At 43.6% G+C, this 72,089-nt stretch overlaps 3 protein-coding genes across 3 annotated transcripts in view; 1 reads left to right on the top strand and 2 right to left on the bottom strand.

Annotated features, from left to right (window-relative positions):
* The window catches only part of LOC147437941 (uncharacterized), a 1,723-nt gene extending 1,661 nt beyond the window's left edge, over positions 1-62 (bottom strand). The window contains exon 1 of the mRNA XM_086486033.1: positions 1-62. This exon is cut by the window's left edge and continues 253 nt beyond it. The gene's annotated coding sequence lies outside the window, so the exon portion shown is untranslated.
* Positions 63-25,901: 25,839 nt separating this feature from the next.
* Positions 25,902-66,020, top strand: LOC147437939 (protein disulfide isomerase-like 1-5). Its single transcript, XM_086487334.1, has 12 exons — positions 25,902-26,437; positions 34,566-34,695; positions 34,793-34,958; positions 35,238-35,356; positions 57,870-57,950; positions 58,042-58,128; positions 58,213-58,284; positions 58,361-58,429; positions 58,509-58,589; positions 65,147-65,281; positions 65,553-65,606; positions 65,705-66,020. The coding sequence occupies exons 1-12, from the start codon at positions 25,956-25,958 to the stop codon at positions 65,810-65,812; spliced, it is 1,584 nt and encodes a 527-aa protein (XP_086343460.1). The 5' UTR covers positions 25,902-25,955; the 3' UTR covers positions 65,813-66,020.
* Positions 32,439-34,558, bottom strand: LOC147437940 (uncharacterized). Its single transcript, XM_086487335.1, has one exon. The coding sequence runs from the start codon at positions 33,649-33,651 to the stop codon at positions 32,911-32,913; it is 741 nt and encodes a 246-aa protein (XP_086343461.1). The 5' UTR covers positions 33,652-34,558; the 3' UTR covers positions 32,439-32,910.
* Positions 66,021-72,089: the final 6,069 nt, after the last annotated feature.

Genomic DNA, 72,089 nt, shown 5'->3' with positions numbered 1-72,089 from the left:
AACCCCTGTAACCCTGTTTTCAAATTTGAAATGCGAATCTTGTAATGCGGGTTAGGGCAACCATCAGGCTCTGAGTTTAAAGGCGCCCACAAATTCATGTCAGTTTAGTGCAAGGAATCAGACAGCCCCATAATAAAATATTTGGAGTGCTATTATTTTGAAAATTCAAATATACAACCCAAAAATACAAGAGCAGTGTTCGCCAAAGATTGAGGTTTAATGTACTCTTAATCGGATAAAATCGCAAAATCTCGGCAAAATTTCACAAGTTTCATTGTAAATGTTGGCAAAATTTTTGGCAAGCACTCTAGTTCATGCCTTGAACCAAAGTGCTTTGTTCGCCGCATTTGAAATGAGATAATGTGTAGGAGAGGAGGCAGAGCGAGAGGATGAAAGTGAGGAGAAGTAAGAGCACTCAAAGGTACAAACCACGAGAGAGGAAGGAACATAAAATAGTATCCACACAAAGTGAGGAGAAGTAAGAGCACTCAAAGGTACAAACCACTAGAGAGGAAGGAACATAACACACAAATGTTTTGTTAGTTGCATTGGAATTGAGTTAGCATAGAAGAATAGGTGTAAGGTCTTGACTATCCATACCTTGCTTCAAATTGTCGGTGTATGTTTTTGCATTTGGAAACAATCCTCTCTAAATTCGCTCAAGACAACTCAAATCTTCTTGATCATGCTCTTTCTTGTCAAGAGTGAATCCCTAAAGCAATGCTATCACATCATGGAAAATCTCAAGTCATATGTTGCACTCATTGAATTGCAAGAGATTGTATCCTGAGCCAAAAATCACAAAGAGTTTGCTTTCATAAAATCACCACAATCTACATACAAGTTGACCAAAACATTACCCAACATGGCGACTTTCCTTTAACAATCTTCATCATGGATTTGTTTGCCCCATGATGCATAGTATGAGATACCTTCAAAATACAAGCATAACTGACCAAATCATTGCCAAGTACATCGTTTTTCTTTTAACTCCTTCTCTAGAGTCTTCATTAGATGTACTTGTGTTGAATTGAAGTTAAACCAAGTGAATGAGTAAAGAGTAGGTTATACTTTTTTCTTTTGAAAATCCTTCACTAGAGTCTTCATTGGATCTACTTGTGTCGAATTGAAGTTAAACCAAGTGAATTAGTAAAGAGTGCGTTTAGATTCGCTTCGAGATAGTATTATTTCTTTGGATTTTCACTCTACAGCGTATATTCTTGTCATTCGTATAAGAATGTGCTTAAACCTTGTGGTTGTGGCATTTCTCAACGGAACTATAGATTATTAAATAAGAAGCCTGTAGAGAAAAGTTGAGAAAGAGAGAGAGAGAGAGAGAGAGAGAGAGACAGTGCTTTGTTTCCATCAAATCAAATTACCTTGTTTTAACTTAGTACGATGTTTATTACATTGTGATCACAATGTCCCAATTTTATTATGTGTACCTCAAAAAGAACCATAAGAAGAGGTTAAAGCGCATTTAAATTGATGATCTTCATTATTTGTGATCTGATTTTCAATTAAATATTGTTGCCTTTTATTGCTTGGAAAAAAAAAACGTGCAAGTTTCCATACATGGAGGAGTTTGCACAATCCTCCCCAATTTTTATAATACTTGAAAATGTGTCATTTCTATAGCAGCATGAAATTTCAAGTGCATTCATCTCATTACGTTGTCAGTACTAAGTAAATAAAGTAGAAGCTTGTTGGAAATAGGGTTGCAGGGAAACACACACAGCTTAGAGAAGATGAAGAAGCTCAAGGCACACAACAGAGAGTAGTATTACTTAGTGTGCAATGGAAAGATAAGATAGCCCTAGAGTGATGGGCATATATACAATGCACGAGGGAAAAAAACCTCCTAGTGAGGGAAAAAATGCCCTGATAGTCCTTAGTGTATTCACACACATCACTACCACATGTATATGGTAACAAATCCCCCATGGGAGTGATGCGATGAACGAGAGCTGGCACATAGAGTATAGGGAAGTGCCATGTCCTGAGGACATGATCAGTCCACAAAGGGGAGTAAGCCCGAAGCTTTGCAAAAAGCTTCGAGCTTCTCATGAGACAATGCCTTTGTGAAAATATTTGTGAGGTTGTCCTATATTGGCACATAAGAGAAGCTGATCTCTCCAGCTTAGAGTCTCTCCTTGGCATAGTGATGATGCACCTCAATGTGCTTTGTGCGAGCATGAAAAACTGGGTTCCTTGCAACTGCAAAGCGCTGTGATTGTCATGTAGATGATGTTGGCAGTGTCCTATCCAACACCCAAATCAGCCATAAGGTATATGAGCCATACACACTCAATTGTAGCTGTGAAGACTGCCATATACTCAACCTCACACCTAGAAGTGGCCATAGTAGGTTGCTTCTTGCTCAACCATGATATGCATGAATTGTTGAGTATCAAACAAAAACCACTCGTGGACACTCGCATGTCATAACAACCAGCCCAATTTGAGTTTAAAAAAGCATGTAGATCTCGCAGTAATGATCCCCCCTACGGATAAAACAAGCCAAGATGTAGAGTGCCACTCAAGTAGCAAAAAATCCTCTTGACAACCTACCAATGCTTAGACCCTGGGCTATGCATAAATCTGCTGACATGTGAGACTGCAAACTAAATATTTGGCCTCGTATTGCATACATAAATAAGGCATCCATGGTAAATAGTGTCATCGACAGGATCACCAGCATCATGAAGACTCAATTTTAAACCTATTTCCACGTGAGTGGCAATAGGTTTGCAATCCTCGAGTCCAAACTTACATAAGAATGTCTCTATGTAACTTGTCTGACACAAGGCAATACCATCATCACACTGCTTAAACTATATGCCCAAGTAATGATGCAACAGCCCCAATATTTCATCTTGAAAGTAGCATTCAAATCAGTCTTAAATTCAACAATATGTGCCAGCCTTATCATCCATTTTTTTGCGTTGTGTTTGTGGCACTAAAGCATAAGCCAAACAACCAAAAACGCGCATGTGATCAATAGAAGGCTTTCTATCATGCCATGATTCATATGGAGTCATCGACTGCAAAGCTTTCGTAGAACACTTATTAAGTACATAAGTGGCACACATGATAGCCTCAAGCCAAAACGAATGTGGCAAAGCTTGAATTTTGACCATACATCATGCCATTTTTGTAAGCACTTGTTTTTTCTTTCAGCAATACCATTTTGCTAAGGTGTATACGGCACTGTACATTGGTGTTTTATCCCACAAATATCCAAAAATGCATTAAATTGATGAGACATATACTCCCCCCTCGATCGGAACGGAGGGTGCCCATAGAGACATTTCAGCCATAGCGAGAAATTGCTTGAAGCACATAAACACTTCGGACTTAGCTTTAAGCGGATACACCCATACATGCCTGCATCCGTTTAGCCCAAATTCAATTATCTCTCTCTGAGCGCGTCTCTCGCACGTGTCAATGTAAGGAACTTGACGATACATTGTGTGCGAGCCACAAATGGCTCCAAGCACGCAACTAGCCTAGACTAGTAAGCTCAAAGATGGCGATGGTGTGTCACTCTCCGCTCTACGCTTGCAGTCGTGGAGGATTCCTTGCCGGGAAGAAGAAGGAGCCGCCACTGCGCCGCGCTCAACCACTTCACTGCCGCCGTGCCGTCATCGCAATGCTCGATCATGCACTCTCTCTCTCTCTCTCTCTCTCACGCATACACACACACACAAGGAGATGAAGAAGAAGAAGATGGAGATGGAGCAAGAGCACTCTTCAATTGCACAAATGAGAGAATGAGTGAATTTTAGGTTTAGTTGACTTTTATATGAGCTCTCCCATTCACACTTGGGCGCACATGCTTAGCCAACTAATCCCTTGAATGTTCTAGTTAGAGTGCGCTCTCATCGGCGATCACTCTTACCCTTTTCCTATTGGACCGACAAGCCCGGTACCTGACTCTACCAAATAAATAATACGGCGTCCGTCTTAGGTGATAGGAATGTGCGTGAGGGTTAACATGCCCCCCTTCCTTATGTAGATTCCGTCCTCAAAAGCTATTGAGTTGAAGCTCGTTCGTTGAGGTGGAAGAGCATTTGAGATGAATGTCCTTAGCCTTCTTCAGTCCACTGCAAAATCAAACAACATTGGCACAGTAATTGCATTCTCATATACAATTAAAAAGCATATGCAATTTTAGGCAGACAAATTGATTGGTAGCATAATTCTAAACCATTTGTCAACTATAAACATTAAATTGCAATATAATCAAATGCATAAACAATTGTAAAGGTAAAAAATTGAACAAGTCTGGGGTTGCTAATTTAATGGTCGACAGGCACTAAAGATCGACTATTAATACCATAGGTAAGCTTCTTAATTTTCTCTGGTCAATTAAGTTGTTTAATTGCGAGAGCCAAGTATTTCATGTTCGAGGGCTGACTAGAGGCTATACCTAGAAGACCTTGTAGTTAAGCTACGATAAAGGAAATTTCTCATGAAATCATCGCCCGACTGATTACCTTTTCTTTGACCCCCCAAAGTCTTTTCGCAGTGATTCAATTTTGATGTGTGTGCTTATTTTGTATGCCTTGGGTTTTTTGCTTTTCAAGGAAAAGTGCCCACACTGGGAACCTCTAGGGCTTTAGTACCATAGGCGATACATGTGAGTGGAGTACCAAATCAAGCTGAGGTTTCTCTTCCAGCTTAAGATTTTACATTGTGGCACTTTGATTTTTTGTTTGTTCGTTTTCAGCATTTTAATTTTGTAACTTTGGGGGGTCATATAACACTGTTACATCTCCCCAGGCTCATCACTTGTAAACTCCCTTTATAATACTTAAGCTAAAGGTTAATAGGGACTAAGCCCACTAGAAAGCCCTAGTACATTTCACACAATGCTGCCTAAATCGGATTAAGAACCTAAGTAACCATTGATTATTAAGAAGGCATTCCCCATGGTATTAAGAGAAGATCTCTAACACCTAGCTGATTGGTCAAACTAGCTTAGTCGGACTGCTTGATTTTTAAACCTAGACAAGTGATTATGAAAAAAATTTATATTGAATTTAATGTTTGATACTAAGCAAATGTGTTGAATATTATGCTACCAATCACAATTAAAGCAGACAAACATGGATGCAAAAAGATAAGGGGCAATGCTAATGGACAAAAAACACCTGTTTATGTTGATGGTCGCGCTTGATTTGAAGTGTGAATGAGAGAAAGATCCCATGAAGGTACAAATCCTAACAACAGCAACACGTTCCTGTACACACTAAGAAACACAAAGAATACCACATCGAACACAATTAAAAAACATAAGGAACCCTAACCTAATTATTTGCACTCCCCCTAGAGAGTCAAGGAAATAGAATATTGTAGAGATTGGGGGGAAACCCTAAGGCTAAACCCCTATCCTCGTCATCGAGAAAAACAAAGTCATCATCTGTGAGACCATATGTGCCATCCGTATAATCATATAAATCTTCTTCATCATCAGAGGCACCAATGTTTACTAAGAAGGTCACTATACGCCTATAGTCATCTTGGTCAAAAGGATAGGCTTGTGCAATGGGAGATACACTCTCTACTAAGTATGGATCAGTCGTAGTCAAGAGACGTATCAGCCATTCTAACTCCTCGAAATTCCTCTCACATGCTAGCGTACCTACCAAATCCCATTCACAGGCAAGCATCGGAAAGACTATGTGAAACATTTGTGAAAAGTAACGAGGGTACCTCTCACCAAAGGCAGGAGTGGATGACTCTAACGTACTAGCCATGTATGTACACTCAAATAGATGATGGTTAGAGTGCAAATATTACAAGGGTCATGTTCTTGTGCATAATGTGTTTTTATGATTTTGTATTATGGCTCTTGCTCTTTTACTTTTTTATCTTGTTTTTGTGAGTATAAGGCTTTATATATAAATTCCCTAAGATTGGAGATTAAGAGGTTGGGGAGGAAGGTTGAGAGGGAAGCAAGTGAATGATGGATGTCAGCAAACACTCCCCCCTTCCTTGGGTAGATCATACCTTTTGGAATGATGTCGTCACCCTTTGAAACTAGTTGTTCCAAGTTGTTATAGGTGAAGGCTTTAACCAAGAGTTTTCGACCGCCCTATGCGTTTCATCTAGTTGCAAGGGTGGTAAGGTACTCTCCCATGATTGTATTTGCAACATTGTTGTAGGTGGTGAACTTACAACAGGAGGTGCAAACTTTTTCTTGCTTGTATGGATATGTACAATGGTAGGTGGAGGTTGTGTCGAAGCTTCTATTTCCGTATAGGAACTACACGAAGAGCAAGAAGCTTTATTTGATTTCCCTGTTCTTGAGCTACGTGGAACAAATCGTTCTTTCTTTGGTACCCAAACTCACTCTGGAGCAGGTGTGTAGCATTCCGTGATTTTTCCTTTCCGCGATCTTCAATTTGTTTTGGAGCTACAGGATTGGGCTCACATGGGTCAGGTGACAAGTAAGAACACAATCTACATTTTGGCACCCAGATTTGATCCTTTCCTTGATAGTAGCCTTGGGCCTCCAAAAGTTTTTTAGGAATCCAACGCCACATTTCCTTACATTTCTTGGAGAGAGTGGGACGTTTCTTACAAGGCTTTGGTTTTTTAGCACTAGCTATGGTTGCTAAAGAAGCTTTAGGGACCCACTTGTATGTTTTCTTTGTTATATTAGTCAGAAGCTATATGCATTGCTTGTAGCATATTTAAGGGTACAAGCATTTCATCCCCCTTAGGTGTTACCCAGGTCATCCCCCTGTTTCCTCAAATGTCTATGGTTGCTGCTAGGTGGATCCAATCCACATTGTCCGACTCAGTCATCCGAGGTAGTACATCCATATAAGGAGAATCTTCCCCAACATCAGTGTCCGCTTTACACGTGTAACAATACTGCAATGGGGCCGAGTGAACTGTGGTGTCAGATCTATGATCAATTATGAACCTATTTCCTAGAGGATGTGCTCGACCAGTTACAAGATCTACTCAAATAACAGAATCTTGGAACTGCAAGTAGACATGGTTTTTAGACCAGTCATGCACCATTTTTGCTTCCCTCATGAAAGGATGTCCTAAGATCATCTTCGATGCCATAGTGTGTTTGGAGAAATCCATAACAATGAAGGTAATCCTTATTTTATGTCCAAAGACCTTGATCTTGAGATCTTCTAGCATCCCAATAGGTTTAACGATAGACCCATTGGCCATCTTCACTACAATGGTTGTGGTCGCAAGGTGAGGTCTTCCCATAGTTTCCCAGTAATTTTTGGTCATAATGCTAACCCCAACACCACCATCAAGGATTCCCTTCACAGTTAATCCCTTTAGCAGTGATTGGTATGGTCGCATTGGATTCATCACCCTCAAAGTATTATCCCAATTTGTTAACAAGTATTTCTATAACAAGGTTCTTATCTAGGTTGGGTTGTGGATCTAAGTGTTCCTCCTCTATTGGCATCTCCCCAGCTCCATCCACCTGTGCAAATTGTGGTAGCCCAAACTTTAGTTCTCCATTGAGGAAGGCTTGAAGAGTCGAGACTAGCTCAGGGTCTTTATATAGTTTGGACATGATGGTGGTTCTAACTTTTGAAGACATGAAATCCATCAATTTGGCAATGTTTAACGGCACCTTTTGGACTTCAGTCCCTTGACATGGGGAAGATGGGATCTCCATTTCTTTGATAGGATCAAGTAGTCCCTCTGTAAACATTCTTTCCATCAAGAAGTGAGTACGCCCACTTTCCCATGACTTTAAGTCAGTTTCTTCTTGGATGACACTAGGTATGGCTAAGGGTCTATGGACTTGGTGAGGTTGTTGTTGCATAGGGAACATGGTGTCTGTAATCTGGATCTGCTTAGGTGCTAGTTTTAGATCCCTTTGGGTATCTTCTACCAAACTCCTTAATTGCTTGACTCGCTCAATCTCCTCTATAGGGTTTGGATAAGTTCTTATCTTCTTCTTGGATCATGGCCATTGTGGCTCATGAAGATCTTCCTTGTTGGTTTCTATCTTAGTGGTCATTTTGGTCTCCATGGTTTCTGAAGGAGTACGAGCGGAAGTGCGACGCGAGAGAGAGTGCGAGAAGAAGAGCACGACGATATGGTGAACTCGCTCTACTGTAATGTGTAGAGCATAGTGAGTTCTTATTAGGTTTTAACAAAAGAATATGTGTACATACCTGGCGGCCCGCCCACTTACCTGGGCGACCACATTGGGCTTTATACCCCAACAACCTCCCACTTAAAGTCCAATGTGGTACTTTAAGTGTGAGAGAAGCTACTATACAAGCTAATATACAAGAGATGTAGAGAAGTGATGTACTACCCTACACCTAACTGCTTGCGAAAATGCGCAAAGCTCTCTGAGGGAAGTCCTTTTGTAAGTAGATCAACAGGATTTTCTGTGGTGTGAACTTTGACAAGCTGAAGCTGCTTATCCTCGAGCATTTCCCTGATGAAATGATACTTCACATCCACATGCTTTGTCTTTGAGTGATAAACTGGATTGCGAGCCAATTGTATAGCACTTTGACTATCACAATATAACACAGGCATCTCTTCTTTGATTCCCAAATCTGTTACTAGTCGATTAAGCCAAATTGATTCTTTGCATGCCTCTAATGCTGCAACATATTCAGCCTCTGTAGTAGACTAAGTAACACAATCTTGTAATCTAGAACGCCATGATACTGCTCCACCAGCCAATGTAAAGACATACCCTGACGTAGACCTTCGGTTGTCTAAGTCACCTGCATAATCTAAGTCTGTAAAACCCTTTACACTTAGCTCCTGACTCCCATAGCATATACGCATACTCTTTGTAGCTTTCAGGTATATCAATATTCCTTTCACTGCCTCCCAATGTTTCTTGCCTGGGTTTGACATGTATCGACTTACTACTCCCACTGCAACTGCAATGTCTGGGCGAGTAGCAATCATTGCATACATCAAACTACCCACTGCAAACGCATATGGAATCTTATCCATTTCAGCCTGTTCTTCCTCAGACACAGGACAATCTTGTTTTGCTAAGTTTCACATATGGTGGCAATGGAACACTCAATGCCTTTCCCTTCTCCATATTGAAACATTGCAAAACCTTGTCAATATACTCTGTTTGAGATAACCAAATCAACTTCTTTGATCTGTCTCTCTCAATGCGCATACCAAGTATTTGACTTGCCTCACCCATGTCTTTCATGTCAAACAATTTTGCCATCTTTGACTTCAAAGCTGAAATTTCTTCCAAGTGCTTGCCAACAATTAACATGTCATCCACATAAAAAATAAGGATCAACCAACTGCCATCTTTAGCCTTCTTTGTATATAGATAGTGATCGAACTCACTACGTTTGTAGCTTTGAGAAAGCATAAACTTGTGGAACTTATGGTACCATGCCCTCGGTGATTGTTTTAAGCCATAAAGACTCTTTAACAACTGGCATACCAAATCTTCCTTGCCTTTCTCAACAAACCCTTCTGGCTGCTGCATGTAAATTTCCACATCTAAATCACCATGCAAGAACGTTGTCTTGACATCCATTTGGTGCAACACCAAATCTAATATGGCAACCAATGCAAGAAAGCATCTCAATGTAGTCATCTTGGCCACCGGAGAGAAGACTTCATCAAAGTCAATGCCTTGTTCTTGCTTAAAGCCCTTGGCAACAAGCCTTGCTTTGTACTTTGGCTGACTATCATGAGCGGTGATCTTATACCTGTAAACCCATTTACAAGGTAGAGCCTTTTTGCCCTGTGGTAATTTAACTAGCTTCCATGCCTGGTTTTTATGCAGAGCTGTCATCTCTGCCTGCATGGCCAATTGCCAATTCCCGGAGTCCTTCATTTGCACTGCTTCCTTGTAACATGAAGGCTCATTGCAATCAGTCAACATGACATAGTTCATAGATGGAACAAACCTATCAGGAGGTTGCGTGATACGTCCAAATCTACGCAAAATAGGTGGCCCAGGCTCAGCCACAACCTATGGTTCCACTCTATCCTGTCCTTGCTCCTCTTGAGCCCTGACATTTTGTCTTGCACGTGCATGTCCATCTTCTTGGAAGACAACTCTTCTAATCTCCTCAACCCTCTCTGGTTTAGAATGATATTTGGCTTCATTAAAGTGAACATCATTGCTGCAGATAACCTTTCTGGATTCGGGATCCCAAAGTCTGTACCCCATCTCACTAGAATTACCATAGCCTAGAAAGATGCACTTTCTACTCTTTGGCTCAAGTTTGTTCCTAAATTCCTTTGGAACATGAGTATATGCCTCCCAGCCAAAGACTCTAAGATGCTTGTATGAGGGCATTTTGCCTGACCATACCACCTCTGCCACTGAATCCTTCTACAAAACCTTGCTAGGAGATCTATTTATAAGATGAACAGTTGTTGATACAGCTTTAGCCCAAAACCCATTTGGCAGTTGTGCATTAGACAACATACTTCTGACCTTCTCTTGTATGGTCCTATTCATCCTCTCAGCAACACCATTTTGAGGAGGATTGTAAGGAGCAGTAAGTTCATGTTTTATACCTTTTGACTCACAAAAGTCCTGAAAGGCCTTTGAAACATACTCTCCATAATTGTCAGTGCGTAAGCATTTAAGCTTCTTGCCACTCTGATTCTCCACAAGTGTCACAAACGTTTTGAAAACACTAAACGCTTCATCCTTGTGCTTGAGAAAGTAAACCCATACTTTCCTCGAGTAATCATCTATAAATGTCATAAAGTAAGAAGCTCCCCCTAGAGATAGGTTAGGCATAGGTCCACACAAATCACTATGAACAAGTGCCAACTGTGTATCTCTTCTACTACTTCTATGATTATGTGGCTGTTGTGTTTGCTTACCATACAGACAATGTTCACAGAATTCAAAATCATTAAATGACAAGCCAGGCAAATAACCAGAACGAGACAAGATTTCCATTCCCTTCTTGGACATATGTCCTAACCGGCTATGCCACAAAGAAACGTTCGGCTGCTCGGTTACATTGATTACATTTTTAGAGACATTTGATACATAAATCATGTAAAGTCCTCCAGACTTTACTCCATGTGCTACTGCCATAGAACCCTTGGATATCTTCCACATGTTCTGTCCAAAAGTGGTGACGTAGCCAGCATCATCAAGTAAACATGTGCTGATCAAGCTCTTTGTAATTGCGGGAACATGTCTCACATTCTTCAGCATGAAAGAAGAGCCATTCTGAAACTTCAATTGAACATCTCCAACACCTAAGATCTCACATGTCTACCCATTGCCTAGCTGAACGTGATCTTTAGTAGTCACGTAAGAGGTAAACCACTCCTTGTTTGGAGACACATGAAGTGATGCCCCTGAGTCTATAATCTAGTCACTCAGTGCATTTCCATCAGATGCTGTAAGAAGAGCTGAGTCCATTGTATTCTTCAAGAAGTAGATGTCTCCTGACACTAGACTGTCATCCTCTGCAACAGTGTTTGTCACATTTATTTCTTGAATCTTCATTGAGGACTTGTTCTTCTCACCATGGTCTTCAGCTTTCTCTGTGGCTTTTTCTGCTTTCCATTCTCTGCAATCTCTTTTCATGTGACCCTTCTTGCCACAATGGTAGCATTCTATGTCACTCTTCCCTTTAGCATTGCGGGACTTGCTACGAGACTGATCCCTCTTTCAACCTTTGTACTTTTCTTTGGTCCTTCCTCTGAAAACAAAGGCTGTTCCTTTGCCTTTGCCTTTGTCCATTGTCTTTTTGTTGGTTTCTTTAGTAAGCAGACTGCCTTCTACACCTGCTATGGTCAAACCATCTGGAGGTGCAGAATTACTCAAAGTTGTGCGAAAAGTGTCCCAACTTTCCGGCAATGTGATCAACAGGAACATAGCTCTAACAGGTTCATCAAACTTGACACCCTGAGCTGACAATTGACTGTAGATGGTGTTGAGTTCATTCAGATGATTGGACATAGGTGTCCCTTCTTTCATCTTCAAGTCAACAAGCTTCTTAAGCCAGTATACTTGTGAAGCTGCACTCTGGTTCTCATAAAGATCACTCAGCTTTGTCCATGCTTCATAAGCAGACATCTCGTCTGCTACATTGAAGTAAACGCTTTCTGCCAAAGTCAGCATAATGGTAGAAAGTGCCAATTCATCCACTTCGCTCCATTCATCTTCGTCCATATCTTCTGGTTTTATCCCCTTGAGCTTTATAGGTTTTATCTGCTTCTTTTGTACCAACACGTGCCAAATCTTCTTCTTCCACAATGGGAAATTGGTTCCATCCAGCTTCTTGATATTGTAAAGAGCAGTGTCCTGTGATCCAGCCATAACTACGCTTCACAGTAGTTTACTTTCCTGGGAAAAATTCGGCAGAGTTTCCCCTGTAAACTGTCCTCTGAACCAATATCAACCTGTCAAATGAACCAAGAAAGCTTCAGATTCTGCAAAAATTTTGGCAGAGTCTCCTTTGTAAAATGGCTCTGGTGTACTAAAAAACAGACAAAAAACAACTCAAAAAACCATTGTCTCTCTAACACTGTAAGCTGTGGGTAAACCTGTCCTACACCTGTACTGTCTCTCACTGTCCTGTCACTGTCCTGTAAGCATAGACTGCGACAATGCCTCAACGGCAGTAAAGCAAAGATGCAATTCCAACTGTCTAACTCACAGTCAATACATCCTAGCTGCCTATCTAAGGGTGCTCGAGGGATCGCTCCAAGACTTGTATCACCGAAAGTATCTCAACATTCGAGAATCCCCCAGCTCAATAAAACCTCACTCGACCCTCAACAAAGGCTGCAGTAAATCTGACAGTACATAGACTTCCCACAAAGTCATACATCCACAAATTTCCCACTGTATGTTGTAACCGCTGTGGCGGTTGTTTGCTGCGTGACTCACAGCCAGCAAACCCTCAACAGACATACATCATCTCTGACAATACATCCCATGTGGAAGTACCTGCAATGTCTGGATGAAATCTGGAATATCAAGCAGCAAACACAAGCTACCTGATGAACTAGTGGATGTCGCCTATAGTCTGTGTGTAGGTGCGCCCATGTCGTATGTGACACGCCTCCAAGAACTGTAAGCCATTCTTCGTTGTGTAGATAGCCACAAATCAGCACTCTGGAAGTGCAGATATCCTCAGCACTTGCAGTCGTAGGCCGAAACCCCAAATTTGCAGAGTCGGATCTGCATCAGCCAAGACCACGTAGTCAAAAATGGCATGTGCAGATCTTTGTCGAAGCCGAACAGTGGCCGAGATGACCTTAGAATGAAATTCTGAGAACACAGAGTCCTTTGGGATATCCCACAGGAATTGGGGCCGTGTCTTCGCCTGTCAAATCTCACTCCAATTTGAGCAGGTGACTCTGGCTACTTGCAAATGCTGCCCCGAGCCTCGATCTGACCTTTGATACCAGTTGAAGGAGTACGAGCGGAAGTGCGACGCGAGAGAGAGTGCGAGAAGAAGAGCACGACGATATGGTGAACTCGCTCTACTGTAATGTGTAGAGCATAGTGAGTTCTTATTAGGTTTTAACAAAAGAATAGGTGTACATACCTGGCGGCCCGCCCACTTACCTGCGCGACCACATTGGGCTTTATACCCCAACAATTTCACTTGAATCAGAATCCTCTTCAGCGTCGTTCATATATACTGGGTCGTCACTAGTCCCTATGTTGGTCTTTGAACTGGGGTTTGACTTCGCTACTTTTTGCGATCTCTTCCTTCGTGTTTTCTTGTTTTTCTGAGATTGGGCAATTGTTGCCGTGTCTCTTTCCTCAAGAATATAATTTTGCTTTTGGAGCATCGATCATGTGAGTACGTTTACTAGTACCACAGGTGTACTTTGTGGTGGCTCCTCGGTAACCTCAATCAAGTTTAATGGCGTGATCTTCGGTGCATTTGGATTATTTGGACATTGGGCAATCAAATTATCTATGCCACATCGATTACACATGAGTATCGGCATTATAGACATGCTCACTTGATTGGTTTGCATTAGTGTGGTGTTCTTTTGTAGCCAATAGGACACTCGGCTACACGATGTGGACCTCCACACTCATAGCATTGAAGAGGTGGTCTCTTAGTAGTGTAATTGATATTTTGGCCTCTTGCCACAAGAGCAGCTACTTGATATACAGGTTTGACTTGTCCCCAATAGTCCTCCATGTAGTATTGTGGACTTTCTTCAAGCACATCCATCCCATAGGCAATATTAGGATCTATATCTTCCTCACAGCCTTCCAAACAAGCAATAGATGACTCACAACCCACTCAATTCACAGAAGTGATTCTCGAATGTGGTGGTTGCCGTCCTAGCACTGGAGGTGGTAAGGGTGTTGTTTGAGCAACATTTTGGGCCCTAGGGACCATGTTTGTGCTGTTTGTTCAAGAGGTGGGGCCGACATCAATGCAAGCACTCGAGGTGTGTCTATCCATGCTAAGGTTGGTCTATTGGCCATCGCGCTCTTAAATACTATGCAATCCTTAGCTTGATGACCATACCTTCCATAGGCATTGCAATTCCCATTGAATTTTACTCTAAAAGTAGGGCATTCACTGGTACTATGCAGTCCATAGCATACTGAGCACCATTGTTGCTCCCTTTTTGGATACATATGATTGTTTTGCGGAGCACGGTTGTCTCTAAAACTCTCTTGAATAGCCTTGGTGAGATCTGCTAAAGTCATCTCAGATATCTTTGGCTCCTTAGCAATAGGCTTTAGGGTCATTGGATGATGCCCTGATTCTTGCGAGCTAATAGATTTAGGCTCAACAGACACTCTTTCTCCTTGAATCATTAAATTATCCTCCAATTAGCTCACATTGGTGGTGACTGCTTCCCAAGTGGTTATACCTCTAAACTAGGCCATTGTAGATATCCTCATGTCGTAATCCCCTAATGAATCTATCAAGCAATTGATTATTATTGAAGCGCTCATTTGGATTACAACGAGAATTCAAATGCTTTAAACGACTAATAAAGTCTCTCACCGACTCTCCTTCCTCTCGTTGGGCTTTCTGGAGCTGAGAGGCTACACCCCAAAGTACTCCCTCTCGTATGTATTCTTTCAAGAACAGTCTCCTAAGAGTAGGGTAAATCGTTTTTTCTTCCACCCTTAGGGTTCTAAACCAATCCCCTGCCTTCCCACTTAAGGTTAGGCTTAAAGCATTACTCTTATGCAGGTCATTGTGTTCTCCTAGAGAATCGCATATTTGTTCAAACACTTCGATATGCTTTCTTACATCCCCGTCTCCACTAAATTTTTGTGTGAGCTTGGCTATTTGTACTGCCTTACTTCTAGGCTCTCTATCAGGCGTGTTACGCATATTCTCAGCAATAGATCGACCAATAGCTTGAGCAAATGTTGCCAAGTCACCTAAGTGAGCAGGCACCGTGGGTGAAGGCGCTCCAAAGACTACATGTGGAGTAGGTATTGGCATTGGGCTTGGCGCATAGGAAGCCCTTGAATTCCACATTGGGTACGATGTTGTGGCATGGGGTGGCCCAAAGTTCATATGTGTGGCCCTAGGCATAGTAGACATCGGATATGCCACTTGGGTGTTGTGGTTGTGAAGCATAGGTTGTTGAAACAATGGGAGGGGTAGGGACTACATGAGTACGAGTACCCATGGGTGTATACGATTGGTACACACTTGTAGGTACTATTGCAGGCAATGAGCTACCATGTAGTAGTGCTTTATTAACAAATGAGGTCCATGGCGTGTTTCTTGGCATGCACATCATTGGGGTAGGAATGGTAGCCATGGTATCATCAAGGGAAAGATAAGCTAGACTTGGAAAGGTAAAGCTATCACTTGTGGGCTCAGATTTCACTGAGACCCCTCGCGAAACAACATATGGAGGATCCATCGGACTTACCGAGGGAGTCTCCATTTGCGATAAGGTTGGTTGTTTAGCCTTTCCTGTATCCAAGAATCTCATGAGACCCGTTGAAGGCATGTTGATCCCCTTGTTCTGTCTCTCTAGCTCAATGACCCTATGGATGACCTCACAAACTCTTTGTCGTTGATCCTCCACACTAGTAGCACCCATTGTGGATTGTAGGATATCTAACCAACCCATGTGATAGGTGTGACCTGTGTATAGGTCGGTTAAAGTTTTCGTTTGTAGTTCGTACTCCAAGTTCTCATTTAAGAACGCTCCATCTAAGATTGAGGTGCTAGGGGTGTCCTTTAAGCTAGATGCAATGTTGCTTTCTAGGAGTTGGCCCTTAGTGGTTGCTAAGTCAGGAGCACTCGATTGCTCTCTTAGCAAGGTATTGACATAGGGGCTTTCGCTTTTAACTCTCTTCGTTGCTCCGCCTTGCGTAAGCTCTCGACTTCCTTTTCCCTAGGCGCAAGGATATACCGCTCAACCTCTTGCACTTTGGCAAGGCTTCTATCATCAGGTAATATAACCTCAGAGGAGAATAGCTCTGAAGAGTCAGGAGGTGCAGTGAATGAAGTATTCAAGTGCACATTCTCTAAAGTCATAGGGTCTATGTTGGTCATGAATGGAGAATTTACTTCCCCACCCCCCTCATTTACATCATTAGCTCCATGTTCGGAGCGAGTGGCTCTACTAAAGGTTTCCTTCAAGCGGCTAAGCACGCTCAACCCGAACCATGGGCCCATGGCATGCATGTCTTGGCTTAAGCTATCGGGATTAGGCATTGGGAAACTCTCCATGACGTCGTAGTCAGAGGAAGAGTCACTAGCCGCTATGTTCGGGTCTTGGTTTGTACTACCTTGGGTCCCCGCCGAGGGCCCGAAACCTAAGGTAGGTGGATATTGAGAACTCGCGTAAGTCGAAATTCTCTCTAGTTGCTCCGTCTCTAGCACACGACCAGAGCGCAGATGCATGTGCCTTTGGCACCCTACAAGCGTTGGTGAATAACCTCAAAGGTTAACCGCTTACTTTTTTAGGCGTCCGTTTTCACTCATTTTTTAATGTTTTTTAATGATCGATTTTTTGATTAAAGTGTGTGATAGCTCAAAATGAGTGTATCACTCAGAGGGTCGCGGTGTGCTTTACAACACAACATTCGGTCACCTGAAGCTCCGTTGGTTCTCAAAAAAGTCGATTTTTAGCTATGTATGAAGCTAAAATACCTAATTTTAAAGGGCGACTAAGGCCTGAGCCTGAGCGTGAGCTTGAGCTTGGGTCTGGGATATTCTCGATCTCGGTCCTACCTTTTTTTTTTGTGGATAAGGTGGCCGCGGCTTGCACGCGAGCACACACACACTCTACCTACCTACTTACAACTAGTACACCTACTGTTACACACTAACACACTTCATTAGCTCTCACAGATCTACTTCCTACTTACTGTACTTTACATTACACAGAACTAACAACCTTAATACTAAGACCTTATCACAGAGAAAACAAAGTAACCTTTGAAAACTTCATTAACAAAGAAATACACAGTAGCAACACAAAATCCTTCTTCTCAACACACACACCTTCTTTCCCTACCCTTCCTACAATTGAAATTGCACCACAAAAGAAGCACAGAGTGCCATTCTAACTAAGTGTATGGCATTCCCGGCAGGGGCGCCAAAAATGTGCGCGTTGTCAAGAAATTTGCGGTCTTGCCAGGAAAGCACCGGGCTTATGGCTGTGAGAGTTTGTGAGAGAACTCAACAAAAACTATATGAAGGAGTTAAACCATAGATGCCATGAAGACTAGGGTTTGGAAAGAAGTGCAATCAAAGAAAACTCACTCTTTCTCTCTTGCATTCACACACACAAAGAAAGAACGCAAAAGAGAATGTCAAAATAATACGAAGATGAAAACATCAAGGCTATGGTCATATCGTTTCATGGGTAATATGAAAGGGTTAATGGATGAGTTAATGGCATTCAATCTTGGCTGACCAAATAGGCTACGAATTGTTCTTTGGAATTGTAGTTTTGTGCTTACCATAATATATATATTTTGTCTAGTGATTGGGATTAATTGTGTGTACAAATCCTCTTGGTTCATAGCAAGATAACTACGCTTACATCAAAAGAAAAATTATAGTCTATGAGAGGTAGTATGATGGGATCCGGTGATAGAAGTATTTCATTGAGCCTTTCAGAGCCAAAGAGAAACATTATACGTTGTTGAAAGTGTATTTTACGGCTAATCCATACGTTAATTCTAATAGATCGTACAGAGTGAAAGCGATAGAAATGATCATCATGTGGGTTATTCATCTAGGATAGTATGTGAGAAATGTAGATATGAGAGAAGTGAAGAGATGAGAATTTTCCCTCCCAAGCCCTATTCTTGCCCGTAGACAATAAGCATACTGCAGGGAGAGATGTACCTGTAGCAAAGAGAACCTAAAATTTGTAGAGAGGATGAATTACTAAGAGTGAGAGAGATAGATTTGGTTAAGGAGATAACATTAGATATATATATATATGTTGGATTAGAGATAAAAAAGAAAACAACAAGAAATCAAGAAAACATCAATGTAGAACACATCTTACTTGACAAACCCTTTGGCACCATTATTGATGGAGAGAGAAGAAGAGTGGAGAATTCCACTTTGATTGATACACCAAGTGTAAGACATTCTTTGATTAGAGTTGATCTTCCAAGGGTAGCTTGTTGCAAGAATGGCTAGTCTTCTTCTAGGAAAAAGTGTAGGCTTGGGCTTATGTTAATGGCTAAGTACAATTAGGCGTTACTACTCACTCCCTCAAGAATTCCTCTCATCAATGGCTTGAATGCTTGAGTTCTTTCCAAGGAAGAAGAGGTCCCCTTTTATAGGTGAAGGGAACCCACAAGGATTTACACAAGAAGAGAGGAGCCAGTGTGAACAGGAATTGAAAAAGTTGGAAATGAGTTGTCCTTGCATGATGTGGGCAGACTGGGGTCCAGTATTTTGATCATATCTCCTCAACCGTGGCTCCAAATAAAAAAGTAAAAATATGGGCAAAAACTTCAGCTCATTAGCTACGATTTTCATTTCAAAATCGTTTTCCAATTCGGATTGGAACCTTGTGTAAAAAATTCATCAAAATAGGGTCCATTTAAGGCAACAAAAGTCTTCATGTGGTCTCCTTAGCCTAGACTTTCATTTAATTCCAAAGGACACCTCATGCCATATGAAAGCATAACATTGCTCCTTGACAAAGTTTTGTAATCATGCTTGCAATAATGCATTAAAATAAGTGTATCTTTGAAATCATGCCACCTAGTTTCTCACTAGGATTTGATTCTCTTCTAGTAGCTATTTAAAAAGAAATATAAGAAAAGTATAAAAAATACATAGAATATATATATATATTGGAGTTTACCCTAGATATAGGATCTAGCTAGGGTGTGAGATGATAATGAAATAGTAGAAATAAAGAATCAATGCTTTTTGCCCCAAGTTAAAGAGGCGGAGCTATTGATGCTTTTCCCATAGTATTTTCTGATGGTAAAGTAAGGATATGTTACCCTTGAGAAAAATAATAGGATGAGATAGAAGGCTTATTATTATACTTAAATATGCATATGTACACTATAGGAAATATAATTATGTATCTAAAAAAATACAAGATAGATCTTGTAGCATGCGTTCCCACTATGTACGTGTCACAGCACGACAACGTCTGTCGCACGTATCAATGCAAGGAACTTGCCGATACATTGTGTGCAATCCACAAATGGCTCCAAGGACGCAACTAGCCTAAACTAGTAAGCTCAAAGATGGTGATGGTGTGTCACTCACCGCTCTACGCTTGCTGTCGTGGAGGATTCCTCGCCACGAAGAAGAAGGAGCCGCCGCTGCGCCGCTCTCAACCGCTTCGCCGTCGCCGTGCCGTCATCGCAATGCTCGATCGCGCTCTCTCTCTCTTTCTCACGCACACACACACACACACACACACACACACACACACACACACACACAAGGAGATGAAGAAGAAGAAGATGGAGATGGAGCAAGAGCACTCTTCAATTGCACAAATTAGAGAATGAGTGAATTTTAGGTTTAGTTGACTTTTATATGAGCTCGCCCCATTCACACTTGGGCGCACATGCTTAGCCAACTACTCCCTTGAATGTTCGAGTTAGAGTGCGCCTCTCATCTTCGATCAATCTTACCCTTTTCCTATTGGACCGACAAGCCCGGTACCTGACTCTACCAAATAAATAATACGGCGTCCGTCTTAGGTGATAGGAATGTGCGTGAGGGTTAACTCTCTCTCTCTCTCTCCTAAATGTAAAAGTGAATACACTTTTCTTTTTTTAAGCTCTTGTGTTATTAAGAAAAACTCATTGTGTTGACATAGACCCTTTGAGGGATTTGTTTTTAATAACACAAGAGCTTTAAAAAAGAAAGTTTTACATTTAGGAGAGAGAGAGAGAGAGAGAGAGAGAGAGTAAAAAGAAGACTCTATTCAATTTTTTTCCTTTTGCAAAACTCCCTAACGATGAGTGATATATTAAATCCAAAATTAATTACATAAAGCCCTCCTCACAACGAGATAGGGCATCTACCACCATCATCGAAAATCCACCACCATACATAAGTCCATAAACCAAGCTTTTTACAAGGAAGCCTGAAAACCTAGTATAGAAAGACTCGTAAAGCCAAGCTAGACTGCATTGGATGCCACCACCAGAAGACAACACTGCATCAAGCCATAGAGGGGCCTCTCCCCTTCAAACATGGCTCTCTGTTTCCACAATGGAGGCTGCCTCTGCCACGAGCCGACTCCCACCCAAGGAGCATTGCAAAGATTCTGGGCCATCAATTTCCTCTCCAAAAAAAGGGGTAGGATGGCCTCTCCCTTGAGTGGTGGGGTGGCATCCCCCTCCAAGACAATCTCTTGATCCTCCGATGAGCCATCTCCGCGGCATCACCATTAGCAAAGCTGCCACACACTTTGCCTTCTGCTCGATCTACTATTGCTTGCTACAAGCGAGAAAAGGAGCCGATTTGGTCTACTGCAAGCAAGTCCCTACCTTGGCTACCTTGGCTTAATCGACAGAGCTGTTAAAATTCCCTTGCAGGGCCAATTTTCTTGGCAGTGCTGTTGAAAGCCTACCCGTAAAAGCCTACCCGATTGTGTGTGTGTGTGTGTGTGTGTGTGTGTGTACACAAAAACCACACAACACCAATCCCTTGGTTGCTCGTTTTCCTCCAATTTGCTGCCTTTTCTCTTTGCTTGCTACTCCAAGCACTGCTCGTTATCAGTTGAAGATTAAGCCTTGCAATGCTTTGCATTCAATTTGTGAGCTCAAGCTCCCCTCAATTGCTTTGCTCTCAATTTGATCATCCTCCCAATCTCGACTCGATTTTTTGCACACACTCTCTGCAGATCCTGATTGTGTGAGCTTCAAGCTCATCCCCCTCTCAATCTCAAAGCTTCCAAATGTGCTCAACTCCTTGCTCATAAGCTCCACAATTTTCTACCGAGACTTGCTTTCGATTGGGAGATCTTTAATCACTTTGAGATTTGCTCGATTTTCTAGTAAATCCCCCTTTCAAGCTCTAATTCATGCAAATCCCCATTTCTATAGAGATCCTTGATTCTCTCTCAAGATTCCATGTCCTCAAGAGGGGCTATGCACGTGGCGAGCTCCAATATCCACCTAGATCACTTCTAATCCAACTCCTCGGTGTCAGATCTACCCCCGCCAAACTCGAGTTCAAGCTAAGCTTTGCCATAGCCGGTGAGCTCACCGCTTTCGTGCCAATCGCTAGGAAGCCATCGTACGCGTGTTGATTGCTGTTGTGGCTCTGATACTAGTTGAAGAGTGTCGTGCAGTGTGGAATGCGTGTGCGGTGCGGTGTGTGCAGGAAGGGGAAGAATGAGAAGGAGTGCAAGGTGTGTGGGTGGAGCAACACTCAATATGAGTTTCCCCTTATTCTTTGTATATGTACCAAGCTAAGGTGGTTAGTGGGTGAGCGCCCATAGCCTGGGTGGTCGGGCAAGGCATAGAGGCCTTTACACCAACAATCTAGTCATCTCAACTAGAAAGGACTTTTGACGCTCCTCACCGAAGACAACCAGCCCATTGACCAATTTACACTTGGTTGTATCATGGGACAACATGAAATAAGAAGGGGGAAATGTTAGCAGCTAAGTTCACACATGCCACTAAAAGTGGGACCACATACAATCGAGGCAGGATTTTCCATTATAATTATTATTTTTATGGTTGTATATATGAGCCTTTACTGAGTAGATGGGGACCAACGGCTTCCAGCTTGTAATTGAATTATCCAAGGCACTTAGTTTTCCAGGTTTTATTAGCCATATTGGCCAAAGGATCAGATTTTGAACATTGGAAAAGTATAAAGGCCGATTTTTACAAATTGAACTTAAGTTTTTAGATGAATGAAAGTGAGCGCTGAGTCTCTTACAAAGGTTCTGTGTTTTTGGCGTGGCCACCTTCTTATTGTTTTGCTTGATTTATACATCGATTTGGAATTTCAAGCATAGGAGAGGATAGAGCTGCCTTAGACGAAGTTATTGAGTGTATTAGACGTCAAAATTGGCCTGTTAAAAATAGGTCCCTGAAAAGAGGCATGATTTTGTCCAAGTACCGGATCGGAGATTTGAGACCATAGAAATATTTTATTTAGTTTTGTCTACCATCCTAGCAAGTTTGGTTCTATTTGAAGCACTTCAGCTTAATGAAACATGCATGTGTGCTTGCGGCGCTCGAAAACTACCTTTTGGTGATTGACACTCATTAGAGATTGATACTTAAGAGTAGTAAGTTGTGCTTGGGTTTTCGAGAGATTGACAACCTCTCATAGCCTCCATGCACTAGTCGGGTCAACTACGTCCCACGGATTGACACTTTATGTGCTACTGTATATATAGTGAGGCTTGGTTGTGGAAACATCAACACCAAGAGAATACAAGCACATCAAAGTCAAAGGCATTATTGTCAATTACGGTTGATTTATCCTAGTCGAGATGCTAACGAGTTGTAAGAGGATACACATTAAAGACCTGCATACAATGTTGAAGGTTCAGATTTATGAGAGTATCATCGTCAAACCCAATCCTTGTGAGTCGTCTAAAAGGTATGGAGAAGCCTAAAATCTCATGGTTTTCGACAAGATGCTCAAAATAGAAATGGTGTGTAACAATGGCAAAGAGTAGAGGGCTCAAAGACATCCTTGCCTAACGGATGGAGCTAAAGAAATCGAGGGAGAACGACTGTCATTGCTGATGATCTAAGCATCTTTGAAAGTGAGCAAATTGATTATAGAAGCCATTTTAAGCCCATCACCCAATTTAAGACTAACTTTATGAATAAAATCCAACCTCACAATATCAAAAGCTTTTGCAAAATCAAGCTGCACAATAACAAGTTAAAAGATTAAAATATCCATAAATAATGCTTCTTCCCCCAACAAGGCCATATTGATTAGGGTGCACGAACTTTCTCATGAGGGAGACACAATATAAGGGCAATAGCTTTAGGTGAAGGTTGTACAAAATGCCAAGCATAGAAATAAATCTCCCATGCTTTGATGTGTGACACATGAACTGTTGAGAGGTAATAACTTAACAATACCAAACTTCAATTAACTATCAAGTTCACCATTCAACCATCTAGAAGTTATAATTTCTATATCTCATGCATTCCGCATTTTGCTACTCCACTCATGGGAGACGCAACACACAACCAAACATAACACAAGCATTCCCTCCTCCATAGTCTTTGGTAGATGCAAGTCTTCTTTCAATTTTGTGTGTGTGTGTGTGTGTGTGTGTGTGTGAGAGAGAGAGAGAGAGAGAGAGAGAGAGAGAGAAGGAAGGAGAAGAAGAAGAGAATTTTAACGTAATAGGAAACTATCCCAAGAGACCTCAAAGATCTATCCCCGACAATGGTTGAACTCAAGACCTCTTATTCAAGAGGGAAATGGCATAACCAATCTACCACACTTGGGTGATATAAAGGTTATACCATTTTCCACTTTTTATTTACACACTCACACACACACACACACCCGAGAAGAAGAGAATTTTAACATCGTAGGAAAATATCTCAAGAGACCTCAAAGATCTATCCTAGAGAGAGAGAGTCCTAGAGAGAGAGAGAGGTTTTTAACCCTGTGAGTTTTTCCTGTTGTCTTCCATATATGCTAGAGTTGGCTTGCTACCTCTGCCTTGATTGTTGCCAACAAAACTGGCTCCGCCACATGCTTCAGCTTAGATAACAGCTTGCTCGCCTTCAATGGCCTAAGTATGGTGCATTGCTAAATAATTGGGGAAGGATTTCTCTTCTACATGGTTGTGACAAAGATCGTTTGTCCTCATCCTCTGCTTGCCCTATGTAATGTTGTGTGGTGTGGTCTAGTTTTTGCTTATCACCTTAGGTCTTGCCTAATCGTTGCCTCTGTTTGGCCACATGTTGTGGTGGTTGAGCTTGTCTATTGTACATTTTTCCAAGTGGTTGTGTGTTTGGACATGGCTTTAGCAAAGCCTCACTAGTAGCGACATCCAGTCAGTTTTGTTGCTCTTGCTTATGCACGTCCCTCACCTCTATGTTTTGAGGCAGCTACTTTATGAGAGGACTTCCCTTTTTGGATTTATTTTTGGTTTTTGTCTTGATATTTTTCTCTTGTTTGTTTTTTGCATGTTTTTTCCTTGCTTTGGGGGTGCGTGTGTTGTATGGGTGAGTAGCATGGACTATGCATGCACTATTTTATTTTGAGTCGGTACCTTCAAGGCTTGATTTTCGTGCGCGTGTGTCGGGGGGGTGGATGTGTGAGGCTTGTCTTGTTAGTCTGGCTTTGATTTTCAGTTTCTCCTTGCTTTCTCCTCATTTTTGTTGATTTTGGTTTTGTTTTCTTCTTTTGTTTTGTTGATGGGATGTTGGGCTGTGTGTGGTTGGAACTCTACTCTCTCTCTCTCTCTCTCTCTCTCTCTCTCTCTCTCTCTCTCTCTCTGAGGCTAATGAACATATTTTGGCAACCTCTGAAGCTTCCCCTATTGCCTCCTTGGAGTTAGCCTCCTCAACTTTGGATTACAAGAGCCACTTTTAACATTTGGTTGTCTTCTATAGTGGTCGAGACTTCCTTGGTAGCTACATGTTAGTGCTTGCAACGTTTCCTTCTTTTGACTTCCCTTATACATTTGTTGGTGATGCCAATTCCTTCTATAGTGCTCGTGGTGTTTCCTTCTTTTGACATCCCTTAATGCATTTCTCGGTGAGGCCAATTCCTTCTTCTCTCTCATCTTTGTCATCTACTGTTATCTCAATTCTATGCCTTCTCAGCTCCATCGTTGCATACATTACTAGTTGGTAGGTGTCAACTTGACATTGAGTAGTTGCTCTTGAAAGCAAGTTCCTTTATCGTTGATATTACTGGTGGCTACATGATTATCTTGGGATTCTAGAGTACAACCATAAAGAGCACTTTTGGTATCTTTCAAAGGAAGCTCTCATCCTCTCTCAGCCTTAGAGAGCACTTTTGGTGGGAGGTGGTGTCTTTCAAAGGCAACTCTCATTCTCTCTCTTGCGCAGATGGCTAGGGCACTTTTTATGCTCTTTAAGAGAGGTTTTTCCCCTTGGCCTTCTCAGTTCATTCAATTTTTTGGTCCTTGCCTATGTGGCACATTGTATAGGGTTTATCAGACGTTGCCTATGGGCATGCTTTGTACTTCATTGCCCTCAGAATTGGCACCATTTGGTTGTTCTAAGGGGTTTTTCAAATAATAGGTACGAGAGAGAGAGAGAGAGAGAGAGAGAGAGAGAGAGAGAGAGAGAGAGAGGAACTTTTGACGTTGTGAGAACAATCCCAGGAGACCTCAAAGGTCTGGTCTGTAAGAAGATGAAAACTTTAAAGGTCGTGAGAACAATCCCAAGAGACTGACTCTATCCAAGTATCGAACTCAAGACGTTGCTGAAGAGAGAGTCGGGACAGAAACTACTGAAAAACTTTATGTTGGGTTGACTCGTAGATCTGGGTCTCACTTTCCTCACTTTCCTGGACGTCATTGGATCCCACTACATGCAGACTATGGCGTTTTCATCACTCAGAGTTTGTCTCGTAGCTCTGCTGCTAGCAGCATTTTGTATAATACACCTCACCATAGCTACTGGTGAAGATGAGCTAGACGACCTCGATCTACTGGAGCTAGACTTGGAGGACCCCGACCCCTCAGCCTCTTCATCATCCTCTGTGGTGAGCTTGGCTCAGCAAAAGAAAGCTCTCGTACAGCTTACAGATTACACAGCCCCGTCCTTCCTGGCTTCTAACCAGCATGTTCTCTTGTTGGGTTACGCTTCATGGTGCACAAGAAGTGCCGAGCTCATGCCCGAATTTGCTGCGGCTGCCATCCTTCTGCAGGAGTCTGGCATTCCTGTTTCCTTTGCAAAGCTTGATGCGGTTGCAAGCCAGCGGATTGCTACTCTTTACAACATCAAAGGTTTCCCTACGGTTTTGTTCTTTGCCAATGGTTCAGACGAGCGCTATACTGGTGGCTTTACAAGGTACATTACCATATTTTCTGATTAGGAATGAGCAAACCAATCTAAATCTAGTATTTCACTGTGTAGTAAGAATTTTGTTGAGGGATAGGAGGGGAAGAGGAGGTGCTGTATATACAGGTTGCATCTACAGGCGTGTGTAAATTAAAATCCATGGATCTGTCTATGTATGCATGTTGCATCTACAGGTGTGTCTGTGAATTAACTTGGTTGGTTTCAATAAACTCCATGGATCTGTCTACTATACCTACAGCCCCTCCCACCTGATACTCGGAGTGAGCTGGGGGACAATCTCCTCCAAGGTAGCAAAAGTCATACAGTTGCAGGTGAGCATACTCTAAAAGTGTGGTTCAAACTGCTCAGTTTCCAAACGTTGTAGTGGTCTCATCCAACTTTGCCGCAGGGACGCCGCGTCAAAGTGCTCCTCTCGTGGTGGCGTAGGTATCTCCAAAGCAATCAGTAGCTAGTCGCATCCAAGGCACATAGGGTAATTTTCAGCCTGCTGTTTGCTCCTAAAACAACCAGTGAGGGCTGAAAATTCTGTCGCACAACAAATTTCAGCATGCTCGTGCATAGAGGCAAGGTGCCAGTATGTCGCAGGAGGAGTGTGAGACGTGCTGCCTTAACTTTGTGAGTGGTAGAGACCTCCATGCAAAAAACCCAATACCCAAAGAAAAAAAAGTGCAAGGGCTGCTAGGGAAATGGCAGAAAATGCCAGCGGTTGAGAGATCTGGGAAGATTGCAGCAACTCCTGCCAAAAATGCTAGGGAAAGAGTTCAATATCGGAGAACACCTCTGCTGCCAAGTGCGTTCCCTAACACGGCTGAAAATGTAGGACGACTCGGAGTTCGAGGGGTCAGAAAATGAAAATGCTAGGGGGAATCCGCAAAAGTCTCATACCATGTGAGTGCCTGGGTCCGGAAGCGCGTCACACGTGTGTGTGTGTGTGTGTGTGAGAGAGAGAGAGAGAGAGAGAGAGAGAGAGAGAGAGAGAGAGAGAGAGAGAGAGAGAGAGAGAGAGAGAGAGAGAGAGAGAGATGAAAATGAAATGTTATATTAACGTCTTCAAAAGGCCAAAGTGACCTATGAGACCAGAAAGTTACAATGTGGTGGATCTGATACAAAGTCAGAGTAACAAGATGACAAAATAAAATACTATGGAATCCTAAACTGCTAAGTGTGAACTAAGCAGCTAGCTGGGATAGCTAGATCACAAGAGATCCAGCATCGGTCGCTGGCGGATCCCATCAATCTCCTCCATGGTCAGTAGTCTGACCGGGCGTCGTGCGTGTTGGGCCAAAGTGATTCGAATCCTCTGATGCAGCCTCTGTCGATGCTGTGTAGTCCTCCGCAATCGTGGGCGTCTAGATCTCCCAGCTCGGTCGCTTGGTCGATCAATGTGCCTCTGGTGTGAGGCGACGAGCTCTGCTGTGGTAGTAGCTCCTTCGGGTGTCCAGTGGTAGCTCTAAAGAAGTCTGTGATCTGTCTCTGAGACTGGCTAGCCTCTCCTCTCATCAAGCTCTCTTTGTGTCCACGCAGCTCGAGCAAAAACAGACCTAGGCATATCTGATCCTCGTACCACATGACTCTGGAGAGTGGTCCAAAGCACTCTCTGAACAAGCAATGGAAGCGGCCTCGTACCTCGTAGTAGATGGGGCAGTGGCATGTGTAGTCCAACTTTGTCTCAGGCTCGATGTCACACAGGGGGCATATCCTGGCCTCTGCTGGTACTGCGCTGTATCTCCCAGTCTCGATCCGTAGCTGGGCACGAAGACGGCTTTCTACAGAGAGCATCTTCTCCAACTTATGGAGGACGGTTTTGTGACGAGGCCCAGATACATGGACACCCACTTGTCTCATGGGATACGATGTGCTATTGGCCAGATACGCACAAGCTCCTGTGCTAGCTGTATTCATGTCCTCCTGGTGTCTAGCTGAGTCAGGTCCTGGCGGATGAGCCTGGTGATCTCGGACTGTGTAAGAGTCAGAGGGTGCATCCAGTGAGTACTAGAAGGAAGGCAATCTGTCTATGCTGAACCCATGCGCTTGAAACCATGATGTCATCTCCCCATACCAACATGCTATATCTCCCTGCATGGCTAACTATCGAGAGGACTCAAGTGCAAGGCGGGCATATCTGTCTCTGGGAAGTTCCCACATGCGGTGTATGAAGGAGACGGATCTGGTGAGCGCCTTAACCACTAGTGGGGGGGGCAGCTAGCTCTGCCCGGACAATAGCACGTGATATTGAAGCCTTAGCTCTAATGAGCCGCAAGATCATAGAGACCATAGGCTTCTCCATGTCCCCCCATCCATCAGTGCGGCCTGTCCTCCCGTGATGATCCAATGACGGTCCCCAAATCTCAGCTCCATAAAGCAATGCAGAAGCCACCAAAGTGTCAAAGAGCCAGAGCTTCGTCCGAGGCTCCTGAAACTGAACTTGTGAACACATCCTTTCCAATCTACCCAATGCTGCATGGGCTGTGGTCAATCTAGTCTTTGCTGCCCTCAATGAAAACACTGGCCCACTAAAAACCACTCCAAGGTAAGTGTAAGCATCTGTATACTCCACTGTCTCCTGGCCGTATGTGAATGCGGGCGCTGACCTCCTGATCCAGTGTGGGGTGGTATTAAATACCATGACCTTGGTTTTACCAAGGTTGACGGACAAACCACTTTCCTGGGCAAACCTATGCAAAGCATCCAAGTGACGTTGCATCCCCTTCGGAGAGTCGGAGATCAACACAAAATTATCAGCATATAACAATAGTGTAATCCATGTCCCTGCCAGCTGTGCACCTCTATCACCATCTCTCTCAATGTAGTGAGAAACCTCATCCACATACCTACCAAATAGAGTAGGAGAGAGCAGGCAACCCTGCTTCACCCCAATAGTTGAGTGAACCGGTGTGGATAGACTCTCTGAGGCCCATACATGCCCCACTACTGACCTGAGTAATGCCATGACCCCCCAAATGAGCTCTGTGGGTACTCCCATCTGCTGTAACCTGCACATCAATCTAGCTCTGGGTACTGTCAAATGCTTTGAGGAAATCCACAAAGCTACAATAGATCTGTCTCCCATGTGATTAGCCCTCCTCAATAATGGCTATGAGTGTCAAGATATGGTCAAGAGTAGAAAAACCCCTCCTGAACCCTGCTTGCCCGGCTGCACGTATCCCCTCCCTCTCTGCCCATCTACTCAGCTGCTGCTCAAGAATAGATGTGTACAACCGTGCCAATGTGTGTCCAATCATGATAGTGCGATAATTCCCAAGCTCCATAGGGTCTCCCGACTTGAAGATAGGTACAATAGTAGATAGGCTCCAAGTATCAGGCAAGCCCTCACACATGGCACGGTTAAACATAATTGCTAGAAGCTCTGCTAGTAGATCTCTGGCATGCGTGAAATGCTCAGCCACTAAGCCATCATGATCATATGCTCTCCCAGTCCTCATCCTGTCAATGGCCTTCCTCACCATCTCAGCGGTGAAAAAAGCACATGTGTGGGCATGGATCGGGGGGGTCGGGAAGGGGGGGCTGCTCAGGAACTGTGTACAGAGATGATGCGTACTGGCCCCAGGCCTCTATAGAAGTGATGGCCGGGGGGGGGGGGGGGGGGGGGTGCTCATGAAAGAGCCGCCATGCCTCACGTGAGTCCTGACTCAAGAATAGCTAGTATAGATCTTGCTCTAGGCGAGCCAAAAATGCCCTCTTCTTCCGTCACACCAGGCTTCGGAAGTCAATCTGTGACTGTCTGTGAGTGATGTCCCCCAAAAGCACCTCCCTCTGAAGTCTAGCTCTAGTGTCCCGACACTGCTCATCATACCAACTGTTCTGGGGTATGCTCCGCGAACGACGTCTCTGCTCAGGCTGGGTATGTGGGTATGCCTCTACTGCTGCATCATGTAGTGTCTGTGTCAGTATAGTAGTAAGCTTCTCCAGAGGTCACCCTGGCTCCTCCGTGCACAAACGTCTGTAGATCCCATCTATGTATACAAAGTTCGTCTCCTGCGTGAAGGTGTAGCGAGTAGGGGCTGCTGCCCATGGCCTGTGTGCTACACTAAACTGAAAAGAGATAGTCAACGACACAAGAGCACGATCCACTGCCACACCAACAGGTCTGGGTCCAACCGTGAGATCCTGGATACTAGAGATGAGGCTCGGCTGTGCCATGACATAATCCACTGTGCTGGCTCCATGTCTGTGTGGAAAGCATGTAAAACCCCCCGCAGCGGGAAATCTCTGTAGGCCATTCAAGATGGCCAATCCATGTGCAGTCCCCATGTCTATCAAGTGTCGTCCATACTCAGTGTGTTCCCCATCCTGTGATAGTTTGGATAGGCCCGTCTCTGCAACATCCAGCTCTCTCAGCATCTCCTGTGAAGTATCATAAAATATTGTCTGATGATGGGTAGTCCTAGAATTGAAATCCCCTAGAATGATGATGTCATTATCTCTAGAGAACTCCCATAAGTCATCATCCAAAATAGAAAAGGGATTGTCCTCTGGGTGGTGCATAAACTGACGTACTCGAGGTATGCAGCAAGTAGCAATGTAAAGATATCTGCCCGTCTCTGCTCTTAATCTCACCCACATGTACCTAGCTTGCTCATCCCTTCGGGCTATATGTATCAATGGCTGCAACTCCTCCTTGAACAACACTGCCACTCCTCCTGAGCCCCGCCCTCTGTGCTCTGATTGTGTCTCCTGTCTACAGGCCGTCTCCCATCTATATCCACTAATGTGAGGCATAGATTGCCCAGGGACCTGATGTGTCTCAGAGTAGAAGACGATGTCTCTTCCCGTAAAACTATCCTCAAAAGCACCCACATCAAGGCCAGGTGGCAACTTTGAGTGTGGTCCCATAGGTCTCGCACCGTCATGTGGAGCGCCGCTCTACAATCACCACCCGACCATCTCTGTAGAAGGCCGTCTTTCCCTTCTCCCTTGCCGCTTGAATCTCTGGCATTACCTCTCTCATATGCGCAAGCTGTGTGAGAGTGAGGTCATCTCCAAGGAATATGCCCGTTTTCTTTAGTGTAGGACGCCTCTTCAAGAAGTCCTTCTTTGCCTCCATGGATGGGAAACGGATGATTAAAGCTCTCTTTTAAAGCCTCCCCATTTCCTTGTGTCTTCTTCCCTACCCTCCATGCCTTCGTATGAGTAGCCTCACTACCCATCATGCGGAGAAGTTCTGCGACTTCCCCTTCCACATCATCTCGGTCTTTTAGACCGGTTACTCTTATATGCAAAGCTCTAGTTTTCCTTCATTGCTCTTCTTCTAGAGTCATGTTAATGATTGTAGGAGTGGGGACATATGTGGTTTCTTTCCCTTTCCATTTCTTAGCGACTTCTATCCATTTCTTGGCCTCATCCACCTTCTTCTGTGTCTTCGTGATCACATCCATCCACGAAGACGTCTTTACCACATTCTGTTTCTCCTCCTCTTTGATCATCCGTACCTGCTCCTTGATGACCTTGATTTCCTCTATCACTGAGGGCTGGAATTCCCCTTCCTCTAGTCCACTGCTTGCTCTATCAGCAAGCTCTCGCTTGAGGGCTGAGACCTCTTCTTTAAGTGCTTTTGAATCCGCCTTCAGTGCTTGTAGCTCTGCGTGCAAGTCCTCTTTCTCCTTCTTCCATTGCGCACCTTCGTTGAGAAACATTTGAAGAAGGTTGGCCTTCTCTTTCCACCATCCCTCCGTACTGCTTTCCATTCTTTCATCTCCCTTTCCATTTGTGTTATCCGCTTGTTTGTAAGCACAAAGGTTGCCTTCGTATGGGGCTTACACATTGGCGAAACGCTCATGACCTTTATCAAAAACACAGTCTGCACTTCTGCAAGAGAGGCCAACCCACTATATGCACATTACGCATACATCCATGTCCCGCATAATGCATACATATGTTTTCCTCATATCAATCATACATTTTTCTGATTTTCTGATTTTCCTTTTCTGCTAATTTCTGTCAATGCTGTTCTGTAATTCCCTGCAGGTCTGCAACTCGTGAGAGTTCTGGGTCTGAGCTCTGAATTGCGTTCAAAGTCAGGCTGAGGCAGGTGTAGGTGCTCACGCTGCTGTGTTTGAGGGTTCGTGCACCAGGCTGGGACAAGTGCTGGTGCTCGTGTTGCTGTGTTTTAGGGTTCGCGTAGGCTGGGGCAGGCAGCAAAAGCAGTAGCGCACAGACAACAACAGCCTGTCAACAACAGCAGCCAGCAGCCCGTCAGCAACAGCAGCAGTTCGTCAATAACAGCAGCAGCCCGTCAACAATAGCAGCCCCCCGTTAGAGAGAGAGAGAGAGAGAGAGAGAGAGAGAGAGAGAGAGAGAGAGAGAGAGATGAAATGAAATGTTATATTAACGAAAGGCCAAAATGACCTATGAGACCAATCTGTTACAAAATAGTGAATCTGATACCATGTTTGGGTACAAAAAGACTAGAACAAAAATACTACTACTACTAGAATCCATCCTCATTTGCACTCTCGATGTTGAGAGAGTATGGCTCGAATCCTCTGCAGTAGTCTCCGTCGATGCTGTGTAGCCCCTCTCCTCAATCGTGGCCGTATGGATCTCCGTAGCTCCAGTGCTCGGCCAATGAGAGTGCCGGTAGTGGTCGAATGAGTGTGGGCCAAGCTTTGCAGTGATGGATGCTCCTCTGGTTGTCCCATATCTAGTGTGAAGAAATCTGTAATCTGTCTCTGGGACTGTCTCTCTCTAGCTCTCCCAAGTAAAGTGTCTCTATATCTGTGTAACTCAAGTAGATATAGCCCAAGACATCTCTGATCCTCATAACTCATGACCCTAGAGAAAGGACCGAAACCCTCTCTGAATAAGCAGTGGAAACGGCCCCGAATCTCATAGTACACTGTGCAATGACATATGTAATGTAGCTTTGTCCCTGGCTCTAGCTGGCATAAGCGGCATATCTTGCTGTCTGTTGGTATCCCTCTGAATCTACTAGTCTCAATCTCCAGTTGATGTGAAGATGTGCGTATCTGACCAATGGCACACCGCAAACCATGAGACATATGTGTATCCATGTAGCTGGGTCGAATCACAAACCCATCTCCCGTGAGGTGGCGAAGGTGCTCTCTATAGAAAGCCATCTTCGTGCCCAACTCCTGTGGTGGCTCTATCCATGTCCTCCTGGTATCTAGCTGGATCAAGTCCTGACGAATGAGTCTAGTAATCTCCACCCGTGTAAGAGACATCGAGGGTGTCTGAAGAGAGTACTGGAAAGGGGGGCAGCTTGAGAGAGAGAGAGAGAGAGAGAGAGAGAGAGAGAGAGAGAGAGAGAGAGAGAGAGAGAGAGAGAGAGAGAGAGAGAGAGAGAGAGAGAGAGAGAGAGCTCTGCTAGCACAAAACCACGAGTGATACCTTACTCACTCTGTGCACATATATGGTGAAGTAGGTGTTTAAACTTCATATGGCAATCGCCCAACAAAAGTATATGTGGGGAAAACCTAAAAACGTGATAAAGATGAGTAGAAATGGGAAGTCCCGCCTGGGGTCCGAAAACAAAGGGATGAATCCGCTCAGAAGGTTCAAGCTATGTATTCCACCTGCAATGTAGTGGGTGGCCAGCCCTAGAAGATCACTAGCCATATACAAGAATGCCAAAAACAGTGTCGTAGCGGGGGATGAAACTCTAGCAGGGGCCACATATCTGCCCGATAAGGAGAACAGGTACAAGGATATAGACCACATCCAACCATCTCCAACAATACATCCATATGAGAAGACCATGCAAATTCAATGCAATATGTCCAACATTATTATTGTCTGAATATAGATGTTTTCATACTCTTTGTGACAAAGATACAAAGTCTGTGGATGTGGTTTTTAGTAGTCATTGTTAAATATCTTGCTTATGCATGAGTACCCTGTGGCTGGCACACTTTAACCCTCAGCTTTAGTGAAGGATTAGTTGGCAAGGACTTCCTCATCATTCCTTTTGCTTGTTGGAAATGCTGTGTGAGTGCTTGGTGGCTGGATTTGTCTGTTGTATCATTGCATTGTAACAAATTGCCTACAAAAGTCCAAATTTTCATATTTTTTTTCTTCTAGGTATGTGTTGGGGTTTTGGGTGCAACAACCTTATTTTTCTTGTTGCCTTTTTGAATAGGCATGAAATTGTTGTCTGGGTCAAAAAGCACATTGGAATGCCAGCCACGACAATTTTTTCAGCACAGGAGGCTGATGAGGTTTTGAAGAGAGACGCGACAACTGTGATTGGGTTCTTCAAGCAATTTTCGGTACAATGACATTTTGAACCCATTTTCATTCTGAAGAGAAGATTAAATTGGTTATGTCCAAGAGGCAGCTGGATTTTTTCTGTTGCGCTCTTTGTAGGGGCCAGAATACGAGGCTTTTATCCGTGTGGCAATGAAAGAGGATGAGACAGAGTTTATTCAAGTTGACAACATGGACTTGGCTAAGCTTTTGAATCTAGGAGCTCAAATACAAGCACCTTTTCTCAGCATCATCAAGAATGAGCCTGAAACCTATGTTTCTTTTGGTGAGAATCTCATCTAGAAATTGCCTTTTATCGTGCTGCCAAGATAAGATACTAGTTAAGTTGAAAACTCAGGTAGCCTCTACCGGTAAATGTCAGATTACTATCATTTTTAAGTGGATAAATGTCTTTCTTTTCAAACCCTGCATTGTTAAAGTCAGTTGTCAGAATCACAAGCACTCTTTTAGCCATTCCCTATAAGGTCTTTATGAGGATGTTATACTGCGGGTTTGTGTTTCTTAAAGTAGACGACAACAGTGCATTTTATCTCAATGCATGCAGAGGACTCATTTGATGAGAACAGCATTGGCTGGTTTGTGGAGAGCAACAAGCGCCCTCTTGTTACCATTGTCAATCGCCAAAATCACATGAAGCTGTATGCAAGTCCTATCAAGCTTCAGGTAATTTGTTATGACTTTTGTGCTGGCTAATGCCCACCCTGAGTACTTCAAATCTTTGTCTGCCCATGTTTATAGAAATCTATGTCCTCTCTCAAGTGCTCTGATTTTCAACCGTGCAATATTGCATTAACATTTTGTATCGGTTTTGTTGCCTCCAAAGACCTGAATAGAACTTGTCATCCCTGTAGAATGGCAAGACCCTTGAAAGTACACCTAACATGTCTTTGCTAGAGCTACATATTCTTTGTGTCAGTCACATGCTCTCCATATAGAGAAAAAGGGGATCACTAGAAAGAATCAGCAGGTAAGGTAAGTAGACATAACATTTGACCCATTTAATGGGCGCTCCCTTCCTTGGAGGATGCATGAACTCATCTTCTCTAGAGCTATATCCTTCGTAGCAATCTCGCGTGAGTATCTCCTCACATTGAGAAAATCAGATGATGAAAAAGAGAACTTGTGGTAAGGGTAAGTTCAAATCTGATTCGACCTTCATTATGAACTTGCTCTTTCATTAGAAGTGCAAGTTGTTAGCAGATCACTAAGAAACAGAACCAAAGAACATTCTATTTTTTTGTCACAAGTACAGTAAGATGACACTTAAAGAAGCAGGCTTGCAACACTATCAGATGTCTTTGTGTCTTCTCCTTGTAAGGCCAAATTGTTTGCAGCCTAGTGTTCACAGCTTCAAGTCCGTTAAGGTGAAAGAAACAAAGACAAGAAGTTGTGTGGACCTTGAGCGCCTCAAAAATACTCTTGGCTGTGTTGGTCAAGGTAGCCCTTTGATGGCAAGTCTTAACCCTTTTCAACATGTTAGACAAAAGGTGTTATGATGGGTTTTAGGGTTAAGGTTTTGACCATTGTGTCCTTCTGTCAGTCAGAGACTCTCTCTCTCTCTCTCTCTCTCTCTCTCTCTCTCTCTCTCTCTCTCACTATATTGAGAGAGATGGTGATAGAGGTGCACAACTGGCAGGCACATGGATTCCACTATTGTTAGATGCTGATGATATTGTGTTGATCTCCGACTCTCCAGAGGGGATGCAACGTCACTTGGATGCTCTGCATAGGTTTGCCCATGAAAGTGGTTTTTCTGTCAACCTTGGTAAAACCAAGGTCGTGGTGTTTAATACCACCCCACAGTGGATCAGGAGGTCAGCACCTGCATTCACAGACGATGAGGAGACGGTGGAGTATATAGATGCTTACACTTACCTCGGAGTGGTCTTTGGTGGACCAGCATTTTCATTGAGGAGAGTAGCAGAGACCAGAGCCCATGCGGCATTGGGTAGATTGGAGAGGATGTGTTCACAGGTTCAGTTTCAAGAGCCTCGGACGAAGCTTTGGCTCTTTGACACTTTGGTGGCCTTTGCATTGCTCTATGGAAGCTGAGATATGGGGACCTTCATTGGATCATCACGGGAGGTCGGGTTGTACTGATGGATGGGGGGACATGGAGAAGCCTCTGGTATCTATGATCTCGCGGCTCATTAGAGCCAAGGCTTTAGTACCATGTGACATTATACGAGCAGAGCTAGCTGCCCCCCCCCTAGTGGTTGAGGCGCTCACCGGATCAGTCTCCTTCATACACCGCATATGGGAACTTCCTAGGGATAGATATGCTCGCCTTGCACTTGAGTCCTCGCGACAGTTAGCCATGCAGGGAGACACAGCATGCTGGTATGGGGAGATGACATCATGGTTTTAGGCACATGGGTTCAACATAGACAATTTTCCCCCCTTCCCGTACTCATTGGATGCACCCTCTCTGACTCTTACACATTCCGAGACCACGAGGCTCATCTGCCAGGACCTGACTCAGCTAGTCACCAAGAGAACATGGATACAGCCAACACAGAAGATGGGCACAAGATGGCCTTCTACAGAGAGCATCTTCTCCAGCTTACGGAGGACGGTTTTGTGACGAGACCCATATACATGGATACCCACTTGTCTCATGGGATACGATGTGCTATTGGCTAGATACGCACATCTTCACACTAGCTGCGGTTTGAGTCTGGGAGATACAGTGGAGTACCAACAGAGCCAGGATATGCCCTTGTGCCACATAGAGCCTGAAATAGAGTTGCACTACACATGCCACTGCCCAGTCTACTATGAGATACGAGGCCGCTTTCATTGCTTGTTCAGAGAGGGTTTTGGACTACTCTCCAGAGTCATGGGGTACGAGGACCAGAGATGCTGGGTTTGTTTTTGCTTGAGCTACGCAGACATAGAGAGAGCTTGATGAGAGGAGAGGCTAGCCAGTCTTAGAGATAGATCACAGACTTCTTTAGAGCAGACATTGGACACTCGGAGGAGCTACCACCGCAACAGAGCCCACACTCGCCTTGCACTAGAGGCACGCTGATCGATCGAGCGACTGAGCTGGGGAGATCCAGACGCCCACGATTGCGAAGGACGACAGAGTATCGGCAGAGGTTACATCAGAGGATTCAAATCACATTTTTTCCGACATGCACGATGCCCGGTCAGAATACTGACCATGGAGGAGATTGATGAGATCCGCCAACGGCCGATGTTGGATCTGCTGTGATTTAGCTAGCTGGGGCTAGGTGCTTGGTTTCACCTCTAGCAGCTTTAGGATTCCATAGTATGAGATTCACTATATTTTGTACCCTGACATTGTATCAGATTCTTAAAGATTGTACTGGTTTGGTCTCATAGGTCATTTTGGCCTTTTGAAGACGTTTAATATAACATTTCATTTCATTTCATCTCTCTCTCTCTCTCTCTCTCTCTCTCTCTCTCTCTCTCTCTCTCTCAAGGCGGGCATGCCAAATTGTAGTTACAATCGTCTTATGCAATGCTCGACTTTTTCTCTTTGGATTCACTCTTCCCTCTCGAGAGAATATTGGTTTTCTCTAAACGCGACCTTCTCTTTGTAGATTGTTTCCTCTTTAAGACATTTTTCTAATTCCTTGTAGATTCCCTCTAGAATTTACTGTTTTCCTCTCCCTAATATGTTTGGAAAGTTTCTCTCTCCAAAAGAGAACTAATATTTACTCCCTAGATTTTGAAACCGTTTTCCCTCTCTCTCTCTTGCTTTTTGGACGCTTTTTGGACACAAAAAGCGTTTGCTTTCTGCTTTTACCCAAGAAGCACTTGCTTTTAGCTTTTCTCGCTTTTGTGCTTTGGTTTTCAAATTCTATTTTTGCTTTCAAGAAGAAGTGAGTGTGCAGGATAGAGCCTATCTAAGGGCTCTTAGAGGAGATACTTGACACACAAAATCATAGGTGCAGATGTAGAAGACAGAGCACGTGTGACTCACAATGAGGTGAACTTTGTATTAACATCTTTTGAGCAATTACTTATATGGGGCGTTGACGGTCGCATTTCACGGCCACCGACCTAGATCCACACCATCATCTTCTTTCACTTTCTTGTTTAATTCACTTTATTTAACGTTGTGCAGTACTAGTCATTCCAATGCTGCAAATTTTAGTGTCAATGATTGTTGATCGATCCAAGTACTAAAACAATATCCAACTATGAGTGGTTACAATAGCATTAATCTTCAGCACTTTCCTTGCTCTCTGCAAGTGGAAGTTCGATTTTATCAGTGTTCTACTACAGAGAAGAACTAAAATTTGTAGAATTTTTAAACTTCCACTCAAAAGGTTCAAGATGGAATAAGAGGATGAGCGAAAGCGAAGAAATTAAATAATTTGAGTAAGAAGACGCTGTTTCCTACTTGCACATGATACAAGAGGATGAAAAAAATAGTGAAAAGACAGTTTGACAACAATTTGATAAGTTTGACTAACAATGTGACCGTGTGTTGAGCACCGGTATTGTTCTACGTGGTTAAATTTGTGCAAACATGGAGAATCATCTAGGTGTCAATGTTATCGCAATACTTGCTTGTTTTTACACTTAAAAGGCATAAAAATTTATGCTTTTTTCTGTTCTAGTGTGGTGTGGGTGTGTGGGAGCATTGATTGGTACCTAGTTCTACACCCACTATTGGGGAATGATGATGTTAGTGGGGATGTCATAGTATTTAGTCAATCCTAGGCATGATGGAGCTGATGTTTATATTTACTTGTGGGTGACTACCATGAGTCTATACCTTGCACTTTCCTTTAAGGTTGAAGCTGGGCTTATCCTGGATTCATCTAGGCATAATTTTAAGTCGTATGGCGGACATGCAGACTTCATATTGTGAAGTTTTCGTCCGAGTTATGACCAATTGATACTATGCTGATTCTTTCTATCTTTGTGCGTATGCCCTATCAACCACCTGATTTTTTCCTATTTAATGCTTCTATTAGTGTTAGGCTTCATTATGGCTGAGTCTGCCTTGCATCTCTAGAGTTATGACAGAAACTCAATATGCAGATCTTTGTATTGATGTATGCTTGTGTGTGTGTGTGTGTGGTGCCGGTATGTGGGAGAATATATTAATACCTAGTTCTACACCCACTATTGGGCACTGATGACGTTAGTGGAGATGTAGTATTTAGTCAATACTATGCATGATTGAGCTGATGGTTATGTTGTCTTGTGGGTGACTACCATGAGTCTATACCCCGCACTTTCCTTTAAGAATCTGGGCTTATCTGTGATTCATCTAGGTATATGTTCTTCTAGTTTCTCAATAATCTCTAAAAGTCTATCGATTAAGAATGCTATAGTAGGCAAAGATGATCTAGTCATTGGGAAAACACTTTGACACAAATGGGTTTCAAATCCAATCATCTTGAAAAAATCAGGCTTACAGCAGCTTATCATGTTGGTGATTTATTGAGTGTTGTGAGGCTATTATTTCTCTATTCTATGTCCTACAAAGAAGGGATATTTCTCTATTCTATGTCCTACAAAGAAGGGACCCGAGTCAAGTTTTGATGGACATAGCATGAGGTTTCTAAAGACGAATTTTTCTATGTATGTGATGTATTATCAGTTCTAGATTTGGCATAGAGGTGACAAGCCTCTCTTTTAAAGACCATTTTTTGATAACAAGGGAGTCACTTTGAAATCCCAGACTGATAGAGAGTCATGCAAATTCTACTCGTTTGCATGTCTTGAAGTTTTGAGTTGTCGAGATAAAATTTCAGAAAAGTACCTTTTTTGGAGATTACCTATTCTTAATAATAAGGAGAGAAGTTTTCGATTGATCATTTTCTGGAAGATGTGCTTATTTACAACCTAAGATTCTATAAGACTTTCAGTACAAAGAAAGTCTACAAGAAGGGTTTTGGTTAAGTTCTAGAAGTATATGTATTCGGGTAACTCCAAGGTCTGCACCCTTGCATGTATTCTGAGATTTCATCAATGTGTAGATCCCGAAGAGGGTCGGAGAGAGTGGGCATCCTTGCTTCACACCAATGGTGCTAGTAATAGGGTCTGATAAGCCTCCCAGGCATTGTACTCTCTCCATCATCTGCTCGCATAAAGCATATATAACCTAGGTCATTTCAGTTTGTAAAGGTACACCCAAGCTTTGGAGGCGCTGAAAGAGTCTCTCACGCGGAACTGTATCAAATACTTGTGGTAGTCCACAAATCAACACTGTAGTCTCTTTTTCCGTGCGTTTGTGCCATCAATGAGGCAGCGCAAAATGAAGATGTGATCTATAGTAGAGAAGGCTCGTTTGAAACCTGTCTGGCCGAGGACTCTGAGTCCCTCCCTCTCTGCATATGAGTTGAGCTTTGCCTCAAGTATTGATCCATAGAATGTAATCATTAATGTGCAGCTAAAGTGATTTATGGTGATAACTAAAGATGAGTGCCAATGCGTACTCAAGGTTTCTTTTACTTCACGAGCGATATGTGCAATAGACTAGAGAGAGGAGAGACACTGTGAGTGAAGGTTCTGTGAGTGATAGAGAGAGAGGGATAGAGAGAGAGAGAGAGAAGACCAAGTCCAGATGGGGTCCCAAATCCCCCTCCCAAGGGCCTTCCTCTTGATTGCTAGAGAGGTATTTGCTTTAGATTGTACAAATGTCGATACAATGAATGTGGATGCTGATGGGATCTTGCGGTAGATGCTTGGATCTGTGATGCTAAGGCTGAAAACTGAAAATGCTAATGATGAGGCTTGAATCTACGATTGATAGGGATGTTGGCGATGATGATGGTTAAAGCGCTTGCTAAATCTGCTCCTCAGAGCGGCGATGGGCTGATGGCTGAAAAATGTTGAAGGCGGAGATGGAAAAACGCTAGGCTGTACGTGTGTTGGTGGATACTGGTACTTCGACTCTTCGGGTACTGGAATGATTGGAGACTCGAGAGGTGACCCCAAGGTCACCTACATAGGCAAAAGAGGCTGGGTGGAGCAGTATCAGCTAGAGCCCCACGATTTTTAAAAAGGAATGCTAGATGTCAATTATTAATAAATTATTAAACCTATTAATACAGAAGCTTCGTATGCAGTTATTACCTTGGCTTGGTACTAATGATTCTATATGGGAACACTCCAATGCCTACACCTAGCAGATACTGGTTGTGCTCATGTGCAATCAAAGGGTATGCAACTATGCTAAAGTGCTTCGACATGCACGTCTTGCTTACACGCTCACAAGGGTGCCATAACACTTCCTAGGCTATCCTAAACCCTAGAAATAGGAGTTAGCTTATCCACATGCACATAGAGTTTGGCTATGGTGTGGCCAATCATGATGGTCTTGTAGTTTCCTAGGTCCAGGGTGTCGCTAGAGTAGAGAGAGAGAGAGAGAGAGAGAGAGAGAGAGAGAGAGAGAGAGAGAGAGAGAGAAGAAGAAGAGAATTTTAACGTCGTAGGAAACTATCTCAAGAGACCTTGAAGGTCTTTCTGACAAGGAGAGTTGAACTCAAGACTTGTTATGAGAGAGAGAGAGAGAGAGAGAGAGAGAGAGAGAGAGAGAGAATGCATTTGGACCCTCAAGATTAGCCTTAGCATATGTTTTTTCATGTGGATGATAGCACACACATGATTACTTGTTGGCATTTGGCTACAGTTCACTGGTCATGATCCGACTTGTTAGAGATGCACTTTAGAGCTTGAGTCATTGAGGCATTGTTTCTCGGTTTGTCCATATGCACAACTAGTGTGGATGGCAATTTTTTGTTCGTTGATTAGAGTGGGCATCCATGATGGGCTAATGATGAGGGGGGCAGTTGCATGGCTTTTGTAATTTCTAGTGTCACACACCTTTTTGTCAGGGCTTGCCGATATATCCAATGTTTATGCTTCCTTCCTTAGGAGGATATAGATCGGGCAATTCTGCAGATGATCCTAGATGATTTCTACGAGCTGTACACAGTTTTCATTACGATATGCAGCATCAGCCTTTGGACCATGTGGAAGGCTCGATGTGCTCATAGTCCTCCCCTACATCCATTGTTTTGACAGCCATTTGGATTGAGCTGCTGCATATTCTTCGTCGTTCATTGGATACTTAAGTTGGCTCCTCGAGGGGAGCAGTGTAGATGTGACTTTCTTCACACATGGGCGAGACTGTCAGTTCTTTTCAATCAGGTTCATGCCCAAAGTACATGGCACCACTTCATTTTACACTCATCATACAGACCACTTTGACGTTTACATAGCCTATGCTTTGCTGTAGCTTGTCGACGGACACAATAGGGTTGGATGTGTCACGTGACATTAGGTATGTAAGTCTAACCTACATGCTTATCACATAATACATCATGTCAAAGCGTATGGGGAGGGGTACAATTATACGTGGGCTAATGAGGTGCACAATGGAGAAGTATACAATAATGATCATCCCATGAACTCTCTCATGGGTCTTTGTAGTATGGCCTCAATATTCTCCACAGTTAGTTCTCAGGGGAGGGGGGTGCTTGATGTCGCTTAATGATGCTCCGTAACCTTCGATGTAGACCTCGTCTACGATGTGAAGATCCTCATGGCCAAGTTGGATGGCTCAATCAAGAAGGATGCCCCAATGAGGGTGTGACTGGCTAACCTGTGGTGGGCCATCTCGAGTAGTCCCAGTGTAAAATTAGTGATCTGCCTCTGCATGGATCCTCTATTTGTAGGTCCTCTGCTCCTAAGGGTAGTCTCTCTGAGTCTACGGATCTCCATCAAGAAGAGATCTAGGCACCTTTGATCATAGTAATTCATGATGCGAGATGAGGGGCCAAAGCTCTCTTTGAATAAGCAATGAAAACGCTTGCCAATCGCATAGTATGCTGTGCATTGGCAGATAAAATGCTTCTTTGTCTCTGGCTCTCTTTGGCAAACCTGGCATAATCTCTCCTTGAGGGTATATCTTTGTATCGGCTAGTCTCTATCTTCAGCTGGTGAGATGAGGTGCGTAGCTGACCAATGACACATCTAATGCCATGAGATATGTGGTTTTCCATATGCGTGGGGTGTGAGATAAACCCATCCAAGGTAGGATCCGTACGGTACGGTACAAAACTATACGGATCCGTATTGTACAACCATTTTTTTGTTGGGGAAAAAACCACAGCGGGTCTGCAAAATTGAGTTCGCCCATCAATTTTTTGTGTGCAAATTGGCAAATCATGATCAATGTGAACTTACAAGTTCTCTACAGTAACTAGTTTGTTGTGAAACTGCAAATTTTAGGTTGTGTATATTTGAGTTGTATCTGTTCTTGTCACTTCAATGTTGATTCATTGAATGTCGAGCAAGGAGTCGCGACTTGCTTCTGGTATTTGTATGAAACCTTTCCCTTGGTTTGTAGAATAGTGAACTAACATGCTTGAAGTGATACTTGTGAAATTTTTATCAAGTATGGACCGTATTGTAGGTTTTTGGCTTTTAGAAAAAAAAAACATACGAATTTTACGTACCTAACAACTCTATCCATTCGGTACTACGTACAAGACGTACCGAATACGTACCGTACCTTATGTACCTTACCACCTTGAACCCATCATCTGTCGTGCGGAGAAGACGGTCTCAATAAAAAGCCATCTTCATCCCCAACTCATGTGATGGAGACAGCCAAGTCCTCCGAGTATCTAGCTGAATGAGGTCATGTCTGATAATCTTGCTAATCTCTGAATGTGTGAGGGTGAGGGATGGTGCATCCAGGGAATACTGAAAAGGGGGCAGCCTATCCATACTAAATCCATGTAGCTCAAACCAAGTCGATGTCTACGCAAACCGACATGAAGTATCACCCTCACTCGCCTGCTGTTGCGATGGCTTGAACGCCAATTGTGCATATCTGTTGCGTGGTAGCTCCCATGTGCTATGAATGAAAGATGCTGATCTAGCAAGTGCCTCCACTACAATCGGTGGTGCACTCATCTCAGCTTTGATAATCTCATGTGGCAATGAGGCTAAGCCCATATCTGCACTCCATAAAGCATGGGAGAAGTGACCAAAGTACAACTTGGTGCGTGGCTCCTGAAACTGCACTTGTGAACATATCCTCTCTAGTCCTCCTAATGCCCCCCTCTTCAATCTCGCCTCTGTAGCACCTCTCATAGAGAAAGTAGGTCCACTGAATTCCACACCAAGATATGTATAAGAGTTTATATACTCCAGTATCTCTTGTCCATATGTACCAAATAGGTGCTTATCTCTTGATCCACTGCGTTGTAGTATTGAATACCATCACCTTGGTTTTCCCAAGGTTGATAGAGAGCCCACTATCATGTGCATAAGCATTCAACACATCTAGTGTCAGGTGCAACGGAAGTGTTTAAAAGGATTTAGCTCGGATCGAGTACTCCGCACAAACACAAGGTTACTTTACTTCACTTGAAAAGAGAAACTGAACTGAACACAATAAAGGAGAGAGAGGCAGAGAGAGAGAGAGAGAGAGAGAGAGAGAGAGAGAGAGAGAGAGAGAGAGACGACACTGCATGTCGGGTCCCAACCACCCTCAAGGGCCCCCTTGCTCTGTTGCGAGAGCAAGTACTTGATTTGTTTACTTGCACAAATGCTGTTACAATGAACTTAAATGCTGAGATGCTGATGGGTACTTGCTAAGAATGCTTGGTACTGCTAAGACGCTGAAGGGTACTTGCTGTAGATACTTGGTACTGTTGAGGTGCTAATGGGTACTGCTAGAGATGCTTGTACTGCGAGGCTATGGGCTGAATGCTGAAAACAGTAAAGGTTTTGACGGAGATCTACAACTTTGCTTGGCGATGAAGGCTGAAATCTTCATGCTGAAAGCGCTGGTTTTCTGGCTGATCTTACTGAATCTTCATGCTGAAAAATGCTGGGTGAAGAGGCCACAAACGCGGAGGTGCTGATGATGGTGAGGTTTTGATGATGACAAAACGCTGAAGGGCTGACTGGCTGGCTGAAAACGCTAGGTGCTTGGAGGTACTGGTCCTTTTGCTTCTTCTGCTTCCTAGCAAACCTCATGGCTTGCATAAATACCATAAAAAAGCTGGGTTGAGCAGTCATTACAGAGCCTCCACGATTTGCAATACAATGTCAAATGTCACTGATGAATAAAATGACTTAAGGGGCGGCTCACATGTGACTTAAGAGATGGTTCACATGCCTATATGCCGATTGAATGTACTGTGCAAGAGAGGGTATGCAACTATGACCTGCCTGGGCATGCACATCCTGCTAGAGGCTCACAAAGTGCCAGGCTAGATCCTAAGCTAGACTAAGATTGATGCTAGACTGTAGCAGAAGCTTGTCCACGTGGCGCAAGTGAAGTGCAAACATAACGAGATGTGCTAGGAGGGAAGTAACATATGGTAATGTAGAGGGCTCTGCCCTCCTCCGCTCTAACCCTGACCCACATATAGCAGACACTCTCATCTCTACGAACCACTTGGATGATAGGGTGTATCTCCTCCCTAAATACTACTACTACTACTCTTGATCCTTTGCTAGTGTGCTCATCATGAGCGACCTGTCTACATGTGCACTCCCATTTGTATCCAATCTCTCTCGGGAGTGTAGTCTCTAGGCTCTAATCAAAGTTACTTGGAATGCGGAACGGGGGAACGACCGAGGCATCCGAACAGAGAGCGACGCGGAAGGGGAGGCATAAAAAACACCCAAATAGTGCAATGTTTGCTCTATGTGTTTGAATACAAGTAGTATTAAGGTCCTGTGACCCTAATACTCACACAAAACTCGATTTGAAGACCGTTCAACCTTACTATGACTTGATTACATTGTGTGGTGATGCGCGGTCATAGTACATACACAAAAGGCACAATGCACATACACAAAAACACATGCAATTACAAATTAAAGCTCTCAAAGAATTGCAAGAGTAGAAGTTAAAAGACGACTTGGAAGTTGAGGCATAACATTGAGTCAAATTTAGTTCTCCATTAATTTTGGCTAACAAGGCCGCCAAGGTGCTACAAGAAAGATAAAACTCAAAAGACGTAAGAGCTTAGAGGCTACAACTTGTGCATTGCCACTTGTGAAGGTAAGGGGTGAAGGGGGGTGCATTTTATAAGGAGGAGCTCAGCTAAAAAAGGTCCAATGTCCAAAATTTATGCCTGTTTATGATTGTTGGCTAGAAATTTGTCCGTTGAACAGAGTTTGTCCGTCCGGTTAGTTCCTCAAGCATTGCCGACCGCTCTAGTCCGTTCCGAGGATGCCGTTCGTGTTTGGCCAGGCTGTCCAGAACGTCTTGACGTTTAGAGACGGTCCAGCTTTTGCTCCATCCTCAGAACGCGGTTCAGACGTCCATCCCTCTACATACCCGTTCCTCGGTAAATCTGGCTCTTATGCGTCTCTGAATAGAAAATGATGTCCCTCCCTGTGAAGGAATCCTTGAAGGCTCCAACGTCTAATTGTAGCAAGCCGTTGCAATTCCATACGGCAAGCTTTAGGTTGGTTCCATAGGTTGTGCACCGTCATGCGGTGCGTTCCTTAAGTACTATTACTTTGCAAGAGGTTATCTTGAAACATCAAGATTTTTTTAAGTCTTTTGGTTTCAAGTGCTAGCCTAAATTACCATTTTTGTATACCGTTTGGAAGTTCCACAAAAATCCTATAAAACCTAAATTTATAGTTGCTTCTTATAACAGCTCTCTGACAGAGGTTTCCAAATTGCTTAATTATTGTTTCAAAGCCATTTTACCTAACGTAAATGAACTTTGGAAAAACCTGCTAAAGGAGGAAGGAGAGGTACCTATTGATTCTATGTGATTTGTTTTATAAAGTTTTTGAACTCTTCAAGAAGCATTAAGGAGAAATCTTCTCCTTTATGTCTCCAAACTTTTGACATTACAACACTATATACAAAGCTAAATTTGGAGGACCTTAATTTCAGAGTCAAGTCTCTTATTTCAAAAGTTTTCGCATACAAGCTTGAGAAGGATAGGTATAATGCATTGCTAGTAGAAAAGTCAGCCTTGAACTTTGACTTCTTATGGTTAAAAAGTAGGCGTAGACAAAGGAAGAAAGAGATTCACCAAGATTATAGATGACATTGACATCATATCTTGGTTTTGGATAATTCTTATATAACTATCGGTGACTCTCTTTTCAAGCAAACATTTGGTTTTCCTATGGGCTCCATGGTCAATAGTTTGACGGGGCGTCGTCAGCGTAACCGCGAAACGTGTTTCAGCAGGCCTGAAACGCGAAACGGGTGAAACGGCCGAAACGTTTCACCTTTAGGGTGAAACACCTGGAGTGAAACGACAAAAAAAAAAATCCCTTTAGAGAATTTGGGCATTGAAACGTTATCCATTTATGATGTATATGCTATTTCAAGGTTAACATAGCATGTGTCTCTACTCATTGCACTGTGAACACCTATTTTGTCTATACATAACTCTATCTATACACAAAATTGGCGTTTCGGTCAGACGTTTCAGTGAGGCCTTAGCCTAGGGTGAAACGTTTCGGGGTGAAATGCCACGTTTTGGGGTGAAACGTTTCGGGGTTGAAACATTTCGCGGTTACGCTGGGCTGCGTTGTGCATGTCGAACCAAAGCGATCTGAATCCTATGATGCAGCCTCCGTCGATGTTGTGTAGTCCTCCGTAATCGTGTGTGTCTTGATCTTCCTAGCTCGGTCGCTCGATCGATCAACGTGCCTTGTGTGAGGAGAATGTGAGCTTTGCTGTGGTAGTTGCACCTCTGGCTGCCCAGTGTCCACTCTAAAGAAGTGTGTGATCCGTCTCTGAGACTGGCTAGCCTCTCCTCTCATCAGGCTCTCTCTGTGTATGCACAGCTCAAGCAAAAACAGACCCAGACATCTCTGGTCCTCATACCCTATGACTCTAGAGAGTGGTCCAAAGCCCTCTTTGAACAGATAGTGAAAGCGGCCTTGTATCTCATAGTAAACTGGGCAGTGTCATGTGTAGTGCAACTCTGTCTTAGGCTCCATGTGACATAGGGGACATGTCCTGGCCTTTGCTGGTACTCCATTGTATCTACTAGTCTCTATCCGAAGCTGGTGTGAAGATGTGCGTATCCGGCCAATAGCACATCGTATCGCATGAGAGAGAAGAAGAAGAAGAAGAAGAAGAGAGTTTTAACGTCGTAGGAAACTATTCCAAGAGACCTTAAAGATCTAGCTGACGAGGAGTTGAACTCAAGACCTGTTATTCAAGAGGGAAATGGCATAACCAATCTACCACACTTGGGTGATAGAAAGGTTATACCATTTTCCTCTTTTTAGTAGCACTCACACACACACACCCACACACACACCCGAGGAGAAGAGAGTTTTAACGTCGTAGGAAACTATCCCAAGAGACCTTAAAGATCTAGCCAACGAGGAGTTGAACTCAAGACCTCTTATTCAAGAGGAAAATGGCATAACCAATCTACCACACTTGGGTGATAGAAAGGTTGTACCATTTTCCTCTTTTTATTAGCGCGCGCGCGCACACACACACGAGAGAGAGAGAGAGAGAGAGAGAGAGAGAGAGAGAGAGAGAGAGAGAGAGAGAGAGAGAGAGAGAGAGAGAGAGAGAGAGAGAAATGAAATGAAATGTTATATTAACGTCTTCAAAAGGCCAGAATGATCTATGAGACCAAACTGATACAAAGTGGTGAATCTGTTACAATGTCTGGGTACCTTAGTACTAAAGGACTAGGTGTGAAAAGTGTGAAAGTGAATGTGAAAAACTAAATACAAAGTATTAAATAAACTTCTTAGGAGCATTCTGGGTGTCTGGCTAGAATGCTTTTAATCCTTTGTTGTAGTCTCCTCCGGTGAAGTGTGCTTCTGCCTCTTGGTCTTGGTCGTCTCGATTTCCTAAGCTCAATCGCTCTGTCAATTAGGGTGCCTTTGGTATGAATGTGGGTACTCCTTTGTGTTGGCTGCTGGCCTCCTGCTTCCCCTTCCACTCCTGCTTCACTCGATCCGAAGAAATCTGTGATCTGCCTCTGAGGCTGTAGTGCTCTTTGTCTTCTCATTAGATTATCCCTATGCCCATGTAGTTCCAATAGGTACAAGCCTAAGCATCTTTGATCTTGGTATTGCATGATTTTATCCAGAGGTCCAAAGCCTTCTTTAAAGAGGCAGTGAAAACGCCCACGTATCTCGTAGTATACTGTGCAGTGGCATATGTAGTGTAATTCTGTCTCTGGCTCCATTCCGCATAACTTGCAAATTCTGCTTTCAGGTGGGATTCCCCTAAATCTGCCAAATTCAATTTCCAACTGGTGTGAGGATGTACGAATCTGACCAATAGCACATCTCAAACCATGAGACAGGTGGGTATCCATGTAACTCGGGCGAATCACAAATCCATCTTCAGATAGTTGTAGGAAGTTTTCTTTGTAGTCGGCCATCTTCGTGCCCAGTTCTTGTGTAGGGTCTACCCATGTCCTCTTAGTATCCAACTGTATAAGATCCTGTCGGATGATTTTATTAATCTCCGTTCGTGTAATTGCAAGTGATGGAGCCTCAAGTGAGTATTGGAAGGGGGGTAATCTTGCCACACACAGAGAGAGAGAGAGAGAGAGAGAGAGAGAGAGAGAGAGAGAGAGAGAGAGAGAGAGAGAGAGAGAGAGAGAGAGAGAGAGAGAGAGAGAGATGAAATGAAATGAAATGATATATTAACGTCTTCAAAAGGCCAAAATGACCTATGAGACCATCAAATACAAAGTGGTGAATCTAATACATTGTCTCAAGTACAAGTACAAAAAGTACTGAAAGTAAAAATGAAAACTGAAATGAAGTGTGAAATGTGAGATGTGAAAATGTAGAATAGGCCCTCAATGACAATCTGGGTGTCGTGCTAGAATGCCTCTGATCCTCTGCTGGAGTCTCCGTCGATGTAGTGCGCTCCTGTGTCTCGGTCGTGGTCGTCTCGATCTCCCGAGCTCAATCGCCCTGTCAATGAGGGTGCCTCTGGTATGAATGCGGGTACAACCCTGTGCTGGTGGTTGGTCTCTTGGCTCCCTCGATCCAAAGAAATTTGTGATCTGTCTCTGCGACTGTCGTACTCCATGTCTCCCCAAAAGACTGTCTCTATGTCGGTGTAGCTCAAGTAGATATAAGCCAAGGCATCTCTGGTCCTGATACCTCATGACTCTATCTAGGGGTCCAAAACCCTCCTTGAATAAGCAATGGAAGCGCCCTCGTATCTCATAATACACAGTGCAGTGGCATATGTAGTGTAGCTCTGTCTCTGGCTCTCTACCGCATAGTTGACATATCCTAGCCTCTGGTGGTATCCCTCTGAATCTACCCGTCTCAATCTCCAGCTGGTGTGAGGATGTGCGAATCTGACCAATAGCACATCGCAGACCATGAGATAAATGAGTGTCCATGTAGTTCGGACGAGTCACAAACCCATCCTTGAAAGTTGGAGAAGGTGCTCATGGAAGAGACTCCAGGCCTCACCTGAATCTCGGTTCAAAAAGAGCTGATATAAATCACGTTCCATCTGGGCTAAAAAGGCCCGCTTCTTCCGTCGTACTAAACGCCGAAGGGCAATCCGAGACTGTCTATATGTAATGACTCCAAGTATAAGCTCGCTCTGAATCTGAACTCTCATCTCTCTGCACTACTCATCATACCAACTATTCTGAGGCATGTTCCCAGAACGTCTTCTTTGATCTGGTTGAGTGTGTGGGTATGCCTCTGCTGCTGCCCCATGCAAGATCTCCGTCAATAAAGTGGTGATCTCCTCCACTGTATATACAGGCTCGGCTGCCCCCATCCGTATGTAAATCTCTTCCACATAGACTGAATCCGTCTCTGGTGTAAAAGTATACCGTGTGTGTGCAATCCTCCGTGGTGTCTGAGAGACACTATACTGGAAAGAGACTGAAAAAGTCAGGAGAGCATGGTCCACTGCTACTCCAACAGGCCTAGGGCCCACACTGAGATCTTGAATATGAGAGATGAAGCTCGGTAAAGTCATGACATAGTCCACTGTACTGGTCCCATGTGTGTGTGGAAAGCATGTGAATCCCCCAGACGAAGGAAAAATCTCTAGACCATTAAGTATGGCCAGACCATGCGTAGTTGTCATCTCCATGAGATATCTCCCATACTCTGTGTGCTCTTTATCCTGTGAGTGTCTGTCAAGTCCCATCTCCGATATATCCATCTCTCTAAGCATCTCCTCCGAGGTATCATAAAATACCGTTTGGGAGTTGGCCGTCCTGGCATTAAAGTCTCCCAAGAGAATGATATCTCCATCTCTAGAGAACTCCCATATGTCAGCATCAAGTATAGAGAAAGGGGATTGCCCTCTAGGTGAGGTATAGATTGATGTGCTAGGGGGAAAGTAACATATAGCAATGTATAAGAATCTGCCTGTCTCAGCTCTCAGTCTCACCCACATGTATCTCGCCTGGTCATCTCTCCGGACAATCTGTAATAGCGGCTGCAACTCTTCCTTGAATAAGACTGCTACCCCTCCTGAACCTCGACTTCCATGCTGGGATCTAGCGTCTGGCCGACAAGCTGTCTCCCATAAATAGCCAGTCACACTTGGCATCAACTGTCCAGATTTTTGATGTGTCTCCGAGTAAAAGACAATGTCTCTATTTCTGAAGCTATCTTCAAAGGCACCCACATCCAGCCTATATGATCCATTACAATTCCATGCCGCCATCCGGAGTGTGGTCCCATATGTCTCGCACCGTCATGCTGTGCGTTTTTCCAAAACCACTACTTTCCCTCCTCTGTAAAAGGCAATTTTTCCCTTCTCCCTTGCTGCCTTAATCTCTGGCATCAACTCTTGCATATGTGCTATTTGTGCTAAAGTAAGGTCATCCCCCATAAATATTCCAGTTTTCTTAAGTGCTGGTCTCTTCTTCATAAATTCCTTCCTTGTTTCCAAAGTCGGGAAACGCAAAATAAGTGCTTTCTCTTTGACGTTTCCCTTCTCATCCACTCCATTCTTTCCTACTCTCCAAGCACCTGTGTGCATAGGTTCCGGGATGCCCATGTGCTGCAAGAGTTCCTTCACTTCGTCTTCTACATTTTCGGTGTCTTTGATACCAGTAATACGCACATGGAGGGCTCTAGTCCTCCTCTTCTGTTCCTCCTCAATGGTCATATTGATGATGGTAGAAGTCTGTGCGGCTTCTGGCATCCGGGCCTTTCCTTTCTTTGCACCTTCAATCCATTTTTCTGCTTCGTCAACTTTATCCTGTGTTTTAGAAAGGCGTTCCGCCCATGAGGAAGCCTCTTTCGAGTTTAGTTCTTCCCCTTCGCGCAGAGTTTTCACCTGCCCCTTAATATCTTCGAGCTCCTTTAACATCGAGGGCTGATTTCCCCCTTCCGTTTTGGGCATAATTTTGCACGCTGCAAGTTCCCCTTTAAGCTCTTCAATCACTGCATCTTTTTCCTTCATGCACTTTTCCACATTGGTTTTCCAAGATTCAAAGCTTGCAATTGCCTCATCCAACTTTTTTTGCATAATTCATTCCATTACATTCACTTCTGCCCGCATTAGATCCTGCATCTCCCCTTTCAATGATAGATACATCTCATCGTGCTTACCAAGCATCGCTTTATCGAATTCTTTCCTCATATCTGCATACATAGAATTCTTATAACTCTCTGCGTTTGCGTACATCTCTTTCCTGATGTCATCTCTCATAAAGCTGAGCTCAGATTTAATCATCACTTGAACCCTCTCCATCATTAAATCATCTTGGATTCTGACGGTTTTCCCTGCCCGCAATGAGCTTGGCGAGAGTATGCTATCTCTGTTCCTCCGCTTGAAAGTCGCTTTCATTTTTTGTGGCGTGGTGGAAGCCACTTGCATCACCATCCTCGACTGGTTGGTCCATCCGAGAGAGAAGAACAAAGCGAGCACTGAGTCAAGGCCCTCACCAGCTGAGGTCTGGCCTCCGCCCTCGTCACCAAGTCCTCGCCCTCGTCCTGGCTGACTTGACTGCTCCCGTCCTCGCCCTGGCACTGGTCTCGTCTGGTCGCCCTTGGCTCTTCTAGCCCTCTCCCTTGGTAGGCAGCTAGCTCTCGCCCTTGGCACAGCTCGCCCTCGTCCTTCAGAGGTTAGGGCCCTCGTCCTCGTCCTTGGCAAGCTGCTCGCCCTCTTGACACAGGACCAGCAGCTCGACCAGGTCCACCTGCTCGCCCCGCCTTCGACCAGCAGCTCGCCCTCGTTCCTCGTCCAGCAGAGAGAGAGCTCGTCCCTCGTCCTTCGTCCAGCAAGTTGGCAGCGTGACGAGCTCCTTCGCCTCAGTCTCCTCCCCTCAGGCCTGCTCGTCCTCGTCAGCCTGCTCGCCACATAATGCTCGCCCTCCTCAGGCTGCTCGCCCTGGTACAGCTGCTCGCCCTCGTCCAGCAGGTGCAACTCGTCCAGCTGCTCGCCCTCAGGCCAGCTGCTTGCCCTCGCCCTCAGGCCAGCTGCTCGCCCTCGCCCTCAGGCCAGAGAGAGAGAGAGAGAGAGAGAGAGAGAGAGAGAGAGAGAGAGAGAGAGAGAGAGAGAGAGAGAGAGAGAGAGAGAGAGAGAGAGAGAGAGAGAGAGTGGGTTGTGTGTTTGGGTGGGTGCATAGATGTGAGTGAAGTTTGTTTTTAGAGTATGCTTCTTTTGTTTGATTCCCTCGGTTTTTTATTTGCGGTTATCTTCCCTTGTGTTCTTGCATTCCTTGTCTTCTTCTCATTGGGTTTATTTGGGTTTACATTTGCTCACTTGCTACTCTGTTCCCGCTCACTCTACTAGGTTTCTACTTAAGATTTACCTTGTTTGTTCTTTGCTCTTGATTCACTCTACAAGGTTTTTACATCAGGTTTCACTGTTGTCCCCCGAGCCTCCTTCACTGTCCTCCTGGAGTTGGATTGGTTCCTACCCTGGCTGATAGCTCCTTATCAGCTCTAGTGCTGTGCTCTGTTACGAATCTTATGGCATCCTCTTGCTGTTTCTTGGTGATGCTGGTTGCCTCTTCTCTCTCGTCTTCGTCACGGACAACTCTCTTCCTTTTGTTGTTCCATTGCCTGTGCTATCAGGTTCTACCAGTTGGCTGGTTGATGTTCGAGCTCTTGCCATTGCAGATGTTCCTTGTCCTTTTCACTCGTTGGTGGCTTTTGATGGTTCTGGTTTTTGATTTGCATTAGAGGAGTTTGCTCCTGGTGGAAGTGCCTATCTTTCCGAGGCTGTCATCCTCTCTCCACTTTGCTTGCCAAGGCACTTTTAACTCTCTTTAGGAGAGGTTTTTACCTTGTCTTTCAATTTTTACAGTTGCCAGTTTTTAGAGTTTCCAGATTATTGCCTTCGCGCCTGCTTTGTAATCAACTAGTGTGGCCGGCGGCCTTCGGCCGCCTCTCTCTCTCTCTCTCTCTCTCTCTCTCTCTCTCTCTCTCTCTCTGCGTGCGCACTGTCCTCACTGTAGCCGGAGATACAGGGCCACACTGCCAGATAAAGCAAATTGCGACACGTGGCACTGGAAAAACCAGTCTCCTTAATATATAGTATAGATGATGTACTTGCCTTTAGAATCGACACCATTTGGGGCTTCTGAGAGACTTTTCAAGTAATAAAAATTAGTGTGTGTGTGTGTAGAAATGAAATGTTATATTAACGTCTTCAAAAGGCCAAAATGACCTATGAGACCAATCAGTTACAAAATAGTGAATCTAATACCATGTCTGGGTACAAAAGAACTAGAAAAGAACTAGAAGTGGAACAAAATACTACTACTACTACTACAATCTAAAACTACGTGGGTGTAGCAGCTGATACAATAGGTACCCGGTAAACTGGATGTAACAGTGTGTGAAACAAAGATGGAAGAAATGGTGAGGATCCATCCTCATCTGCACTCTGGATGTCGAGAGAGTATGGCTCGAATCTTCTGTTGTAGTCTCCGTCGATGCTGTGTAGCTCCTCTCCTCAGTCGCGGTCGTCTGATCTCTGTAGCTCCAATGCTCGGTCGATGAGAGTGCCAGTAGTGGTCGAATGAGTGTGGGACGAGCTCTGCAGTGGTGGCTGCTCCTCTGGCTGTCCCATATCTAGTGAAAAGAAATCTGTAATGTGTCTCTGGGACTGCCTCTCTCTAGCTCTCCCCAGTAAAGTGTCTCTACACCTGTGTAACTCAAGTAGATATAGTCCAAGACATCTCTGATCCTCATAACTCATGACCCTAGATAGAGGACCAAAACCCTCTCTGAATAAGCAGTGGAAACGCCCCCGTATCTCATAGAACACTGTGCAATGACATATGTAGTGCAGCTCTGTCTCTGGCTCTCTCTGGCATAATCGCATATCCTGCTGTCTGCTGGTATCCCTCTGAATCTACCAGTCTCAATCTCGAGCTGATGTGAGGATGTGCGTATCTGACCAATGGCACAACGCAAACCATGAGACATATGTGTGTCCATGTAGCTGGGTCGAATCACAAACCCATCTCCTGTGAGGTGGAGAAGATGCTCTCTATAGAAAGCCATCTTCGTGCTCAACTCCTGAGGCGGCTCTATCCATGTCCTCCTGGTGTCGAGCTGGATTAGGTCCTGACGAATGAGTCTAGTGATCTCCACCCGTGTAAGAGACAACGAGGGTGCCTGAAGAGAATACTGGAAAGGGGGCAACCTGTCCATGGTGAAGCCATGCGTCTGAAACCATGAAGTCATCTGTGCATACCAGCATGAAGTGTCCCCCTGTAGAGCTAACTGTCTGGAAGACTCAAGGGCCAGTCTAGCATATCTGTCTCTAGTAGTATCCCATAGGCTGTGCACAAAGGACACTGATCTGGTAAGCGCCTCAATCTCCATGGGGGGGGCAGCTAGCTCTGCTCGAATGATCGCGTGAGGTACGGAGGCCTTGGCTCTAATCAATCGGGAGATCATAGATACCAAGGGCCTCTCCATACGTCTCCAACCATCCTGGCCTACAGAAGGTCCCCATACCTGTACCCCATACATCATAGCTGAGGCTACTAAAGTATCAAAGAGCCATAACTTTGTCCGAGGTTCCTGGAACTGAACTGCGAACACATCCTCTCCAAGCCTCCCAAGGCCGCATAAGCTCTGGTCAGTCTAGTCTCTGCTGCTCTCCCCAAAGAAAACCTCGGCCCAGTGAAGACTATCCCAAGGTAAGTGTATGCATCTGTATACTCCACAATCTCTTGACCATACGTGAAGGTCGGTGCCGATCTCCTGATCCACTGCGGTGTGGTGTTAAACACCATGACCTTGGTTTTACCAAGGTTTACAGACAATCCACTATCCTCTGCAAAACTGTGTAATGCATCCAACTGTCGCTGCATACCCTCTGGTGAGTCAGAGATCAAGACAATATCATCAGCATATAACAACAATGGGATCCACGTCCCTGCCAGCTGGGCACCTCTATCACCCTCTCTGTCAATGTAATCAGACACCTCATCAACATACATACCAAATAGAGTAGAGAGAGAGAGAGAGAGAGAGAGAGAGAGAGAGAGAGAGAGAGAGAGAGAGAGAGAGAGAGAGAGAGAGAGAGAGAGAGAGAGAGCTGCCGCTCAACTTGAGCGCCATTGCTTGCCCTCCTCCCTGCATGCACGACGCCTTTTCTTGCCCATGCCCTGTTGTGCTGCGCTCGCCTACTGATGTTTGCCCGCAGGGGAATCGCTCGCTCGTTCAGCTGCTTCGGTGGCTTTTGGCTTCGGCAGGCGCACCCCACCCCACCCCACCCCACCCCACCCCGTCTGCATAAAAATAGATCAGACCCTCTCTGAATGGGGATGTCTATGGCTACACCAGACTCATCCATATTCCCCAGGGCTCATAAAATTAGGGAATATCGAGGTAAAGTAGGGTGCCTTTGCTGAATGGGGATGCCCGTGGCTACACCAGACAAAAACTGGAAACCTCTCATAACACCTAGACTCTAGCATAACCTCACTAGGCTGCACAACCACAGAGACCTTACTCACTAGAGTTTGACGGGAAACCCAGGAGATGACCTCCAAACTCTTGCAGGTTTTTTTTTTTTTGGGGGGGGGGGGGGGGGTGGTAGCGGAGACGTTGTTATCTTTGAAAGACCTCTTCTTTTGCTAAGGGCCCCTTGGTTCGATAGGTCGGAAGTGCTTTTATAGAGGAGTGCAGCCCTCATTCTTTGACCTCGAGCAAGATAGTGAGTCAATGACTAAAAGGTGCCAATTCATTTCAGTGTCACTCAGTGAGTATGCCTTTCTTTTTTCTTATCAAGCAGGTGACTCTATTTGCAGATGCCGACAGCTCAAGAGGCTTGCTGCCATTGCTTCGCGAAGTAGGAAAGTTGTTTAAGGGGCAGGTTTGTTATGTCATTTTGATTTGCTTCAAAGGTGTGTGTATCTTTTATCTTCTCAGAGATGGCTTCAACTACTTATATCTATTGCTTGCAGATTCTGTTTCTCATTGTTGATACAGCTGATGAGGAGCTTTCAAGACCCACTCTTATGTTATACGGAATGGATGCCGATGAGCCCGTTGTATGCACTACTGAACAGTAATTAGACACAATACTATGTCCTTTATGTGATCCTGATACACAGTGTTGCATGTGGTGCCTGCAGGTCACAGCTTTCAATTATGGAGATGGTTCAAAATTTCTTCTAGAAGAGAGCCTCACATTGGAGTCTCTTAAGGTACTCTGGGCAGAGCTGTTTAGTGTACACGATAATGTTGGCGCATGCATGTTTTTAAAGGGTGATTGGGTTGTAGGAATTTTGTAAACAACTGGTATCTGGAGCCCGAAAGCCTTATTACAAGTCTCAACCTATTCCTTTGGAGGTTTGCAGTCAATTCCCGTAGAGAATTTTCATCAGTTTCTCTGTCGTCAAGTTTTTCAACGTGTTCTTCATTTCTGCAGGAAAAGGAGGATGTTCAGATCGTTGTTGGAAAAAGTTTTGAATCTATCGTTATGGATACCTCCAAAGACGTCTTTTTGGAGGTCTCTCTCTCTCTCTCTCTCACCCCCCCCCCCCCCCCCCCCCCCCCCCCCCCCACACACACACACACACGCACACACACACGCACACACACACGCACACACACACACACACACACACACACACACACACACACAAAAACCTCCCCTGTGTGCGCGCGCGTGTGTGTACCAGCACCAATTGTTTTTGGGTGAGCTGCAGTATTGTCAGTAAAAATAGTGCAGAGGACATAGCCCAGAGTGAATGCAGCTATGCAAGAAGGCTAGATGTAGTTGTAGAATGCCTTAAACTGCTTAAGAGAAATGTTTCCAAATGAAGACAAATCACAGAGAGACTGGAGAAGCTGAGAACGGTAGGGTGGAATGGGAACACCTGTGCCAAGCCAAGCCAAGTACTTTTCTGATTATGGTCGTGAGTCTAATAAGTAGCAAAAACACTCAAATGAAGGATTATGCTAACTTCAGTAGTGTTGGGCGGAGTCTGCCAAAAATTGAAAAGTGAACTATAAATGTGGCGACGGAAATGATACTGCACCTGCTGTGTAACTTCATGCAGTAAATGCTGAGCATGGGAGCAACACCAGAGCATGTGAGGAAAATTTTTCGGCTGTTGGTGGTGTTGGGCAAACACATAAGTGCATTATCTCTATAGCTATGTCACCCAAGGGCATCGCACGTTGAACTTCAAACGCACAAAACACTCCGTATCTTTCCTTGATAAACCACAACACCAAACAAAAGCAATCCATTGTGAATTTACAAGCAAGCGCCCACCGAAGAGGCCACACTTCAAGGAAGGAGAATGTTCGGTGTACCCCACTGATCGGGAGTAGAGACGCCACACACACACACAAATGAAATGATATATTAACATCTACAGAAGGCCAAAGTGACGTATGAGACCAAAAAAGTTACAAGTGGTGAATTTAGTACAATGTCTGAGTACAACTAAAAAAGTGGGAAAGGGGGGGGGGGGGGGGGGAAATGAGAGCTGATATATATATATATATATATATAATATAGATAGATAGATAGATAGATAGAAGATATATATATATATATATAATATAGAGAGAGAGAGAGAGAGAGAGAGAGAGAGAGAGAGAGAGAGAGAGAGAGAGAGAGAGAGAGAGAGAGAGAGAGAGAGAGAGAGAGAGAGAGAGAGAGTGAGTGAAATGTCATATTAAACGTATTCAAAAGGCCAAAATGACCTATGAGACCAAACTGATACTATCTTGGTGGATCTAATGCAATGGCTGGGTACAAAATAAAATGAAGTACAATAAAAGCTAAAACAAACATTAGTGTCCAAAGATGCCCGACATCGGGGCGTTGTCCGAGGATGTACTGTATTAGTTGTTGAAGAGCATTGTCGTACTGGACGTTTCCCATGTCGAGCTAGAATAGTTCCGATCCTCTGTAAATAGTCGTACTCGGCGTCTCCCATGTCGAGCTAGAATAGTCCTGATCCTCTGATCAGTGATGGAGCCTTTGTTGATGTCGTGATGGCCCTCGTAGACTTGGGCGTCTAGCTCTCCCAAGCTTAATGGCTCTGTCAATCAATATACCTCTGGTATATGTGGATTGTGAAGTCTGTCGTGAAGCTTTCTCATCTGGTTGCCGAGTCTCTGCTCAAAAGAAGTTAGTGATCTTCCTCTGTGAATGTCTCCCATTGTCTAATCTCCTCAAGAGACTCTTCGTGTGTTTGCATAGCTCTAGCAAAATCAACCCGAGGCATCTCTGAGCCTGATATCTCATGACTCTAGCCAGTGGTCCAAAATCCTCTGTGAATGGATAGTGAAAGCGCTCTCGTATCTCATAGTATAGTGGACAATGACATATGTGATGTAACTCTGTCTTTGGCTTTATATGACACAACTGGCAAATCCTGCCTTTGTTGGCACTCTCCTAAATCTGCTAGTCTCAATCTCTAGCTGATGCAATGATGTGCGCATGTGACCAATAGCACATCGTATCCCTTGGGATAAATGAGTGTCCATATAGGTAGGTCTGATCACTTTCCCTGTGAATTACATTAGACTTGAATTGGCGTTACTGATGATGTATGATTTGTTTTGGAAGAAGAATTTCTTCTTGATCTTCGACTTCAGGAGGTGCTCGCGTAAGTGGTTCTGTAGGAGGTTCACCAACATAAACTCATAGTAAACTTGCGTGAAAAGCATTATGGATTTTCTAGTTATGTGAAAGATTCAATCTGAAAGTGATGTCATTAATTTGATCTATAATCTTAAGGGGCCTGTAATAACGGTCCATAAGCTTGACAACTTTCCCTTTGTTTCCACGTCGTTTCTTTAATTTGGCTTCCTCAAAAACTTGAGAAGAACGTACTGTCCAAGAGATAAATGTAGGTGGCGTTTATGCTTATGTGCAGCTCTTTTATGCTTATCTTGAGAGCGTGTAATAGCCCTTTTAAGTTTTAACTTGAGCATAAGTTGAATCGATATCTCAGACAAACACGTCTGCCGTAAATATATTATTTTTGGTACGGAGAATGAGTAGGAGATGGATTTGCCATAAATAACTTAGAAAAGAGCTTTACCAGTAGAAGAGTGCACTGTATTGTTTTATGCAAATTATACTAAGGGTAAGTACTTTCCCAATTTGTTTGGCTTTTAGAGACATAGCACTTAAGGAGATCCAAGATAGTGGAATTAGTAATCTCTCTTTGTCCATCTGTCTGAGGGTGATATGCTGAAGAAAAGGTGAATTTCAAACCCCAAGTTTTTAAAAATGCTCTTCAAAAGAGACTTGTCATTCTTGGATCTTGATCACCAATGATCGTGTTAGGCATCCTATGATGCTTAAAAATTTGAGCAAGAAAAACTTTTTCGATATAATCAGCTTTAATAGTCTTTCTTATTGGAATACATTGTGCGTCTTTACTGAATCTATCAATGATAGTCCGTATTGCGTCATTTCCATTCTGGGTTCATGGAAGATCCATAATAAAGTCCGTGGTAATACTTTTCCAAGGTTGCTGTGGTATTGGCAGAGGATTGAATACAAACCAAGAGTTTTGTGGTGATCATACTTAATGTTTTGGCATGTTATACACTCTCGTACATGAGTTTCAATGTCAGCTTGGAGAGTGGGCCAAAAGAAATATCGTTCTAATGCTTGGATTGTATGAGTATTTTTTTTGTGTCCAACATAAGGAGAGGCATGTGTTTTTTTGTCTTGATGGCTTGGCTACACAAATGGCTATTGCGCTCCTTGACAAAACCTGTCCGGGTAGAGATATCCATCTTGTATTGAATATGGAAAAATAGTATGTCCTATTTGGAAGTGTTGCCTTATGTTGGCAAAATCAGGACCTTGAGGATATCTCTTAGGAAGAGCTTCTCACTCTCGGTGATAAATGCTTTTAATTGCAACTTTTGGCCTTTGAGTGTGCGCCTGCTACCACGTTTTTGCTTTTGGAAGTGAAACATAGAAAGAAAATTGGCCCATCGCATCTGATTCTCAATCAACTTCTGTTGAGAGAGAAAATATCTTAAACTTTGATGATTTGTTTTAATAACAAAATCTGCACTAAGGAGATAGTGTATCCAAACAGAGAGCGAGAATGATGGCCATTAACTCTTTCGCATATATGTGGAGGCATGAAGCTCTGCGTCTAAGTCTTCTACTTTCATAAGCAATCACATGTCCTTTATTTAAGATTGATCTGATGCAATTCTTAGATGCATCACATTATACTTTGAAAGGTTTTTGCAAAGCAGGTACTATGAGACAGGTCCATGATTCAAAAGGTACTTAAGCTTTGTAAAAGCTTCCTTTTGTTTGAGTCCTCATAGAAAAGAAATCTTTTTCTTGGTAAGATCATGGAGAGGAGCAGCTAATTGAGTGAAGTGTCGAATATAGCGTCTGTAGTACAAACGTAAGCCCAAGAAACTTCATACATCGTGTACTGAAGTTGGTTGAGGCAACTCTTGGATTGCTTGAATCTTTGCTGGGTTCATTCTCATGTGTTATAAGAAACTATATGGCCTAGGTAGTGAATTTTTGTGAGAAAGAACTTCACTTTTCTTAGAATTGATCATAAGCTTATGGTTTCGTAGTTCTTCAATTTTTTTTTTTGCAGATTTCTCTGATGTTGTTCTTCATCATGAGAAAAGACTAGGATGTTATCAATGATAACTCGTGTGAATTTTCCTTGAGGATAAAGATTCTACCCATCATTTGGTTGAATGTGCTAGTTCCTATGGTCTATCATATTACTACCACTGGCTGATGCTTTTGTTAGATTGAAAGGCATGACTAAGAATTCATATAACCCGAAAGGTGTGCGGAATATTGTCTTATGCACATCTTTGCGAGCAATGCAGATTTGATGATAATCGCTCTTGAGACCGGAAATTTGTGCTCCTTCTAACTTAGCAAGAATGTCATCAATCCGTGGGATTGGAAGTCTATTCTTGATAGTGATCTTGTTTAGAGATTGATAATTTAGACACATTCGAAATGAGCCATCCTTTTTTTAAACAAGTGAAACTTGCGAACAATATGGAGAAGTACTAGGCTGTTTAAGGCCCTTCTTTAGAAGTTCAATTACTTGTTTCATGATTTCTTCTTGTTGAGTTAGGCTAACACGATAAGAGGGCTGATTGGGAGGGGAGTTACGATCTTCCGGCTGCTTTGGAGGTAACTCATTGGGAAGTGAATCTGTGAAACAATCTTTAGTGTTCAGAAGGTTTGCTTTTATCTATGTTAGTACGTACGTCTCTCTCTCTCTCTCTCTCTCTCTCTCTCTCTCTCTCTCTCTCTCTCGCTAAAATCAAGCAAGCAAAAATGCACTTTTCATTTCTCTCGTAGCAGTAATATGATAGACCATAGGAACTGGCCAGTCACCTGCATGCGCCTATGCATCATACTGTCTACCATTAAAGTAAAAGCTGAATTCTTATTTACATAATCTAGTTGAGGATGAACTTGGTAATGCCAAAGCACTCCAAGTATTACAACACAACCGTGAATAGGTGCCAAGATAAAAGATTCTTTATCCATATATTTCTCAATCCATAGATTGAGCTGACCTTGGATAGGACTAGAGTTTCCTTGCATATGGCTCAAATGACGAATGGAAAGTCTAGGCTCCGACAGCTTTTGGCTCATGCATTTCACGAACTGCTCGGAGTTAAAGAGTAGTTTCCTTGGTTTTTGGTATGCATGAAACTAGAAGAAAGGGCAGTTGGCTCAGTTGGGGGAATCCACTGTGGGAGAAGCCTGGTGACCCTCGCATAACCTTCATGGCGTTATTGCAATCGCCGAATTCGACTTGTAGAAGATGTCAATAAAGCTCTCTATCTCTTGCCCCCCCGCCCCCCCCCCCCCCCCCCCCCCCCCCCCCAACACACACACACACACACACAACAATTTTCTCTCTCCATGTGCTTTGCGAATGGGATTCCATCTTGTGCATTATGTATGTATACGCGAGAGAGAGAGAGAGAGAGAGAGAGAGAGAGAGAGAGAGAGAGAGAGAGAGAGAGAGAGAGAGATGAAACGTTATCTTAACGTCTTCAAAAGGCCAAAGTGACCTATGAGACCAGAAAGTTACAATGTGGTGGATCTGATACAAAGTCAGAGTAACAAGATGACAGAATGACAAAATAAAATCCTATGGAATCCTAAACTGCTAGGTGTGAACTAAGCAGCTAAACATCTAGCTGGGATAGCTAGATCACAGGAGATCCAGCATCGGTCGCTGGCGGATCTCATCAATCTCCTCCATGGTCAGTAGTCTGACTGGGCGTCGTGCATGTCGAGCCAAAGTGATCCGAATCCTCTGATGCAGCCTCCGGAGAGAGAGAGAGAGAGAGAGAGAGAGAGAGAGAGAGAGAGAGAGAGAGAGAGAGAGAGAGAGAGATTCTAACAACGTCCTTTGGAGGACCTATAGCACAAATCACATACATCGTAGATTACATTTCACTTTAGGCATCATGCCACAAGGGCACATAAAATAAAATAAAACTAAACACTGAAAAGATTAGAGTGGCTGGAGATGAGGCCAAGTAAAGCACTAGGCATACCATGAGAGAACAAGATTTGCGAAGTATGCCAGTAGGAGATAGTTCAAGCAGCACTTTAAATGCCGATGTCCAGTATAATATAGGGGTAGAATCCATTGTTGATCCACCTAGGAGAGTGGAGAACATGGATCAGAGGTGTTGAGGCCTATTGCTTTTGAGCCAGTTTTGTGAAGCAGAGCTAGAACTCAGAGTATGACTACTGAGCATACAGCCATTCAATGCCCAGCCACCAGGGGAAATGCTACGACAGGTTCGAGCTGCTGGAGGCCTACCATCCCAAGACACGGCAAGACAACAGATAAGAGAGAAGCTAGACGTCGCTTATTCCATACTCTAATAGTGAGATCATGCTAGCGCATTTTCTAGCATTCTAGAGGTTTTGTGGGTGTTCTTTTGCATATTTATCTGATGATGTCTGGTTGTCATTATAACTTGAATATGTGAGAGTTTGTGTGCAGTATTTTTTGCATTATACTAGCACTGAAAGGAAGTGACTGCCTGCATCAGGTATACACAGATTGGTGTGCGAAGTGCGATGCTGCAAACAAGGCTGTCAAAGCTATCGGAAAGCACTTCAAGGATGTGGCTTCATTGATTATCGCAAAGATCGATGCATCCGCAAATGAGCACCCTCTCTTACAGGCAAGTTCGCTTCATAGATAGATTTTTGAGGTCTCTTGGGATCGTTCCTAAGGCATTAAAAGTTGTCTTCTCATGAGTGTGTGTGTGTGAATGAGAAGAGGAAATTAGAATAGCCTTTCTATCACCCAAGTGTGGTAGATTGATTATCCTAGTTCCCTCTTGAATAATTGGTCTTGGGTTCGAGACTTGTCGGAGAGATCTTATTAGTCTCTTGGGATTGTTCCTACGATGTTGAAAGTTTTCTTCTCCTTCTTCTTCGTCATCTAAACAGGTGGAAGACTATCCATATTTTCTATTCTATCCCGCAAACAAAAAGACTAATCCTGTAAGTTTTAATTGCTGAGCTCAGCTATACCTCTCTTGTTTTAGAATGATGTATATTCTGTTTTCAAGTTCTTTAATCGACCTGATTGTGGGTCCCAGATCCCGGGTCCGAAGAAGTGGTCAACGAAAAAATTGGTGCAGTTTATTCACAAACATGCCACAGTCCCCTTAACATCTTCTGGGGTCACAGATAAGGATGAGCTTTGAGTCAGTAGTGGGGCAAACCTTCCAACAACATAACCATATGACATGCATGGAGTGGCTGCTCTGTAAAATTTGTGCGCCCCCATACATCTCACCCAATTTTCTTGTTTCTTGTAATGCATATGCAATGGTCGTCTGGTCACAAAAAGACCATAGGGGAATGTGAGGATAAGGCTTAAAATGCTAATTGGATTTAATTTTTTCAAGACAAGGTCTCTCTCTCTCTCTCTCTCTCTCTCTCTCTCTCTCTCTCTCTCTCTCTCAGCAGTTGGTATGATACTGGTAGTAATGTGCAATATTTACAAGATTCAAGTAATATAGGCTCAACAATGAAACCGAATGGACCACAGCATGCCCAAGATGCAAATGCTCAGGTTATGATGCCAGTTTACTTCATGGTATTGAGCTGCCGAGGAAATGGACCTCTTAGATGGCCAATATGACACTGCACTCCAGACTGGAAATAAAAAATGGACATATTCCTGAACCCCCAAGAATGCCATCAAAGCTAGGATCATAGTCAATGGAAAATGACTGATACAGAGAGCAATGGCGGGCTTTCCACTTTCAATATGCTGACACTCTTATCTTGTTGAAATTCTTCATCCATATTCATTGCTCGAACTCTTTTTGCATATATATTGCCCCCCCGAAACCAAGGAAATCCACGTCAACTAGGGTAAAAGGGCCAGGTTAGAGCTACCTAAGGAGCGCGACCAATTGCGGGCAATGTACTTCAACTGATTGCAAGCGACCAGGTGCGATCGGAAGAGCACTGCAACAGAAGAAGCATCGTCGTGAATGAAGCTCCCTGCAGCAAAGTTTTTGTGTGTAACAAAATCCATCACCAAATTAAGGGAAGCCCCTCGAGGGGGTATATAGTGCCATCATAGCCAGCAAGGATTGAGGTCAGATCCGACGAACCCAATTCACTGAGAGCTGCGCTGAACAGAACACTAAACGCCTCGTGATGTCTCTCAAATGGAGCACACGCTATTTAGCGCTGGGGGGCGATGGGTCTCTGTAAAGGTACCCGGCTTTTTAATGGCCCCCTTACCCTACCCCTTCTGCCCTCACTCTGCATCTCGGCCGATTCCCACGTCTGTTGCCTCCATCGGCCGGTCCCACACGCCCGTTGCTCCCATCCCCCTTGAGAAACCCTGCTTTTCCCGTCAGAACGAGAGAGAGAGAGAGCGAGCCTCCAACTAAGCGATCGACAGAGGGGGAGAGAGAATCTGTTGAGGTATCCTCCATTTTCCTTTTTTCCTATCGCGGTGCAGACAAATAAATTTATTAGGCACTTTCAGGTTTGGCCTGATTGAATTGGCTTCATCCTGTCTGATCTTCGTAAGTTTCTGGCCACGGACCTGGGCAGTGTTAGAATTTGAAGGACTACCTATCCTTTCACAAGAAAGGCAATGGGATGTAGGTACCTTCCCTATGTAAGGGCTTATTTTCATTTTGCCCTTCCACTGATTGCAAATTAGCAACATGTTTGGTGAAATAGTATCTCTGCACGATTTCAAAAAAATCGCGAAAAAATAAGAATCTGAAGATGATGCTATTTGAGCGAAGCCAGAGGTTGGCGGTGAGGAGGCAGGTGGGAGGCAAGATTTTGGGACAGGTGGCGTATCAATATGAGATGCAATTGGTCTGGTGAACAATATATAATTAAAATTTCTATTTACAAGCCTTAGGGTAGGTCAAAACATTCTCCATAAGCATCTAGGAAATAAACACGAATGCTATAAGAGACTCCTTTTTATAACATTATAACATGCTAACTTTCTTGTTTTCAATGCTAAAGAATGTTCGTGTTTTCTGATGTAGATAGGCATCTCAATGTACTCCCCCTTCAATTGGCAATTCCTTGTTTTCCTTGGAGAACGGCAATTTTTAAGCAAGCCTTTCTAATGATAAAATCATGAAAAATCTGAGCCTTATATGGCGAAAAAAAAGCCTTAAGGAGAGATGGGTGTCAAATCCTATCGTAGGCCATATGGCAAGAGGTTGCGGTCCCTTGGAGTTGTAGTTCCAGAGAAGCATGCACTGTCCCCAATCTTTTGGATTGCGAGTAACATCCACAGTAGCATGCACAATATTCAATGTCACATCTTGTGAAAGCAATCTTTGTATGCTTGAGAGGGATCAACTCAATGGCCAAATGGTTTATTGGGTACTTGGGATGGATCGAGACTCTATTATTGTCTTGCGCTGTTACCTTTATGTAAAACTAGGAAAAGAGCAACCAAGCGTGATTACTTGTGTAGCAATTCACAAGAAGATTTAGAAATTTTCTCATGTAGGAAAACAGTGTGTTTTTCATACAATGCATAACATCAAGAGCTTATGCTCGAGAGGCACCGCATACCTAGCTAGGTATGCGATGCCTCCCTCATAGAAGCTCATGATGTTAATGCAAGTCACAATGTGGGAATTATTGTGAGAATTTGTATAAAACTTCTTGTGATTGTGCAACCATTTGCTTGCTTGCTATTGTGTGTCAACAATAAATTGAGGGTACCTTGTACTGGGAGAATAATCAATTGAATTGGCCATCACTCTACTAAAATGTTCACCAAAAGAGGCTATAGAAAGTGCTTTCACATTGTACAATGTATATAGCATTGACCCATATTTCTCTTTTGATGGCAAGTATTAAACTCAACTTGTCTTATCAATATCTTTTGGAGAAGCTCACTATCGTTCCCAAAGTTTATGTGCCTTTACTACAAGCACAAAATACTGGCTTTTACTATCCTCTGCATCAATAGAATTTCATGCTCTAGCTTCTTGAGCTTTGAATGGTGCACACAAAGAATTGTTTTAATAATTTCTTTAGGATTTTCATGAACCACTTGCCTTAACCACAAGAAAAGATCCAAAGGGGCACTCTCAATTTGTGGCATAAATACCATCACAAAAAGATCTAGTAAGGTTGGATAATTTGCTTGAGCTCATATAGGAGTGGATGTGCATATCCTTCCACATAGTTTTTTGACATGCAATACTATTCATCATGCAAAGGCTCTATAAAATGCGGCGAGCACATTGGATTGCTTAAAGCATCATAGTCCAGAGGCTTCAAGCACCCCCGATAGATATCCATAGCCTCAAAGGTTGCAAGTCTCGCTACCAAGATGAGATCATAATATTGTCTCTTTGAAAGGGTCCGCAGTCGAGCGAAGTTATTACGTGCCTCTCACTAATGATGTGATTGACAAACATTGAAGGCCTATCACATAGATGTCACCCGGTTTGTGGAACGAGAAAGCTTGAAGCTTGTGGTTGGTGAAGAACCTATATTGCCTGCAACAAGGCTTGCCTCACAGGTAAGGTAGGTTTTGCCATTGCTAAGATTTGGCTATTGTGGATAAGATTAAGTCAAGTAAGCTAGGACTCAAGTTATCATCTACTCTAATAATATTACTGCTTTGTAAACACCATAGATGCTTTACTATCCTCCTCTAACTTGCAAGGAATGCTAGAAAATGTTCTTTGAACTTATACGAAAACCCCATTAATTAGTCAGCGAGATTCTAAACGAATCTGGAATACGAAGCAAAAGTCTCTACATGTCGCCATCAGCGCCCTGTGCAGGCCGTTCACACCCTCCTTCCTACTTGTACTTGATCTGCACAGGTCCGATGATCTCCTCCCTATCTCTTATCTTGCAAGACTTGATCTAGTCAGGGACGGCACTGGACGATTGACTTCTCTGTCTGCCCTCGACACCACTACTCCCTCCCTACCTGCTTGTGCACATCCATAGGTGCGAGAACGGTGCAGCCGTCGCCATGGCTGCTTCTGCGCGCTCCTTCACCCCCTTCCGTTCGATCGCTGCATAGCCCTTCCTACACCATGGTCCTTTCGCCTCAAGGAGTGGGAATTCCTCCCCTGGGTGCTTCTCCGTCTCAGCCACACGAAGCAAGACGGCACGAAGGAGAGAAATCTACCCCTGCGCCCGGCAGCAAAAGAGAGAGACACCTGGAAAGCAAAGCGGAGAGAGTGAGAGAGCGAGGTTCCAAAGACAATTCTCTTTCTAACATGTTTCAATCTTATTTGTGGAAATTCCCCTCAAATTTCAAAAATTCCCAAAACATCCCCTGCATTTTGTCATAAATTCCCAAAATGCCCTTTAAATTCTCAAAAATTCCCAACATCCCCTTGGCTGCGAGAGTAAATTTCTCCCAAAATAATTTTTATTTGGAGGTTTTCATAAGAAGAGTGATTGTCTATCATACAAGATGCAAAAACTAAAATCTGAGTTGGTGATAAATTGGTTCATTAGTTTTAGACATAAGTGCTTTTTTGCGACTCAACTTGTGACAAATTACATGCTAAGCAGTTAAAGACGGATGTCAATTGTCAAACAAGAATAAAGATTGGAAACTCTCAAAGAATCCAACCAAAATAGATACAAGGGTATTTTGGGAATTTTTGAAATTTGAGGGATATTTTCGTAATTTTCTTGAATAAATCTTCAAATATTCGGTGCATAGCCCCGCAACCATGAACGCGCAGCTTAAAAAAAAAACAAAGCTGATATTGCATCTTGGTCAGTGTGAGAACTATTCCTCCTCGCACACCCTCCTGTTGGCTTGCCTTGAGTCGTGTACATAAAATGCCCCTGCCGGCCCCCCCTCCCAAAATAAATAAATAAAGAAAAAGTTTTCCTTTTGCTTTTCCTTTTCCTTTTCTCTTAGCCCAAAGGGATATTTCAATATTTCCTTTAATTGACCCAAAAACAATGTTTGAGGCACCTATTAAGCTAGCATACGGGGTCTACTAGCAGCTTGGTACTTTTATTCACTTGTTCAGCAGATGCCCCCGAATCTCATCTAGGGGTCACAACATTGGAATGGAGTTCCTCCACCCTCTAAAGGGTAGAAGGGGAAATCAAACTCAGTCAGGCAGGAAGTCAGTCATCACTGATCTGTCCCCTACTAGCTTTTTCACCCGTCTTTTAGACAATGATTACTTAGTAAGTTTTTTGCATTTGTTGAAAAGTTTCTAGCATTAGGATTGCTTACCTTTTACGAGCATGACGAGAATTTGTAATTCTTTTGGGTCACTAATATAATTCACTCACAAATTGTGAGTTTTGCCAAAGAAAAAAGATTGCTTACCATTTTTGGTAATCCCATGTTAATATACTTGATCCTATCTCTTGCGCACAATAATATTGTACATAAAGATGATTTATGGTAAAAATATGATAATAATATAATCATATTAACTTTTACTTTTTATTAAGTTAGCTGAAGACATTGGGTGAAAGGTAATTTGTAACCTTATGCCCCTCTAAGCCGCTTCCCTCCAACATTCAGTAGCCTCTTGGCCTACTAGGTTATGGCAAGTAGGTGTCCATGTGTGCAAGTAGTTCTTTGCATTGGTGGATACACCAATGTCATGCAATTCAACACAACACAATGGCATGAAAAGAAAAAATGCCCCGTCGGGGAGAGAGTGGTTACAACCAACAAGGAATGCAAGAGAAGGAAGCCAATATTTCAAAGCTTGGCAACACCATTTCACACTTAAGGAAATGATGAAAGAGAATGTAAGCGCACATTCCTATCCATTAAAACACTTATCCATGTGGGTGGAGCACGCAAATAATGAGAACCATAAGTTGATTCCTCTTCTTCACTTGATTTTATGCCTCTACTTCACACTATCCTCTTGGATTTAACTTGTTGTGAGCCAAAAGCTTTATTCAAGAGGCATGTGGTGGATCGAGTGAACATTCTCACCAGTTGTCTTCAACACATTTGATGTGATTTTTATCTTGCGTTCACTTGGTGAGAAGCATATTAGTGATATGGGCACCAACGAGTTGATACGGAAGCTAGAAACCGTGGTTAGTGAAAGTGACGTACAAAATGATTGTGATGAACCCGAGATCAACACTAATGCTTGCAAGTCTATTTCTCAATATCGTAAGGATGCCCTATGAGAGCGAGGCATTGCTCAGTTTCATGTAAGGTCAACCTTTCCTAGAAGGTCACAAATGAAGATGCTCTCCCTCCCTCTCTCTCTCTCTCTCTCTCTCTCTCGCATTGGGACATACCTACACATCTAGGACACAATGCTTGTTTTGCTCTATGTTGCATGCAAGCCAAAGACAAGGGAAAAAGATTTGCAAAATTGCTTAGGATCTTTAGATAAGGAGATTTCTTACATAATGTGGAACAATATTTTTGTGGACCTCAATAGGGGTTAAACAAGCTTTACTTGAGGTTGATATATGGCAGATGCCAACTCTTTGATGGCGGTC

Source organism: Adiantum capillus-veneris, chromosome 17 (genome assembly GCF_014529385.1).
Source record: "Adiantum capillus-veneris isolate H3 chromosome 17, ASM1452938v2, whole genome shotgun sequence".
NCBI lineage: Eukaryota > Viridiplantae > Streptophyta > Polypodiopsida > Polypodiales > Pteridaceae > Adiantum > Adiantum capillus-veneris.
This window is presented reverse-complemented; position numbering and strand designations above follow the sequence as displayed.

Coding starts and splice junctions, on each gene's coding strand:
- LOC147437939 (XM_086487334.1), top strand. CDS start 25,956: ATGCAGACTATGGCGTTTTCATCACTCAGAGTTTGTCTCGTAGCTCTG. Junction 58,285..58,360: donor TCACATTGGAGTCTCTTAAG/GTACTCTGGGCA, acceptor ATTGGGTTGTAG/GAATTTTGTAAACAACTGGT. Junction 65,282..65,552: donor ATGAGCACCCTCTCTTACAG/GCAAGTTCGCTT, acceptor TCATCTAAACAG/GTGGAAGACTATCCATATTT.
- LOC147437940 (XM_086487335.1), bottom strand. CDS start 33,651: ATGTCTCTTACACGGGTGGAGATTACTAGACTCATTCGTCAGGACTTG.